Source organism: Lathyrus oleraceus, chromosome 3 (assembly GCF_024323335.1).
Source record: "Lathyrus oleraceus cultivar Zhongwan6 chromosome 3, CAAS_Psat_ZW6_1.0, whole genome shotgun sequence".
In the NCBI taxonomy this organism is placed as follows: domain Eukaryota; kingdom Viridiplantae; phylum Streptophyta; class Magnoliopsida; order Fabales; family Fabaceae; genus Lathyrus; species Lathyrus oleraceus.
The window spans coordinates 401,277,547-401,349,635 of NC_066581.1; the positions used below are offsets into that span (position 1 = coordinate 401,277,547).

General features: G+C 37.6%; 1 protein-coding gene across 1 annotated transcript; it reads left to right on the top strand.

Moving 5' to 3' along the window:
• Positions 1-20,070: 20,070 nt before the first annotated feature.
• LOC127129328 (MDIS1-interacting receptor like kinase 2) lies at positions 20,071-23,499 on the top strand. The gene is made up of 2 exons (XM_051058542.1): positions 20,071-22,950; positions 23,034-23,499. The coding sequence occupies exons 1-2, from the start codon at positions 20,253-20,255 to the stop codon at positions 23,318-23,320; spliced, it is 2,985 nt and encodes a 994-aa protein (XP_050914499.1). The 5' UTR covers positions 20,071-20,252; the 3' UTR covers positions 23,321-23,499.
• Positions 23,500-72,089: the final 48,590 nt, after the last annotated feature.

Sequence of the window (72,089 nt, forward strand, 5' to 3'; positions counted from 1 at the left end):
ATATTAAGGGACCCATTCTTATTCAATTAGAACACGATTAAGATTTATAAACTTTATACTTTTATCCTATAGTTATTAAGGATTTTTTGATTTGTAATGAGTGGTTGGGCATAATTATAGTACAGTTGTGGTGCACATGAGTTCAATTTCTATTCTAAAAGAATTTCAAATTTAAATTCATGCACCCTTTGTTAGATTAGCTTTATAACCAAGAAATAATCCATTTCGCATCCTAGATGAGATGTAATAGTTGTAGTAGGGAAGTAAATGCTTGAATGGTTGCAAGTATAAGATTTCGTCGAAACATGGCATTTGTGTTACATTTTACTTGTTGAAGTTATGGACATTTCAATTGATTTAAATAATGTAGAATGCAAGGGGGTCGTCATTTGATATAAAAGTGTTTAAGGATAGTGAATTTTTGCATCAATGATTATATATGCCCTTTGAGTGAGGTAGTTACTCTAATCAATTTTTTATATCTCTATGTTCCCTACCAAAGTTTATCTAAATGTCATTAAATTTGATTTGATCCATTGTGTATAAAGTTTTCACATATGATTAAGAAAAGGATTGCAATAATTTTGGATTTATGTGCTTGCAAGTATGAAGCTATCCATCCTGATGTTGAGAATCGTTTGGATGTTTTGATGTTTACAATGCTAATTATTGTTTGACTCAGTGCAGTAATACATTTAATACATACTATGGCACCCATTTCACCTCAGTTCACCGAATAGCCATGGTGACATCTTGAAAATCAAACGTCATTATTTTATTTATTTTTTAATTAAAAACAATTTACATTTTACCACAGTTGAATAACGCAACCGTGGGGATATATGGTAAACTTCATAGGTTTGAATTCCAGTACCATCAAATTTGTGATTTCTTTAATATTATACGGGTGCCTTTATTTTTTATTTATTTTAAAACTAAATATAACTTATTTTTCACCATTTTGGATATATCAATTGTGGTGATATGTTTTCTCTCTCTTTTTTTTAATTTTTAAATTGTTAAAAATTGGCGCTTTGATAAAATTAAATTTAAAAAAATGAGATATCATCATAGTTGTAAAAATCAACCATGGTAAAATGATATATTCTTATTTAAGAAATCAACTCACCTTTTTCATGTGTATTATGTTTTCATTTCCTTACGAAACACACATTCAGCACTTATGAAATCCATTTGAACACTATAACAAGTTTTTCTGTTTCCATTAACGAAGAGAGCCCTAAATATGTTTCATCTCAAAATCGTTCAACATCCTGTCATATCCATTTCCTTATCATCAATATCTTTTCAAAACATTTCTTCAGTAAACGTAGAAAAACACCATTAATGTCACTCAGGTTGTACAAAGAAATTAAGTACAAAGCCATCAATATCTTTGTTTTGTTGACATATATTGTGATTTTTGTTGTTGTTGTGATTGTTGTTGTTGTTAATGTTTAATGATATGCTTATTGTTGTTGTTATTATTGAGTAAAAATAGTTAATTTTAGTGTTGTTAGTGAAAATGTTAATAAAGGTTTATACTTATTTTTTGGTTGAGATATGTTGTGATTATGTTGTTATTGTTGTTGTTGCGGTCGTTGTTGTTACTGTTGTTGTTGTTGTTGTTGTTGTTGATGATGATGTTTAAGAATATGTTTATTGTTGTTATTTTATTATTGAGTTAAGATGGTTAATTTTAGTATTGTTGTTGTTGGTGAGAATGTTAATGAAAGTTTATTCTCATTTATTTTGCTGAGATATATTGTGATTATGTTGTTGATGATGATGTTTAATGATATGTTTATTGTTGTTGTTGTTATTATTATTGCGTAAAATGATGGTTACTTTTAGTGTTGTTATTGGTGATAATGTTAATAAAAGTTTTATCTTATTTGTTTTGTTGAGATATATTCTAAATATGTTGTTGTTGTTATTATTATTGAATATAGATGGATGATTCATCTAGCGTTACTCCTACAAACGAGTATTCAACTATAGAGGAAAAAAAATCTATAGGTGCTACAATGATAGATAAATGAACAAAAATATGCAACTCGGGTGACAAATTGTCAGTCGAGTTAAATAATAAAACATGGACTTGTTATGTACAAATGCTTCCCTTTTAGGATTTATGTTGTGGTCCTAAGACGTGGCAAAGTACACAATTTGATAAATGATTGGACTCAAGTACCCAAAAATGAAAGAAAGCATTTGGACAGACATTATTGTATTAATATTAACTTACATGATTTGATAGTATTTTTTTATTTACTAAATACTTATTGATGTAACTGTAGTTGACTTTTGAGTTTACTGATAGTGATAATTTGAAGAATAAATGGATCTCTTATGTTGGTGAGGGTTGGAGGGGATTTAAATCACATGTCACACGTGATTACATTATGAAGCTTAAGCCTGACCTTGAGCATCACATTGTGAAATATAATTATATTGAGGAGCATGTTTGGGAGAAGTTTCTCATTATGTTGCTCTTCATATTTCTTGGTTAGTAAATTAATCTTATTTTCTAAAGAATACTTATTGTGTTTTAATGTATGCTTTTTAGATAGAACAATGTAAATTAATATTTTGAATATGTTTATAGCAGGTTAAGAGTCAAGCATGAAAGGAAAACAAGGAAAAAATAAATACCCCAATAAATTGTCTCATGAGGATTATAGGAAACTCGAGGAAGTATTGATTGATGAAAAACCCAACGACTGGGAGATAACTCAATAAGTTTTGTTCGCAACCTATCTCCACCATCACGACATGAGAAATGGCAGAGGGCCTGACAAAGACCAATTGGAGAGTTCACTTCTGATGTCTCATTTGCAGTCGCTGAGAAGATTGTAAGTATATTCTTTTGTCAATTAGAATATTAAATGTAGGATTTGTTATGCGTAAGATTTTTTTTGTGTAATTTAAATATCTTTCATAATGATATCTTATTCATGTTATGTGTAGGATTTTTTTGGTTAATATAGCCAATTAGGGTTTCTTTGTTCCACACATACGATATGATATATTAGTAGAAGCAATCATAAAAAAAGAGCATGGTGGACGTGTACGTGGTGTTGGAGAATGTGTTGTCCTAATATTATACCTTGGTACATCGAGAAAAAGTAAAGTTTTATGGAAGAAAAGATGTATGAGCTCGTTGATAAGAAGTTAGCATAGTACGAAGATATCAAAAGAAAGAGTTGGATGAGAATATCAGTAAGATGTTTAAAAAAAGATTAACACATGATTATGAATCCCAAATGAAAGAGTTGGATGAGATTTACGATAAGAAGTAGGAAGAAAGATTATCTCAAGAGCGGGAATTGTGTAAGAAAGAGTTGGAGGAACTTTATGTAGTATTGAAAATTGTGTTTTGTATGTTGCATCTATTTTGTGGTCTTATAACATGACATATATGTTGTGTGTTACTGTTCTGTTTATGATGTAGAAATTGGCACAAATGGGTGTAACCGTCAAACCGAGTATAAATGAAAATGATGAATTTCCTGAAAAGGTTATTTTAGGTGGTACGAACACAAAAAGAAGTTTCTCAGTCGCCCATACCCATACCCAAAATGAGACAAAGGTTTCTTCGGACGATTCGTTATGAAAATTGGTATGTTTCACGATGGATATTAAAGGACCCATTCCTATTCAATTAGAGCATGATTAAGATTTATAAATTTTCTATTTTGATCCTAAAGTTATTAAGGATTTTTTTATTTGAAATGAGTGGTTGGGCATAATTATAGTACAGTTGTGGTGATATTTGTAGAGAGACCTATTAAGGACCGTCAGACTATTGATTTACCTTAAGGAACGACTCCAATGTACCTCCCTCCATCAAGGACCATCTCCCTCTAGGTTCTCCACACTCATCCAGTCGTGGGAAACATGGATAAAGGCATTCCTCGGTCAAGATCTAATAAGTAACAAAAAAAACTAACTATGTGATTCGAGTCACATTGTTTGTGATTTGAGTTACATGATTCAAGTCATGAAAACATGTGATTCAAATCAAACTTACAGAACTAAATCGCAAAGAAACGCAGTATGTGTTTGATTCGAATCAAGAAATTTGGATTCGATATATGGATGTTGTGGTTCAAATCATAACATCATAAAAATAATACATGGATATCCTATAAAGGTGATTTGGGTCATGGAAGTTTGTGATACAAATCACACTCATAGAATCTCATTTTTGCAAAATGTAAAGATATTTTTAGATTCTAACTTTGTCATGACTTGAACCATTCTAAAAATTGGTTCGACTTGAGTCGAAGCTAAAGATATACACATGACTAGATACTGTCGATAAAAACTGACGATATTAGACGTGAATAAGATAAATAGTTTTCCCTAAGACTGACGTTACATGGTTATATCGAGAAAGTTAACATCGCCTAAGGTCGAACATATACAAAAGAGTACAACACTATAGTGTCGCCTAAGTCTGACACTACATGGTTACATTTAGAAAGCAAACGCCGCTAAGGGCCGACTCTACATAAATGAAAATAATGCTATAGTGTCGATTCAGGCTAACGATAATGCTAAACATGTTTGTACTCTACCGCCATCTTTTGTCTATTAGCGTCCCTTTAATATTTCATTTAGTCGGCGCTAATGTTAGTGACGAATGAAGGATACGTTATGCTTCCAGTTTTGTAGTGTCTGCCACGACCCCGACGTTAGGTCGACGTTAACATCCTTTAGCGTCGATTTTTTTTCCTTTTAACGAGGGATTTTATCTGACGCTAAAACAATGTTTTCTTGTAGTGATTAAGAAGAGGATTACGATGTAAAATATCCTAAAAAAGACCCTCAAAATCATCTCTAAGTGCCATAAGTAGTTGAACTAAATGTTGCTTTTCTCTTTGATTTGTGTGCATTTTGACAATTTTTAGTTGATTTCATAAGAGGAAATTGATCCCGCAAATTACACATCGTCGAATAGAATTCATGAATGGCCATTTTATTCTGTTTGAGAGCTCTAATATCACTCTTCGGCTGATACCATTTTGAAAACATAGATTGAGCATACAAATGTTTCAAGTGATATCGAACCTCCTTTGCAGTATCATATTTTTCAAGTTGTATACCCTATTTATTGAGAAACAAAATTATTGATCCAATGATCTTCAAATTACTAACATCCAATGTTTCAAACTCTTTTTTATATTTTGCTTTATCCTTTTTATCTTAAAGTTTTAAAGAGGTTTCATTAACATAACTCCACATTATTTTTCATTTCAAAATAATTTTCATTACATAACTCCAAGAAGGATACTTTTCTCCAATGAGTTGGACACTAACATCATGAAGTGATTCATCATTGCACCACTACGATACAAGGTTTTTACCTCAGTTGAAACAAGACTACCTCACTTTGATTGGCAAGGTAACAAATAGTGTAATGAAAAGTTTTCCCCTTTTACCCTGGGTTGATTTTTCTATCAAGGTGAAATCCTCAACTTTGTTTTTTCCACCAAAGTGAAATCAATAACACATCAAATCATTCTCTATGATGGATTGCAAGAGCAGAGAAATATTTTGATCAAGGTTGATTCCTTCATATAATCTTATTTTATCATTTTTAAAATTATTTTCTTTAATACATGCTTGTAAAAAAAGGATTAATATTGTTAGAAAAGCATAAATTGTTGTTTTTGAGTTTTAATATTTCTAACAACAATGACAACAACAACAAAAATAACAACAACAAACGGCATTGCTATGTTATATCCATGCTTTTTAACTAACATCAAATATTTTTAACAAGTGTCAATTTAAGATAACAAATTTTAAATTTATAAGACAAGTTACATTAAGGAATGGTTTAATTATCAGTTAGTTCATTTTAAGTGTTCGCATTTCATCACTCCTCACTCTGGATTTCAATATAAACCCTTGTATTGTTTACGTTCTAAATGGTTGATGTGAGTTTTATGCATATCACTAATTGCTCATGTGGATTAATGAGTTGTCATTGTTTTTTTCGTTGTTACCCTTATAAATGATCGACAAAGATGCATTAGTAATAATAATAGAAAACATCTCTCATTTGCCAATAAAATCGGGAGAATATGTATTAACTAAAAAAAAAATTTTAAAAAAATAAAATACGCTAAAATACGATTATTAGGATTCAATGATGGAATAAAACGCGCTTAAATGTGGTTGTTGGGATTTGATAACAGATTACACCAAAGTATAAATAATATATATTTATAAATATCAAAATTCTCATAATAATAATAATAATAATAATAATAATAATAATAATAATAATAATAATAATAATTGTTATACAAATAATTTAAATCAAAATCAAAATTAATAAAAATATTATATATATTTTTGACGCCTGTTTCATTAAATAAAACACACAGGTGTCATCCACGCTAATTAATGAAGAATTAGTGCACACCATGTGATTGTAGAAAATTCCGACCGACAAAAAACGGAAGATTAATATTTTATCTATGAGAAATATATATGTTCAAAGCAAATCTACCGGGATTGCATCAAACATGTATTACCTCTTTGAAAATATCCTGATTGATAAAGGATTGGTCAACATGGCTTTAGTTTATCATATATATATATATATATATATATATATATATATATATATATATATATAGCTTTGAACATATATATTTCTCAGATAAAATATTAATTTTCCGTTTCTTGTCGACTGAATTTTCTACAATCTTATGTTGTGCGCTAATTCTTCATATTTTATTTAATGAAACACGCGTCAAAAGTATAAATAATATTTTTATTAATTTTAATCTTATACAAATTATTTGTATAATATATTTTTTAAAGTGAGAATGCAATTTTTATTGAGCAGTTAAAGTACAATTATTATTATTAGAGTAATACTAATTTGTCTTTTAAGGGCATAAATTAAGAATTAAAGAAAATAATATTATGTTAAAAATTGATTATTAATTTTAATAAAAACATAAAATTAATTATTTAGTTGTTTTTTTCAATATAAACTTTTTATAAATAATTTTCTTATCTTGCGCGTTAACATTACCCTTATTATTATGCTAAAATTTTAAAGTGAGAGGAAGTTAAAGGGTGAAATTGATAATTTGGAATTTTTAACCATCCAATATTTAACTTATATTTTGTTATTTATTAAAAAAAGTAAATAAAGAGTATTTTTGGGAGAAAAAATGAACCTAAAAGCCATCATCCCTTTTATATATAACTAATGTCTAAACTAGCACTCTCATGTTCGTTTATCAGTTATTTTAATGAACATGCAGGTCAAAAATATAAACGAATTTTGTTTATTAGTTTTGATTTTAATTTAAATTATTTTTGTAATAAACTTTGTGAATAAACTCATTTAGAAAAGAAAAAATATTTGTATAAATTGTGAGAAGTTATTTTTATTTCAGTTATTTTTTATTTGAAATATTCTGAAGTTAATTATTTATGGGGTAATTTTGGTAGAAAAAATTAGGAAGTTATTTAAGAGGAAATTTTGGAAGAAAAATAGGTCATTAATGTGTTGATCCAACAAGCAACACACGAGGAAGAGAAGTAGGAAGACTTCAAAGCGTTGTTCTTGATCCATCAATGTGTTGATGGTGACAACCTTGAGAAAGTTGGTGATTGCGAATTATCAAAGCAAGCTTATGCAGGGTCTGTCAAGGTAAAGATGGTGAGGTTACAAACTCCCAAATGTCATCTCGAATTGATTCAAATGGAGGAAAAGGAGACAATCAACATTTTTGCAATGATAATCACTCGGTTGGTGAATCAAGTGAAGGCATGCGGCGAAACACTTACGGAGCAGTATGTTGTCGCTAAAATCTTGTGTTCTTTAACACCAAGATTTGACAATATAGTTATGGCGATTGAGAAGTCGAACGATCTTGCGACAATGAGAAAAGAGGAGCTGCAAAGTTCTCTTAAGACTCACGAGCAAAGGATGGAAGAGAGGAATAACGATAAGACAAAAGAGGAGATCGCTTTGCAAGCTCGTTTCTTTGAGAAGGACAAGGGATCGGAAGGAAAATGGCCCATGATGAGCAAAAATAATTTTCAGAATTTTGGTGGAAAAGAGTCCCAAAATTCAAATAATTGACTTGTCAAAGGGGTAAGAGAAGCTACAACAAACATGATGGTCATAACAACTTTAAAGGTGAAAGGAAGAGGCGTGGCAAGAGCAAAGAGCAGGATATAAGTGTCAACGATTCATTCATTTTGGAAAAGAGTGTAATGAAAACAATAAGAAATCTTAAGGGGGTGAAGCCAGGGTTGCAAAACAAGAGTTTGATGAAGAGAACACACTCTTGGTCATGATCATGAAAGAGAATTGTAGCAGTAAACAACTATAGGACAACAACTACAACAACTCAAAGAATGCTGAAAAACTAAGTTATGGCCAGTTGAATGATATGATTAATCGGTTGCATGAAGAGGAAGATGCCATGATGAGTTTGAAAGGAGTTCAATGCAGCGAGGAGTGGTATTAGGACTTAGGTTGTTTAATTCATATGACGGGAAGAAAGGATTGGTTTGTCAAAATCAATCGTTTCATGAAGAACAAAGTAAAGTTCGCGGATGACACCACTCTAATGGCCGATGGGATCAGTGATGTTTTGGTCATGAGGAGGGATCATCGAAATTCCTTGATCAAATATGTCTTATACTATTTTGGGAATCAAATATAACCTTCTAAGTATTGGTCAATGGGTTGAGAAGGATTACAAGATTTACATGGAAGACATGGGGCTACGAGTTATGGACGCAAGAGGAGTTTTGGTCCTTAAAGCGCCTATGGCTGCCAATAGAACCTTCAAAATTGAGTTGAAGGTTATAGAGCATAGATGTCTTTCTACTGCAGCAAGTAGAGAAAATGGATGTGGCATTATTGTCTTGGGCATCTCAACTTTTGAAATCTCAAAGAATTATAAAAGAATGGAATGGTAACGAGGCAACCAACTATCAACATACCGGCTGAAATTTGTGAAGAATGTGTGCAAGAGAAGCAACATAAGGGAAAATTTAGCAAGGATGCAGATCGTAGGACCAAGAATCACCCTGAGGTGGTGTATTCAGCTGTGTGTGGGCCAATGCGAGTAGATTCTATTGGTGGTAATAGGTATTTTATTACATTTATCGATGATCATAGTAGAAAGCTATGGACACACCTAATTAAGAGAAAGGATGAGATATTCAAAGTGTTTAAGAAGTTCAAGTCCATGGTTGAGAGGCAAAGTGGTAAAAAAACTAAAAGTGCTCAAAATGGATGATGGAAGCGAATATGTCTCAAATGACTTTGGTAAATTTTGTGATCAATAAGGGATTGTACATGAGGTAGTACTATCTTATACACCACAACAAAATGGTGTGTCCGGAAGGAATAATCTATTGATCATGAACATGGTGAGAAGCATGTTGAAGGGGAAGAGCTTGCCGAAGGAGTTATGGGGATAAGCGGTATCCACAGCTGCCTATTTGTTGAATAGATGCCCTACATAGAAGCTTGGAAATGTAACAACGGGGGAAACATGGTTGGGATTCAAACCAAATCTGAACCATTTGAGAGTCTTTGGTTTCGTTGATACCGACATGTTCCAGGTCAACATAGAAAGAAGTTGGATGATAATGGAAAAATGATCATACTTGTTGGATATCACTCTAACGATGGTTGGAAACTATTTGATGCTATAAATAGGAGGATCGTGATCAGTCGGGACATTGTAATCGATGATTAAAAGAAAGCGCATCAAGGTGTAACCAGTTATCATCAAACGTTAATCGGTTACATGCAGGCTATAACCAGTTACTAGAAAGTTGTAACCGGTTACATGTTCGAAATTTCCAATTTTGAGGAAAGTGGAAGACCAGAACAACATGTCGTCGAAGCCCGAATTGAAGAAAACGTTAGAAGGTAAACAAGGAAAAGGGGTATGCCTCATAGACTCAAAGGTTGTGAGTTGTTTTGAGACAACGGAGTCAACTAGGATGGTTATTTCCTCCATTTTGCACTTATGGCCAAACCTGAACCCGTTAATATGGAAGAGGCCTTTAGTGATCCAAAGTGGATTTGTGTTATGAAGGAGGAAATGGAAGCCATTGAGAAGAATAATACTTGGGAGTTAGTTGATCTACCAAAAATAAAGAAGTCAAGTGGTGAGAAGTGGGTGTTCAAAGTGAAGGAAAATCCCAAGGGTGAGATAATCAACCATAAAGCTCGATTGGTGGCTAAAGGATTTTTACAAAGAGAAGGCATAGACATTGAAGAGGTTTTAACACCGGTTGCTAGGATTAAACCATTAGGCTTGTTGTTGGTATTGCAAATAACCATAATTGGTCTATCTACCAAATGGATGTCAAGTATATATTTTTGGACGAACTGCTTGAAGAGGATGTATATGTAGGACAACCCCCTGGTTTTGTTGTGAAAGACCAAGACTTGAAGTTCTACAAGTTGAAGAAAGAAGTATATGGTTTAAAGCAAGCTCTAAGAGCTTGGAATAAAAGAATTTATGGTTTCCTAAAGGATTTTGGCTTCAAGAAGCACATATCAGAGCATAGAGTGGATGTGAAGACGAATATGAGTGAAGGAGTAATTATCCTTTGTCTATATGTAGGAAACTTATTGATCACAGGAAACAACAGAAAGTGTATTTCAAGGTTCAAAAGTGAACTTATGGAAAAATTTGAGATGACCGACCTTGACCTCATGACATACTTCCTTGGCATTGAGTTCCACAAGTCCAAAAGTAGACTGCTCATGCACCAAAGAAGGCATGGTCTTGAGATATTGAAGAAGTTTGAAATAGAGCGTTGCAATTGTGTCATTTCTCCAGCTAAACCAAGGCTGCAGTTGTCTAACAATGAGGATGAACAAGATGTTGCTCAAACTCAACCTAGGAGGTTGATTGGATCCTTGCGTTACTTGTGAAATATGCGACAAGACTTGACGTTTAGTGTCTATATTGTGAGTAGATCCACGGGGAGACCGAATGTGTCTCACTTAGTCAAGAGGATCCTATGTTATGTCAAATGTTTTGTTGGCTGCGGAGTTCTCTTTTCCACAGCGGATACAGGAAGAAAATATAATTTGCTCGATTTTACAGATTCCAATTGGTATGGAGATAAATATGATCGGAAGACTACAACTGGATACATCTTTATGTTTGGTGCGACACCAATCTCATGGTGTTCGAAGAAGGAAGTTGTAGTTGCACTTTAATCTTGTGAGGCCAAGTACATTGTCACTTCGTTATGTGCGTGTCAAGCCGTATGTGTAACACCCTTCTACCCCAAACGACATATTTAAATAGATTATCAGAGTACAACATGTAGAAGAGTTTACATTTCTTAAAACATAACACTTATCGCATCACAACATAATTCATATTATTTATTTTATTAAAACTTCGCAGCGGACAACAACATAAATATTATAAAAATGTTTCAACATTATCTCAACAAATTAGTCATCATAAACAACGTAAATAATAATAATAATTTAGCTATCGAATCCCATAATCCCCGGTGTCACATGACCAGAGCATTTGACTCGACTCTGTAGAATAACTCTACACTTATTCTTCGAACCTCAACAATAGCTACTCCACTTTATCTGCACATTGCTCATCACAGATGAACATAAACACATGCAGAAGGGGTGAGAATTACATTATTAAATAATAATATAACGACAGAAATATAAACATAAATATATTTCACATATACCAACACAGCTCATCATAATCATCATAATCAACATACTCATGAACATCAACAAAACAACATATCAATGCAATGCACACACCCATGCATGACTCAACACGACTCGGTATACCCATTTTGTGACCAACTACAGGATCACCACTCCCAGATTCATCACCATAGAATCCGAGTTCCCCGTAAGGAACCAAGCCTCTCAACAAGCCCGGAGTCAACAACATCATTGGAACTCAGTCCGTTCATCACTAGGCATCGGCCTTTCATGAATGCATGCACACCAAGCATTCATCATAATCAACATAGCAACAACAGCATCATATAGTCATGTTATCATCATCATTAACACATTCTATCATAAAAGCATATCACATCATGCCACATAATCAAACACAGTATTATCGCACTCTACTAATATCTATACCACTCAAAGCAACGGGAAATGATCCCTCGTATACTATGCATCAGCTAAGTTACCTCGCTCAGCCTAAACAACCTAAACTGTACAACAACAGCCCAGGAAAGACCACAAGTCTGCCCATACGCGTATTGCCTATGCTCATACGCGTATTGCCCACGCCTGACCAAATCCATACGCGTATTGGCCATTCCCATACGCGTATGCTACGCGTATCACTTCCCCATACGCGTACCACCAGAGACCATTTCACGTTCAAAATTCCATCTTCCTCCTCCATACGCGTATTGCCTAGTGCCATACGCGTACCATGCCATCTCATACGCGTATTGCCTAGTGCCATACGCGTATGACCAGAAACCAGATTTCCAGATCTGCAATGGCTCCCTCTACTACGAGATCTATCCAAATTCATCCCTCCACAGTCCAAATTTCACACAAAATCACTCATATCATCTAATACAATTAGTCTCCTATTCGATTTCACAAATCCTAACATCATTGCATATAATTTCTACGAATTCCTTCGATTAAAATCCCAATTTCGTTCACATAATAATTCACCATTTTCAGCATATTATTATTTAATAAGGTTCAGACCCCTTACCTCTTTGGATTGAAGGAAGCTCTGAGCAATCTTTGGCCTTTTCCTCTTCCTTCTTTTTCTCTTCAGCGTTTCTCCCCTTTCTCTGACTCTGAGGCAACAACACGTGAAAACTCTGAGTTCTCCCTTTGGCCTCTTATCAAATTTCCACTTTTACCCTTCCACTCTTCATATTCCATTTATTTTATTATTTAATTATTATTAAAATAAATAACACTTATAATAATAATAATAATAATAATTCCCAATATTATTTAATAATTCCTTTTTACCTTCAAATAATCATATTAAATAATATTTAAATTATTCTAACGATAATCGGGGTGTTACAACTCTCCCCCACTAAAAGAGTTTTCGTCCTCGAAAACATACCTCAAGCAAATAGAGCCGGATACGACTCCTTCATCTGATCTTCACGCTCCCAAGTCAAGCTCTCACCAGCTGGACCTCCCCAAACAACTTTCACTAGAGCAATCTTCTTACCTCTCAGGGTCTTCTCTTCTCGGTCATCTATCCGAATTGGCAACACCTCAACGGTCAAATTATCCCTCACCTGGATATCATCCAACTGAACAACATGCAAAGGATCCGCAATATATTTTCTCAACTGAGATACATGAAACACATCATGCAGATTAGAAAGCGACGGCGGTAGAGCTATCCGATACGCCACTTCCCCAACCCTCTTCAAAATCTGATACGGACCCACAAACCTCGGAGTAAGCTTTTTAGACTTTAAAGCTCTACCCACACCTGTCGTCGGAGTAACTCTCAAGAACACATTATCTCCCTCTTGGAACTCAAGTGCCTTTCTCCTGTTATCATGATAACTCTTCTGACGACTCTGAGAAATCTTCATTTTCTCTTGAATCATCTTAACCCTTTCAGTCGTCTGCTGCACAATCTCAGGTCCGAGTACAACACTCTCACCTGATTCATACCAACACAATGGAGTTCTACACCTCCTACCATACAATGCTTCATATGGAGCCATACCGATACTAGCATGGAAACTATTATTATAAGTAAACTCCACCAACGGCAAATAACTATCCCAAGAACCACTCTGCTCCAACACACAAGCTCTCAACAAATCCTCCAAGGATTGGATAGTTCTTTCGGTCTGACCATCAGTCTGAGGGTGATAAGCTGAACTCAACCTCAACTTAGTTCCCAACGCTTTCTGTAAACTTTCCCAAAATCTAGAAGTAAATATGGGATCTCTATCAGACACAATACTGGATGGAATACCATGCAGCCTCACTATCTCCTCAATATACAACTCTGCCAACTTCTCTAAAGAGTGATTAATCTTCATCGGCAAGAAATGCGCCGACTTAGTCAATCGATCCACAATCACCCAAATAGAATCATTACCTTTCACCGTCCTCGGCAATCCCGTCACAAAATCCATGGAAATGCTATCCCACTTCCATTCAGGAATCTTCAAAGGTTGCATCATACCTGCCGGTTTCTGATGTTCAATCTTTGACTTCTGACAAGTCAAACAGGCATACACAAACTTAGCAACATCTCTTTTCATACCAGCCCACCAAAACAACTTCTTCAAGTCTTGATACATTTTAGTTGCACCTGGATGGATACTCAATCCACTCCTATGGCCCTCTTCAAGAATACTCTTTTTCAATTCAGACACCTCAGGAACACAAACTCTACCTTTAAATCGCAGGATGCCATTCTCATCAATCTCAAAATTACCGCCATTACCCTGGTTAACCATAGTAATATGATCAACTAGAGCGACATCAACTTGCTGACCATTCCGAATATCTTCCAGAATTTCACTAGTCAACTTCAGCATACCCAACTTTACACTATCAGCGGAAACTTCACAACCCAAACTCATATCACGGAACTGTTCAATTAACTCAAGCTCCCGAACCATCATCATAGACATATGTAGAGACTTTCTACTCAGCGCATCTGCAACTACATTAGCCTTACCGGGATGATAACTCAATTCAAAGTCAAAATCCTTCAGTAATTCTAACCACCTTCTCTGCCTCATATTTAACTCTTTCTGATCAAACAAATACTTCAGACTCTTGTGATCACTGAACACTTCGAATCTGGAACCATACAGATAATGCCTCCACATTTTCAACACAAATACAACAGCTGCAAGTTCTAGATCATGCGTAGGGTAATTCCTCTCATGAACTTTCAACTGTCTAGAAGCATAAGCTACAACTTTACCGTTCTGCATCAAGACACCACCAAGACCCATCAAAGAAGCATCACAATAAACAACGAAGGACTCACCAGGATTAGGCAAGATCAACACTGGAGCACTGGTCAACCGCCTCTTTAACTCAACAAAACTCGCTTCACAAGCCGCATCCCACACATACACTTGACCCTTCTTAGTCAACTGCGTCAACGGCAATGCCAACTTAGAGAAGCCCTCAATAAATCTGCGATAATAACCAGCTAACCCCAGAAAACTGCGTATCTCAGTAGCAGACTTCGGAGTCTCCCACTGTAATACAGCAACAACTTTAGCAGGATCAACAGAAATCCCACCACTCGAAATCACATGGCCAAGGAAACTCACTTCCTTCAACCAGAACTCACATTTAGATAACTTTGCATATAATTTCTTTTCCCTTAACACCTGCAAAACAATTCTCAGATGTCCTGCATGCTCTTCTTCCGTCTTAGAATATATCAATATATCATCTATGAACACCACAACAAAATTATCAAGGTACGGATGAAATATACGATTCATATATTCCATAAACACACCTGGAGCATTAGACACACCGAACGGCATTACATTGTATTCATAATGACCATACCTCGTACGGAAAGCAGTCTTCGCAATATCATCTGACTTCACTCGGATCTGATGATAACCCGACCGCAAATCAATCTTACTGAAAACATGCGCCCCAACCAACTGGTCCATCAAATCATCAATCCTCGGCAATGGATACCGATTCTTGATAGTCACCTTATTCAACTGCCGATAATCGACACACAACCTCATCGTACCTTCTTTCTTCTTCACTAACAATACTGGTGCACCCCAAGGAGAAACACTTGGACGCACAAACTTCTTCTCAAGCAATTCTTCAAGTTGCTTCTTTAATTCAACTAATTCAGTTGCCGACATTCTATAAGGAGACATCGACACCGGACTCGTACCTGGTACTAAGTCAATGGCAAATTCGACTTCACGTCCTGGAGGTAATTCACTTACATCCTCCGGAAACACATCCTGAAATTCACAGACAACAGGCAAATCTACACTCACCACTTTCTTATTCGCTTGCAGAGACGCAAATAAAGCGAATATCTGCGCTTCATCTTTCACAAATTTCCCCACCTGCCTAGCAGATAGAAATCTTGCCTCTTCATTCTCACCAACTTCAGAAAACCGCACCGTCTTCCTATAGCAGTCGATAAACACGCCATAGAATTCTAGCCAATTCATTCCCAGAATAATATCAATTTGGTGCAAGGGTAAGCACACCAAATCAACCACGAACTCTCTCTCAAAGATCGTCAAATGACAACCTCGACAGACAACAGAAGTCTTCACAGAACCATTAGCAGGAGTATCTATCACCATACTTCCGCCTAGGGATGACATAATCACACCAATCCTGGTCGCACACTCATACGAAATAAACGAATGAGTAGCACCAGTGTCAACAATAGCAAGCAATTCAACATTATTAATCAAGCAAGTACCTTTAATCAGATTATCTTCTTTAGGAGTTTCAGTCCCACTCAGAGCAAACACCCTACCAGTAGTATGAGCTGCAGTAGCCGCCTTCTTCGGTTTCGAGCACTGCGAACTGATATGGCCTTTCTCGCCACAATTAAAACATGTCGGACCAGCATCCTTGCATTCCGTAACTCTATGACCAGCCTGACCGCATCGGAAACATCTCAGCACTTTCTTGGTACAGCTATCAGCACGGTGGCCTGGCTCGCCACACTTGAAACATTTACCAGCTATGGGAGATCCTCCCCCACTTGGCTTCTTCTCATCTACTACTTTCTGCTTACCTTTACCATTCGGAGATGCATAAGGACTACCACGATCCTTATTCTTCTTCTCACTAAGACTCTTGTAATGAGCAGTCCTAGCCTTGCTATCTTCATCAAATATCCTGCACTTATTAACCAGTGTAGGAAACCTACGAATCTCCTGGTAACCAATGCCTTGTTTGATTTCGGGACGCAACCCGTTCTCAAACTTGACACACTTGGATTCCTCAGCATCAGCATTATTATAATGAGGACAATACTGCACCAGCTCCTCAAACTTCGAAGCGTAATCAGCAACAGACAGGTTACCCTGCTTCAGTTCTAGAAATTCCATTTCCTTCTTACATCGCACATCCGCAGGAAAATATTTCTCCAGAAAGGCCGTCTTGAACCTTTCCCAAGTCATCTCAGCACCTGGTACTGCAATTCTCTGGCGAGTGTTATCCCACCAGTTTTCAGCCTCTTCAGATAACATATGCGTACCAAACTGCACCTTCTGTGCTTCAGTACACGTCATCACCCGGAAAATCTTCTCAATTTCCTTCAGCCAAATCTGAGCACCATCTGGATCATAGCGCCCTTTGAATGTAGGAGGGTTATTCTTCAGAAACCTTCCCAAATTCCTAAACTCGTTGACTGGCGGATTCTGCTGCGCCTGCATAGCCTGCGCCATAGCAGTCAAAGCCTCAGCAATCGCACGGTCATTTTCTCCAGCCATACTCTGCACAACACAACCACAACCGTTAACTATCGACAGTGTCATTTACACTAATCGACCAACAGGGAAAACCTCACATTATGACTCGACTGGACTGACCATGCTCTGATACCACTAATGTAACACCCTTCTACCCTAAACGACATATTTAAATAGATTATCAGAGTACAACATGTAGAAGAGTTTACATTTCTTAAAACATAACACTTATCGCATCACAACATAATTCATATTATTTATTTTATTAAAACTTCGCAGCGGACAACAACATAAATATTATAAAAATGTTTCAACATTATCTCAACAAATTAGTCATCATAAACAACGTAAATAATAATAATAATTTAGCTATCGAATCCCATAATCCCCGGTGTCACATGACCAGAGCATTTGACTCGACTCTGTAGAATAACTCTACACTTATTCTTCGAACCTCAACAATAGCTACTCCACTTTATCTGCACATTGCTCATCACAGATGAACATAAACACATGCAGAAGGGGTGAGAATTACATTATTAAATAATAATATAACGACAGAAATATAAACATAAATATATTTCACATATACCAACACAGCTCATCATAATCATCATAATCAACATACTCATGAACATCAACAAAACAACATATCAATGCAATGCACACACCCATGCATGACTCAACACGACTCGGTATACCCATTTTGTGACCAACTACAGGATCACCACTCCCAGATTCATCACCATAGAATCCGAGTTCCCCGTAAGGAACCAAGCCTCTCAACAAGCCCGGAGTCAACAACATCATTGGAACTCAGTCCGTTCATCACTAGGCATCGGCCTTTCATGAATGCATGCACACCAAGCATTCATCATAATCAACATAGCAACAACAGCATCATATAGTCATGTTATCATCATCATTAACACATTCTATCATAAAAGCATATCACATCATGCCACATAATCAAACACAGTATTATCGCACTCTACTAATATCTATACCACTCAAAGCAACGGGAAATGATCCCTCGTATACTATGCATCAGCTAAGTTACCTCGCTCAGCCTAAACAACCTAAACTGTACAACAACAGCCCAGGAAAGACCACAAGTCTGCCCATACGCGTATTGCCTATGCTCATACGCGTATTGCCCACGCCTGACCAAATCCATACGCGTATTGGCCATTCCCATACGCGTATGCTACGCGTATCACTTCCCCATACGCGTACCACCAGAGACCATTTCACGTTCAAAATTCCATCTTCCTCCTCCATACGCGTATTGCCTAGTGCCATACGCGTACCAGGCCATCTCATACGCGTATTGCCTAGTGCCATACGCGTATGACCAGAAACCAGATTTCCAGATCTGCAATGGCTCCCTCTGCTACGAGATCTATCCAAATTCATCCCTCCACAGTCCAAATTTCACACAAAATCACTCATATCATCTAATACAATTAGTCTCCTATTCGATTTCACAAATCCTAACATCATTGCATATAATTTCTACGAATTCCTTCGATTAAAATCCCAATTTCGTTCACATAATAATTCACCATTTTCAGCATATTATTATTTAATAAGGTTCAGACCCCTTACCTCTTTGGATTGAAGGAAGCTCTGAGCAATCTTTGGCCTTTTCCTCTTCCTTCTTTTTCTCTTCAGCGTTTCTCCCCTTTCTCTGACTCTGAGGCAACAACACGTGAAAACTCTGAGTTCTCCCTTTGGCCTCTTATCAAATTTCCACTTTTACCCTTCCACTCTTCATATTCCATTTATTTTATTATTTAATTATTATTAAAATAAATAACACTTATAATAATAATAATAATAATAATTCCCAATATTATTTAATAATTCCTTTTTACCTTCAAATAATCATATTAAATAATATTTAAATTATTCTAACGATAATCGGGGTGTTACAGTATGGCTTATGAATCTATTGGAGGAGCTGGACAACAGTGAGGGTGAGGCTGTTACACTCTTAGTTGACAACGTTTTTGCAATTAATCTTTCTAAGAACACAATTGCACATGGAAGAAGCAAGCATATTGAGATGATGTTTCATTATTTGAGGAAAATTATTAGTGAAGGAAGGTTACAATTGGGATATTGTAGAAGTGAGAGCCAAGTTGCTGATTTGTTGGTTAAGGAAGTCTCAAATGACGTGTTCAAAAGGTTGAAGATGAGCATGAGCATGGTAGACTTGCAACACTTGAATTAAGGTGATGTGTTGATGTTTTTCAAGTAATTCAAGTAGTGTAACTGGTTAGTACGAGTAGGTAACTGGTTACAATAAGGTCTGAGGCCATAAATCTGAAGTTTTCGCAGATGTAACCGGTTAACCATTTTGGTGTAACTGGTTACCACTAAAGCTGAATTAATTCAATGTCAGGTCTAATCAGTTACCTATTTTGGTGTAAGCGATTACAAGGGCGATATTTTATTTTTTCTGCTATTTTACTTGGTCAATTCAGATCCTAATTAAATTGTAACCCTTGTATAAGTGTTTAGGATGTACACCTATCCAATGATAATGTAATAATAATCTCTCACCTCAGCACACACTGTCTCTTTCTCTCTTCTCCTCTTTCGCACTTGACATCCAAAATTTCTCCATCATTATTCACCAAACTTGTGTGGTGTCTTATTCCAACGGTTCGATGATTTTCCTTTAGTAATAGTATCAATAAAATTTGTGGGTATAAATATCTGAACGATTGGAACATTACATAAACTCCCTCCTATAGCTTCCATCCATGGATACCATATTTCCAACGCTTCAGTACATGAAGTTTCTAACCCTTTGGCTGTTTTTTTCAATGTACTTTTGCGCACTCATAAACAACTCTTCTTTGGTTGTTGTTTCTTCCATGACACTTTGGTCTGCTTCATCCACTTTACAAAGCAGAGAAGTAAGTGCTTTGTTGAAGTGGAAATCAAGTCTTGACAAACAAAGTCAATCTCTCCTATCTTCATGGAGTGGTAATAATTCATGCAACTGGCTTGGAGTTTCGTGCACTGAAGACTCCATGTCTGTCTCTGAGATAAGGCTTACAACTATGGGATTAAAAGGTACACTTGAAAGTCTTAACTTCTCATCACTTCCAAATATTCTCACTCTTGATCTTAGTGTCAACTTGTTCACTGGAAGTATTCCTCCCCATATTCAGATGTTGTCTAAACTTTCCTATCTTGATCTTGGCGACAATAAACTTTCAGGAACAATTCCATATGAAATAACACACTTGACTAGTCTTCATACTTTATATCTGAATAATAATGTTTTCAATAGTTCCATTCCTAAAAATATAGGTGCACTCAAGAATATGAGGAATTTGTTTCTTAATAACGATAATCTTTTTGGATGTATTCCACGAGAAATTGGGAAGTTGCTGAACCTAGAATATCTAGATCTTCATGAAAACAATCTTTCCGGATCTATTCCTCAAGAAATTGGAATGTTAGTGAACCTAAAACTTCTATATCTTGTTGGTAATAATCTTTCTGGAACTATTCCTCGAGAAATTGGAAAGTTAGTGAACATAACTATAGTTTATCTTCAAGATAATAATCTTTCTGGATCTATTCCTAGCGAAATTGGAACGATGAGATCTATGATAGAACTTGATTTGTCAAATAATTCTCTCTCTGGGAAAATCCCACCTACAGTTGGAAATTTGAGCAATTTACAATCTATTGACTTTCATAAAAACCATTTCAGCGGGTCAATTCCGACAGAATTGAATAAGGTTTCTAATTTGGAATCAATCTTTCTATATGACAATAATTTCATTGGTCAGTTGCCTCGTAACATTTGCCTCGGTGGAAACTTGATATCCATTATTGCTTTTAATAACCATTTTAGAGGGCAAGTTCTCAAGAGTTTGAATAATTGTTCTAGCCTTAAGAGACTTTGGCTTCAACAAAACCATTTTGATGGAAACATAGCTGATGATTTTGGTGTATACCCAAATTTGAAGTTCTTGGGATTGGATGACAATGATTTTTATGGTCACCTTTCGTCCAACTGGGTTAAGTTTCATAATTTAACATATCTTCACATTTCAAAAAATAATATAACAGGCTCAATACCACCTGAACTCGGTGAAGCATCCAAATTATATTCAATTGACTTATCTTCCAATCATCTCACTGGAAATATTCCAAAAGAGTTAGGAAACTTAACCATGTTGGGCAGACTCGTTTTAAACAACAACCATCTTTCTGGTAATGTTCATGTAAAAATAGCATCATTAAAGGAACTTGAAATCTTAGACATTGCAACAAATAATCTAAGCGGTTTCATCACAAAACAGCTTGTGAGTTTGTCCAAATTAATAAGCTTGAATTTGAGCCATAACAAATTTAGAGGGAATATTCCTGATGAGTTTGGTGAATTTCATGCCCTTCATAGTCTTGATCTAAGTGGAAATATTTTGGATGGAACCATACCTCCAATGCTTGGAAAATTGACACTCTTAGAAACATTGAATATTTCGCATAACAACCTTTCTGGAGTTATCCCTTCTTCCTTTGATCAGATGATTAGTTTGTCATTTGTTGATATATCTTATAACCAATTGAAAGGTCCACTTCCAGATATGCGAGCATTCAATATCGCACCAATTGAAGTGTTGAGAAATAATACAGGCCTGTGCGGTAATGTTTCAGGCTTGATGCCTTGCTTAAATTCAAGCAGTGGATCTCACAATCATAAGACTGAGAATTTGATCTTATTGATAGGCTTACCTCTAGCACCGGGAACTCTAATGCTGGCATTCGTTTGTTTCAAGTTTTTAAAGCATTTATATCAAATGTTAAACACAAGAAACAATCAGGATGGCGGAATTATCGTTCCTCCGAATAATGTATTCACAATATGGAGTTTTGATGGGAAACTGGTGTATGAAAACATTATTGAAGCAACAGAAGAGTTTGATGACAAATATCTCATAGGAGTAGGAACACATGGAAGTGTCTACAAAGCTGAGTTGCACACAGGTCAAACAGTTGCTGTTAAAAAAATCCATAAAGCAACAAATGGAGAAAATTCTGACATAAGATGTTTCACAATTGAGATTCAAGCTCTGACAGAAATTCGACATCGTAACATTGTGAAGCTATATGGATTTTGTTCACATTCGCGCGTGTCGTTTTTGGTTTATGAGTTCATGGAGAAAGGTAGTTTGGAAAAGATTTTGAAAGCTGATGAACAAGCAACTGAATTTGATTGGAATAAGAGGGTGAATGTGATTAAAGATGTAGCAAATGCTTTATACTATATGCACCATGATTGTTTCCCTCCTATTGTTCATAGAGATATATCAAGCAAGAATATTCTTCTGGATTTAGAATATGTGGCTCGTGTTTCGGACTTTGGAACAGCTAAGCTTCTTAATCCCAATTCAGCCAACTGGACCTCATTTGCAGGCACATTTGGATATTCTGCTCCAGGTTAAGTTGTTTCTATTATTGAAAATTTATGATAAGATAAACTTTGTAAATTGTGTTTTCTAATCTATTTTGATTTGTTACAGAACTTGCATACACAATGGAAGTGAATGAGAAATGTGATGTGTATAGTTTTGGAGTATTAGCATTGGAAATAATTTATGGAAAGCACCCTGGAGATATCATATCTAATTACGGACAACGGAATACTATGTCATTGATGGACATATTGGACCAACGTCTCCCTCGTCCAACGAATACTAATGCTAAGCAGTTATTATCCATTACAAAGACGTTATTTTCTTGCTTGGATGAAAGTCCACGATCTCGTCCAACCATGGAGCAGGTTTCCATGGAGATTTCAATATCATAATAGTCTTCTTAAATGTTTGAATGTTGCCTTTTCTTCTTAGTTTTTATTATTTTGTAAACCTTGCTTGTCTTGTTTTGTATTAAAGGTCAGTTTGAATAATATTTGAATGTTGTTTAGATTAGAGTTGGATAAGAAATGGTTTACACAGAATGAGTGCAATATATGCTTTTGGATCGATAGTAATAAGCTTTTAATACTAAATCAATCAACGTTATAATTGACCCAAAATTCAACTTACACGAGATGGGTAAATTGAAACTTTTTCAATTAAATAAGATATCTAACATAAAATTACTTTTTATAAAAAAAAATCTCTCCGGAAGATATAAACTCAAACAACGTGTTATTCTAATTTAAAGTGGTTTGACACTTCGTCATTAATTCTTGACTTGTCATAAAACTGCTTATATTTGACTTGTCATTAAGGACTAGTTGTCATCATTAGACATTAGTTGTCTTTATCAAAAATTGTTGTCTTTGTTAAAGTCATATCCGCTGCAAAACAAGGTTCCACATCTTTTTGTGCACCATTAAGCAGAGATTTGCAGACTCATTATCACTAAGCTCGAACTAGAATAAGAAGAACTTTCATCTTCGTCTTCCCAAGATATCTAAGTTCTACGGCCTTTGGTATTATTACGCTTCGTCTAGTACGACTCGTTCTTGTCGTTGCACTTTCTGAGCTTGGACATGTTGTACGACAATGACCATATTTTCCACATTCATAAGAAGTAAAACTCTCTTCCTTTTTATATTTTTCTTTCTTGTGTGGATCATATTTGTTGAAGTTAATCATATTTATATCTGAATGATTGAGCAAATGTTCCTTTCCTTGGAAGATGAGGCTTTCAAGAAGATGTCCCGCATCTCTTCGTCTTCGTTCTCTTTTTTTATAGCATTGACTTTGCTATTAGCAAGTCTTTACAGTTCATTCTCATTTTCAACAAGTTTTTCAAACAAGGTCGATATGTCCAAAGTTTTTAGATCATGCGATTCCTTAATGGCAGTTACCTTATGTAGTCACTTTCTTCACATTGATCTCAATATTTTGTTAGCACAATTCTGGTTAGATAAATATTTACCCAAAGTTTATAGCTTGTTGATTAAGTTAAGAAAATGCATATGTAAAGATTCCAAAGTTTCACCAGGTTCCATGCGGAAGGTGCTACAACAAAAAGCACATCTTACCTCGGACGCGAAGTGGATTGTACATCGGTTACCTAGGTGAGATAACGAATGACGACATTAAAAGTTTGCACTCCACCCCTCGGTTCTGGAATAACTAAGAGGAAAAGTGTTGAACTTGTAGTGCGTTTGATCCTTAGCAACTCCATATTTGCTTTTTTAAAAGGCTCGATTATTTCTATAACCGAGGGGTTATATATATATATATATATATATATATATATATATATATATATATATATATATATATATATATATATATATATATATATATATATATATACGTGTGTGTGTGTGTGTGTGTGTCTGTGTGTGTGTGTGTGTGTGTGTGTGTTTGTGTGTGTGTGTGTCATGTGTTATTAATATATAACACTACTACGGAAAACACCTCTCATAACGGTTGAAAATGGAATACAACCAGGTCCAACCAATTGTTGTTAGGTAAGGTGTGATTGTATGTGTGATTATTTCCATCATGGTCGTGTGACCGTGATTATAAGTCAAGTAGGATGCAATCTATCACAAGGGTTACTTTAAACAATCGTTATTGTATGTCTCAACCTATCACAAGAGTTACTTTAAACAACGGTTGTTTTATGTCTTTTAACTAAATAAAAAAAATGCAGCAATAGAACAACAACAACAGCAGCAACAACAAGAGCAACAAGAACAAAAATAAGAACAACAAAAAGAACAACAAGAATAAGAACAAAAACAAAAACAAAAACAATAACAACAAACAACAACAACCCCAACAACAATAATAACAATAAGAAGAAGAACAACAATAACAATAAGAAGAACAACAACAATAGAAGAACAACAACAATAGAAGAACAACAACATGAACAACAAGTAAAAGAACAAGAACAATAAGAATAAAAAGAATAAGAACAAAAACAACAACAACAAATATAACAACAACAACAAAACAAAAACAAAAACAACAATAATAATAACATTTCTAACTTGAACCCATGTTTCCCTTGTCTCATTCGAGTTGGAGAAGAGGTGATGGAGTTCTTAAATTTATAAATGAAAGAAATGATATTTTCGAGTTTTTTTAATGGAAGAAATGATGTTTTCCATCTTGGTTTAGTGGATAGAGTTTCGTAAATGGAAGATGATGTTTGGAGGTAGAAGATGAAGTTCGTCTAGGTTAGAAGTTTATCTATGTTTTAGGTTTCACGGAGATCACTAATGGTAGTGTCTTGAGCGTTGATGCTCACTAAATGGACAACAAATATTTGATTAGGGACAGTGACAAAACTTAATGAACACACTTATATTTCCCCATGACCCTGAGTAAATTTTCACCACGGTTGGAAGTTCTAATCGTGGTAAGAAGTTGCTTAAAAATAAATTAAAACAAAAATGTAGGTGCTAGGACTCGAAGTCATGACCATGTACCACTTTTCAGTACGGTTGAAAGTTCCAACTGTGGTAAAAAAATTGCTTAAAAATAAATAAAAAATAAAACTCTAGGTGTTAGGATTCGAACTCATGATCATGCTTAAAAATGAAAATAAAAGAAAATCCCCTAAGTGAATAGATTTTACCACGGTGGATACTTTGACCAAGGTGAAATGACATTACGAAAGGTATTTTTTGTAGTAGTCAAAATTTCTTATTTTACATTGTTGAAAAACTAAAAGAAACATGTATTGTTAATATACGAAAGAAACATATATTTATGTTTTATTAATATACAAAGTTACTTATTTTACATTTTCTATCGTTTCAATTTACAAGTATAAATGTTTGACAAATTATGGGTTCAAATCATCTTATCATTGTTCAAATCATCTTCATGACTATAAATCTGGGGTGGAAAATTCTCGTATCCCGCTCCATTTGAACCTTGTGGAAGAACAAATGTCGGGTATTGCATGCATTTGTTTAATGTAAAATTAAAAAAAAAACATTAGATAAATAAAATAATTTCCAATTACATGATCAAAGATTATGTTAGAAAACCAAGCTTGAACCAATTTTTTTTCCTACTCTTGCAATCCATCACAGAGATCTTTGGCAAAGATCAGTCCTTAAACAAATCTAATTTTATCAATTAATTATGGCTTATATACGAGTACCGTCAGAACGACGGTCCTCACATTCCAGACACTAACAGATTTAACTGGACATAATAACTGCGTAACAATTACTGTTATTTAAATGCATACTATATAAATTAGGCATATATATATATATATATATATATATGAAAGATTAGCAGTAAAGAAACTTAAATGACATTGCAAAAACTTGTAACTTAAATAATTTGTAATAGGATTGGATCCAATTAGTAGTGCAGAACTGGTACAATAAAAGCTTGAAAATAAATTCAAGAAAACTGATGTTGGCAGAATTATATGTTGATCAATCCAAGTGTGCAAAAAATAATAACAAAAACTCAATTCTTATGTGCACTTATTACTCAGTTTGAGCAAATAAGTGCTTTTACAAAGTAATTATTTATTGCCTAAAATGAAAACTCTAAAAACATGGATATTGAAACTGAAAATTAAAGTCCTGTTTATAGAGGCAAATTCGTACTAGAACTGCCAAAATTCGTGGTGAACTGCGGGAGAAAAAGGAGGGAAGTGGAAGACCGATTTTGAGGGAGTGGAGCTAATAATGGGGTTCCACTTTCCTAACTGGCGTCAGTTGGGGATGACAGGCGTCAAGCCTTCAGATTTCTCATTTCTGACTGGATAACGGGCGTCATTAGGGACTGAGGACTGTTAGGTCTTAAAATTTTTGATTTTTTTTTTACTTTTTCTTCAGCTGACGGGCGTCAGGTCACTGGTTGACGAGCATCATCGCTGTAAAGAGCCTATCATGACAACAAAAACACATTTAATTTGATCCGTTTTTGTCATTTTCACTCGCACAAGTCCTCGACTATTCTATTCCTGAAATACAAAGGCAATACCAACATAATACTGGAAAAACATATAAAAATGATACTAAAATGCAGGCTAGTCGAGTAATAATACTCATATGTTTTCATGTTATCAAACTCCCCTACACTTGAACCCTTGCTTGTCCTCAAGCAAGTAAGCTAACATATAAAACCAGATGCAACAATTAAGTATAAAGACTTAAAGAATCCATAAGACTCAAATACTCATACATGGCTATTGTAGCGGTACATTTTTTTTGAGATTAAGTTATTGATTAACTTAACTCGCAAAGCAAGAGTAGTCACCGCGCTTTTATTGTTTCTAAATAAAAAAGGAAAAAAGTACGAACAAAACCCAAAGAAGTTTTTAAACAAAAATAGTAAAAAGAGAACAGGGGTTCGGGGGTTAGTTATCCAAAGTACCTTAAAGGATTCATGATCGTTTAGAAGGTAGATTTGAAATGATGAAAGTTCATCAAGCACCAATCCACACATCATGAACAAGATGGACATCAATCGATCCAATTGATCAAAAGAAAAGAAAGGGATGAAGATGAAAGGGGACAAAAGAAGTCAAACCCAAATTAAATCACAAATTTGATCAAGTCATCATCAAAATCAGTCATCCATTTTGGTGGATTAGGGTTTTCACCCCATCAACACCCAAGATCCATTGAGTTTAATGAGACCTGAAGTCAAAATGATCATTATCCAAGGCCATCAGAAATCCACAAGGTCAAACAAATTAAAAATACAATTAAATGAAATAAAAAAGCATAAAAGATATTTTTAAAAGATTTTTAAAATGAAAATAAAGTGGAAAATCCACAAAGTCCTTCAAAACACCAAATAAATGGCCAAGAAAATTATGGAAGGTTGGAAATAAAATGAGAAATATACAATCAAATTTTTATAATTAAAAAATGCAGAAAAGTATTTTTAAACCAATTAAAACAAAGGAGAAAAGAGAAAATTCATGAAAAATAGAAAATCAATGAAATAAAATATGAAAATATAAAAATCAGATAAAGAAAAATAAAAGAGAATTTTAGAAATTATTTTGGAATTTTTTGGATAAAAAATTGAAATTACTAAGGATTTTTAAAGAAAAAACAGTTTAAAATAATAAAAGAAAAAGAATTAAAATCAGAAAAAACCAGGAGCGTTGGATCACGCCTCATTAATTGATATGGTAGATCCAACACTCTAAATGATGAGAGACGTGATGCAACGTGCTGCAAGCCAAACACATGATCCAATTTGAATTTGACCAATCAAAACATTTCAAAATGCCAACGTGTCTGGTCCAAACTCAGACATTCTGAGAAATACTCTGATCATCTTCTCCGGTGAGCTCTCACCAAACTTTCATCGTTTGGTAACTTCAAGACACGAGACCACCACCATTATGATCCTTTTCTTAACACAAATTCAACCTTATGCTTCAAATTCATTTATGTAAACTAATCAAAGAGAATTTCAAAGAAGTTTCAGAAACAAGCAAACCACGAAAAATAAAATTAAATGATGAACATGATCAATCAACTCCAAATAAGTTAGGGGAAAGCATCAGAGAGAGAAGGACTACGTTGTGGTAACTTCTTTGAGTTCAAATGATGCTCAAAACTACCTTGTCCAAATGTTGATCATAAGTTGATGAAGCTTGATCTGGTTGGAGAGATTCAGAAGGTCTCAAAGCTTGGAATTATTGCAAAATTTTCAGAGGATGTCGATGGAGCTAATAGAATCAAGAAAATGGATTGAAACAGGATGAAACTCAAAACACGATAGTTGAAGTTTCTGGAAAAACTTTAAGTTGCATCAGGGGTTTCTTGTCTCTCCAAAGCTTGCAAAAGAAGGAAAAATCTTCCTCTATTTATAGGCAATGTAATTGGATCCAAATACGTGTGGAATGATGCTGAATTCGTGCAAAATGAATTTGACCCAAGTGTGTGAAAAGTGTGACTTGAAACTCATCAAAACTCATCCAAATGATGCGTTTTAAGTGTCAATTAACTTCTGGAGGTTTGATTAAACATGTTTAGGACCAAAACACTTGCTAATTTGGCTTGGAATTGAGTTTCGTCATGATCAAATTTCGGGCAATGGTGATTTCTTTAGTTTCAAGTCACCATGTTCAACTCAATGGGGCATCCTACTCAAGAGGATTTTTGATCCCATTCATTTTGCAATGTGTTAACATCATGGCCAAGATTACAATGATCCAATAAAGGTTTCATTTGGATGCTTGAGCATAAAGTTATGGTACGTTGAAGTTGGCATAAAATACTGGTTCCCCATAACTTAGAAAAATTTGAGTGTTCCATGGCTGAAAATGACCTATAATGTCCCAATGAATTCCATGGCCTTCCAAGCATAATGTTACCTTGGTCCTTGAAGAAAACTTGTAGATGGAATTACAAATGATATTTTGCAAAAAATAATCAGCTCCATATGTTGAAAATTGAAGAAGTTATGATCTTTCAAAGTTAGCAAAAAGTCACTTAAAAATAGGTCAAATTTCACTAAGTCCACAAATGACTTATAATGTCTCCAAACGTTTGATGATCCTCCTAGCATAATTGGATCTTCTCGTGTAAAGAGAAGTTGTAGAGGATGTTGAGAATATTCATATACAAAAAAGGGAACTTAAAAATGTTGAGAATTTAAGGAGTTATGGTCATTGGAACTTTGACTTCAAAATGTTAACTTTTAGGTCAAACCCGTTGGGACAAGCTTGTGCACTTGGACTTTCCTTGCATTCCAAAGCACATGGGTGATCATATGAACTCAAAATAAGGTGTCCTTGATTACCTCTTGATTAGATTGTTCAAAGCTTGAAATTTCTTGTTGAAGAAGGCTTAGAAATAAACACATGAACCTTTGACTTTCTTGAAAAGTAGGCCACCAAACTTTGAGATGTTTTTTACTTGAGGAGCCTTACCTTGCACAATAAACTTAAGATAAGCAATACATATTTTTCGTATTTTGATTAGTGATTAGATAAGCAATGAATCAAATAAACATAAAGGTAAAACAAAAAGGGGTTTGGTGATCCCTGCAAGGAGCAAACCCAAAGATGAATAAGGGGAGGACCAAGATATGACCTTGCTTGTATGAAAAAGATGCAAATGAGATAGGGGATCTTAGGTTTAAAAATTAGGGTATGATAGATTCCCCTATTTAAGTTTTTTAATTTGGAGATATGAAGGTTGAAATCTTTGTCTCGACAAGATTGGAGAGACTTAAATATTAAAGACCCATTTTTTGGCCTTAAGATACCGCAAGGCGTTTATGATATGATATGAATGCAAAAAAGAATATTTATGGGGAATATAACACCACAAGAGACAAAGAACTGCTATAGACGAGAGGAGACTGAAATTTTGCAGGGGAAAGACAGATTCCAAAGGGATACCCATATGGGGACAGAAATTTTTTTGCAGGGGGAATAGGAAGAGCTCGAAAGTAACCGATGCATGGTTAGAAAACGAACTAAAGAACCAACGGGGAAGACTTAACAAAGTAAGACTTCACCGGGAAAAAGCAATCATCAACAGGGAAAATCCTGACTCTAATAGGAGAGGAATATTACCTACTATCAGCCGAGTGATAGCTTAATCAAAGGTAATAAGCCAAACATAATGATTACCAACTACCAGCAAGGTGATAGCTTAACAAAGGTAATCAATATAAGATAAACCGAATATTACCTACTATCAGCCGAGTGATAGCTTAACAAAGATAATAGGGCAAACAAAAGGATTACCAACTACCAACAAACAAAGGAAACCAATCAAAGATAAACGAAATATTACCTACTATCAACCGAGTGATAGCTTAACAAAGATAATAATCCCAAAATGAATGATTACCAACTACCAGCAAGGTGATAGCTTAACAAAGGTAACCGAACAAAGATAAACAGAATATTACCTACTATCGGGCGGGTGATAGCTTAACAAAGGTAATAAGCCCAAAAATAGTGATTACCAATTACCAACAAAGTGATAACTTAACAAAGGCAACCAATCGAAGGGAGACTAAAGTCTAGACCAGGAACAAACTGGACAGAAGCGGTCAAAGAGGACTCAATCCAATGAGGGCATGAGCCCAATGGGAAATTGATCCCATCTAGACAATGAACTGGAGGGAAAAACTGAAACAAAATTTTCCACGAGGATCAGACTCAGTGGGGAATTAGAAAGGATAATCTCTTTCTGCTTAAGGTCGACGCTTTATTGGAGGGAGGACACACACACTCTTCATGGAGAAAGGTTCTAGAGAGTGGTGAGGAATCTTTTAAAAATGCAAAACCTGCAAATAAAGATCATGATTCTATGCATATGTGTATGATTATGCTGATAAAACAAATGCAAAGGCGCGAGACTGATAACACAATACAAAAAGATACTCGACTAATCTCAACCAAGATGGAGATGCTGACAGAGATTCGTCGGGATTACACCACTCTTGTAATCTGATGCTGGGGAGACTGTTATTCAAAAGATGATCTGGCTTGGGGGAGTCACTGAATTCCACTCTTCAGTATCTTACCATCCTTGGGATTTCCATTAAAATTCCTCTTTTATATTCACAAGTCGAGGGAAAATACATATATTTTTTGTGAGTTTTCAAAAACATGATTGTTTAAATATGTATCTGTTTAAAAAATGATTATCAGAAAAAAATGAAATTTCATAAAATGAAACAAAATAAGAATGACAAATAAGTGCATAAAAGGCTCAAATTTTATTCATAGAATGGTAGTGCGTAAATGGCGTGACTCCTGGATCATTACAAAGTTGGAAAATGGTAAATATATGGAAAGGGCTACATTGAAATACAATGATCACTATTCTCCCTAACAAATTTGAATTCCACTATGTTCTGGACTTCGTTTGAGGATGACAGAAAAGGAATATGTTGATGGACACTGTTGCTTCAAACGATCAAGTCTGGCATGTTGTAGTTACTTTCCATAGTCCCTAACTTTTGCCTAGATTTCCCTTTCGGGTTCAATCTACCGGGATGATTATTTTCTGTTTATGTCTCTAACTTTTGCCTGGACCATCCTTTTGGGTTTTCAATCCACCAAGACACTCATTTTTTCCTAAGCCGCCCTTTCGGAGTTTCAACTTAGCGAGTTATTCTTTCATTTTCTAGGCGAATTATTTCTTGACTACATCGACATTCACAGGACGAGGGAGCTCCTCACCATCCATAGTTGTAAGAATCAATGCACCACCAGAGAAAACTCTCTTGACAACATATGGGCCTTCGTAATTAGGAGTCCACTTTCCCCTAGAATCAATGTTGAAAGACAAAATCTTCTTGAGCACAAGGTCACCTCTCTTAATACACAAGGTCGAACCTTCTTGTAAAATTCTTTCTTCATTATCTTTTGATATAATTGACCATGACACAAGGTTGTCATTATTTTCTCTTCAATCAAATTCAACTGATCATATCTGCTCTGACACCATTCAACCTCATACAAACTAGCTTCCATCAGGACTCGCATTAATGGGATCTCAACCTCCATAGGGAGCACTGCTTCCATGCCATACACAAGAGAGAAAGGGGTTTCCCCTGTTGAAGTGCAGAAAGATGTACGATATCCATGCAAAGAAAACGGGAGCATCTCATGCCAATCTTTATATGTTACAACCATCTTCTAAATGATCTTCTTAATGTTCTTATTTGCAGCTTCAACAACCCCATTCATCTTAGGTATGTAAGGAGAAGAATTATGATGTTCAATCTTGAATTCATCACAAAGCTCTTTCATCATCTTGTTATTCAAGTTTGACCCATTATCAATAATGATCTTACTTGGAACACCATATCGACAAATGATTCGATTCTTGATAAATCGGACCACAAACTTCTTGGTCACATTAGCATATGATATTGCTTCAACCCACTTGGTGAAGTAATCAATAGCTATTAGAATGAAACAATGTCCCTTCGAAGCTTTGGGCTCAATCATACCAATAATATCAATTCCCCACATAGAGAAAGGCCACGGGGATGAAATAACATTGAGAAGCGTCAGAGGCACATGAATCTTATCAACATAAATTTCTACCATTTATCGCACTTCTTCACATATTTACAGCAACCAGATTCTATTGTCAGCCAATAGTAACCCGCCCTTAGCATCTTTTTAGCCATTGCATGTCCATTGGCATGAGTATCGAAGTATCCTTCATGAACTTCTCGCATTAACATGTCAACTTCGTGTCTATCCACGCATCTGAGTAAAACCATGTCAAGTTTTCTCTTGTACAACACATCTTCATTTAGAAAGAAATTGCCAGCCAGTCTTTTCAAAGTCTTCTTATCTTTATTGGATGCTCCGTGCAGGTACTCCTGATTTTGGAGGAAACATTTAATATCGCAATACCAAGGCTTATCATCTGTAACTTCTTCTACTACAAACACATGAGCAGGTCTATCAAAGGCACATAATTATGATATTGGGTGCTTTATTCCAACGATTAACTTTATACATAGAATACAAAGTATCCAGTGCATCTGCCATCTGATTTTCTTTGCGAGGTATATATTGAAACTCTATTTTATTGAATAAAGTTGACAACCTACTTGCATAATCTTTGTAAGGGATTAGACCAGGATAATATGTCTCCCATTATCCTTTGATCTGATTTACCATCAAAGTTGAATCTCCATACACATCTAGGAATTTAATTCTCAAATCAATGGCTTCTTTGAGATCCATAATACAAGCTTCATATTCTGCCATATTGTTCGTACAATCAAACATCAATCTTGCAGTAAAAGGGATATGAGAACCCTTATAAATAATAATGATTGCCCCAATTCCATTGCCATAAGTGTTAGAATAAGATTTTGATTCTACAATATATATCTAAGTTTTGATGATAACAATGAATGAAACAATTTGGTACCCTAACATTTTTCTTAAAGTATGCAGGATTCTAAGTTAAAATGACTCTGATAAGTCAACTTCTGATTATTAAGAAACAAATATTTGGCATCTGAATTAGTCCAGAAGCGCGGACCCAGCAAAAAGAGAAATAATATCTGACTCTAAACAAATTGCATATGAGGAGCAATCACCTGAAGAACTTGACTCTAAAGTTAAAGCTCTGATAATCTAATGCTAAGAACTCTATCTGAAGACTTTGTAAGAGATATCTAAAGACTCTAACTCTGAAGAATCTGATCATGCTCACCTCACTCTGACACATGCTCAAAAACACGCCGACATATGTCACCTGGTCAGAAACTTAAGCTGGGAACATTCAAATTACAGTACAATTCTTTTTAAGGAAACATTTGATAATGTTCCAAGTCTGCTATGGAAATAACAAGGAACTTACTACATTTAACTCCCATAGCTGGCATGAAATCTTTATTGATCCTCCCCCCCCCCCCCCAACGGTATTATTTCAAGTGCAATATAAGGGCCCCTACAAAACTTTGATATAATAACATTTTCATATAACTTTCTCACCACTCTTACGAAGAATAACTCATTGTATACAATATTACTTCTTCACCATTATTGTTGTAAGAAAAAGTTTTCATACAAGAGTTGTTGCTCAATAGTGTGTGGTTATATTTCACTGTTCTTAAATTGTGTATATACTGCTTATCTAGAAGCATCTAGCGAAACACTTTGTAATTCTTGTAATTGTTTATGATTCCTCAAGTGACTTGTTTAGGTCTGTAGACATGAGAGGGCTAAGAGGTTGTTGAACCCTTAGTCGAATTTTGTAATCTGTTGAGATTAGTGGATTAAGTCCTTGTTGAAGGTGAAATCACCTTGGTAGGGTGGACTGGAGTAACTTTGAATTTTAAGCGAACCAGGATAAACCGTTTGTGTTGTTATTATTTATTATGTATGTGTGTTGTTGCAAAAATCTTTTAAATCCTGTGAAAACAATTCAAACCCCCCTTTCTTGTTTTTCTCTACCTTTAATTGGTATCATAGCATCGACTCTATTATTGATTTTTTAATCAAACACTTAATCTTATAGAGAGACCCAGGGTGAGAAAAACTTCATGGCCAACACAAATTAAAGAGACAACTAAAACGTAAAACCTCCAGTTTTTGATGGAGAAAAATCTGACTACTGGAAGGACAAAATTGAGAGTTTCTTCTTATGGTATGATGTTGATCTCTGGAATATGGTTACAAATGGTTGTCAGCTACCCATATCTGCAATTGGTATTCCTATTCCAAGAAGCAGAATGAGTAACGATCAAAAGCTTGCTTTCAAGAATCACCACAAAGCTAGAATCATTATGTTAAACACTATTTCCTACAACGAGTACGAGAAGATAACCAACAGGGAAACAACCAAAGATATTTTTGACTCCTTAAAAATGACGCACGAAGGAAACAACCAAATTAAAGAGACTAAGGCTCTGGCCTTAATCCAGAAGTATGAAGCCTTCAGAATGGAAGATGATGAAGTTGTTGAAGTGATGTTCTCAAGGTTCCAAACCTTGGTTGCAGGACTCAAGGTTCTTGACAAAGGATATACTACAACGGATCACGTCAAGAAGATAATCAGAAGTCTTCCCAAGAAGTGGAGACCTGTGGTTACTACTCTTAAGCTATCCAAGGACCTGAACAACATAAGTCTTGAAGAACTTATCAGCTCTCTCAAAAGTCGTGAAATAGAGCTAGAAGAAGATGAACCTCAGAAAAAGAGAAAATATGTTGCTCTAAAGTCTATATCAGAAAGAAGAAAGCCAGAAAGGAATAAAGCCTTTCAAGTTGAAGAGGAAGAAGCTAATAACTCTGAAAATGAAGATTATAATGATGAAGAAGAATTATCTCTTATTTCTAGAAGAATCAAAGAACTCTGGAGAAAAAGACAAAACAACTTCTAAAGGCCCAGACAGAAGGGAGACCATCCAGATTCACCTCTAGAGGTAGACCCAACAAGGAAGTAGCATGTTATAAATGCAAAGAGCCTGGACACTACAAAAATGATTGTCCAAAGATAAAGAAGGATAGCTCGAAAAAAGAAAGCTTCAAGAGAACTCATTCAAAGCAAAGAAGAAAGGACTTATGGCAATATGGGATGACTCTGAATTTGAAGCTCTAAAATTTGATTCTGAAGAGGCGCAAGCAAACGTAACATTCATGGACACTACCTCTAGAAGTTCATCTGAAGTAGAGTCTGACTCTGAAGAGGTATTATCTGAATTTTCTTGTTCTGATCTTGAATCCTGTTTTTCAGAATCTCTGAGCTTATATCAGAAGCTTCAACAAAAATTCAAGAACCTGAAAAAGGTTCATGAAGAGACTGTTGAAGAGTGTGACAAGCTTGAGAAAAAAGTTTCTAAACTCAAATAAAATAATTTTATTCTTGAAAGAGAAAAGGAATTTTCAACTAAGAAATGTTCAAAACTTGAGGAAACTCTTTCCAAAGCTCCACCTACTTCTGACACTATCATATACAAATATGATAAAGCCTTTCAAAGAAATTTGAACAACAACGTTAGTAGAAGTAAAATGGCTTCTATGATCAATGGTGTAAGTCGTAATAGAAAAAGAGGAATTGATTATGACTCTGATGATGATGATCATAAACCTTCTATAGAAAATAAACCAAAATCTCCTTTTTCTTACCATTATACATCGACACAGACAAAAAAGTTTGGTAACGCTAGAAAACCCAAAGTTTTTGAGAAACTTTGGGAAAACTAATCCTAAAGGACCCAAAAGATTCCGGGTACCAAAAGATAAAATAGTCTATGTTGCATATATTCTATACAGTAGATCTAAAACACTAGTCATGGTACTTGGACTCTAGATGCTCGCGACACATGACGAGAAGAAAACATATGTTCCAAGACCTATAACTTAAAGATGTTGGTTGCATAGGCTTTGGAGGAAATCAGAAAGGAAGAATTGGAGGATCTGGAACAGTTGGTTACAGATCTCTTCCCTCTATTTCTGATGTTCTTTATGTTGAGGGATTAATGCATAATTTGTTATCCATAAGTCAATTAAGTGGTAGTGGTTAAGATATTATTTTTAATCAAAAAACGTGTAAAGCTGTCAATCAGAAAAATGCCATAGTACTTTTCACTGGAAAGAGGAAAAACAACATTTTCAAAATAAAAATTTCAGATTTGAAAAATCAAAACGTGAAATGCTTGATGTCTGCTAATGAAGAGAAATGGGCATGGCATAGACACTTGGATCACATTATCTTGAGGAGGATTTCTCAGCAAAATAAACTTGAGTTAGTAAGAGGCCTGCCTAAGCTGAAGTTTTATTCATATGCTCTTTGTGAAGCATGTCAGAAAGGAAAATTTTCTAAAACCACTTTCAAAACCAAAAATGTTTTTCCACCTCCAGACCTCTGGAACTTCTACACATTGATCTTTTTGGACCTGTTAAAACAGCGTCAGTAAATGGTAAGAAGTATGGACTTGTCATTATTGATGACTACAATCGTTGGACATGGGTGAAATTCTTAAGGCACAAGAATGACTCACATTCTATGTTCACCAGGTTCTGTTCAAAAGTGCAAAATAAATATGACTCTAAGATTATCAGAGTTAGAAGTTATCATGGTGGAGAATTTGAAAACAAACTTTTTGAAGAACTTTTTGACTCTAAAAGAATATCCCATGATTTCTCCTATCCTAGAACTCCATAACAAAATGGAGTTGTAGAAAGGAAGAATAGGACTCTCCAAGAAATGGCCAGAACCATGATCAATGAGACGAATTGGCTAAGCACTTATGGGCAAAAGCTGTGAATACAACATGTTACATTCATAATAGAATCTCCATCATACTTATTCTGGAGAAGACTCCTTATAAACCGTGCAAGGGAAGAAAATCCAACATTGCTTATTTTCATCCTTTTGGATACTCTTCTTTTATTTTGTACACTAAAGATAATCTGAACAAATTTGACTCTAAGGTAAAAAAGTGTATTATGTTGGGATACTCAAAACGTTCTATAGGATATCGAGTATACAATACACAAACACAAATTGTGAAGGAATCAATTCATGTCAGATTTGATGACAAACTTGACGTTGAAAAGTTAAAGCTAGTTGAGAAATTTGTAGATCTGGAGATCACACTTGCAGGCTCTGACGAAAAGACCAATGGTTCTGAAGAAGCAAAAAGAGGAACTTCAGAAGCACCTGAATGCACAATCAATCAAAAAAGACAAAGAAATAGGCAGAATGTTTCTGAAGAACTAATTCTACGAAACTAGGACGAACTTGTCAGAGCAAGATCAACATTCAAAGTTTCTGAAGAAACACTTCTGGGACTAGTATCTCTGATAGAGCCAACTGTCACGTCGTGAAAAATACAGAGTCGCCACCAGATTTTATTTATTCCAAAGGAAAGGGAAAATAGCGATAAAACCCTAAATGAGAGAAATAGTCTCGCAACCAAGAGCGAATTCGGAAGTAGGTTATGCAAGGGGAAGGTATTAGCACCCCTCACATCCATGATACTCCATGGGAACCACTTGCTCGTATCAATGCGTATGGATGTTGTTTATTTGTATTTCGCTTCCTATCGGGAATGATATAAAAAGAATAAGATGGGAGAGAAAATAATTTTTAATTTAGTATGCTCACCAAGGATTTGGGCCCTTGTGCCTACGCATCCTCATACGTGCAATAAGGAAGTCAGAGCTCTGTAGTTCGGCTCAAAAATGGAACATTTGTTGGTTGTTTTTACTGAACAGTATTAACATTCACATGCTACAATTCACTTGCTTGTATACTTTGTCATGGGAGCGGGAAGTATTTACTTATTTGAGATAAAACGGATATGCTTGGATTACACTCTAGCAGTTAAATATTACTTGTTTGCTCACACATGGAGGCTTAAGCGTTATTCACGATAGAACGGAAGTAACACATTCTTTCTGAAAGGTTTGAAGAGAATACACTAAGGCAAAAGATGATTTGATTCGTTGGGGTTAATTTTACGTACGGAGACCAGCATCAGACCCTTGGCTAGATACAATCAACGTTCTCAGAACTCGGGAGTTGAGAGGATAATGTTATCCTAACTACTCTTTTTCATCCAGAAAATAGATTTGAATTTTGAAAAGAGTTTGGCAAGTCTAATCATTGGAACTTAGAGGGAGACAAGTATCTGACCCTTGACTAAGTTTGGTCAACAATCAGAGTATTTGGGAATTGAGAGGAGAATGGAGTCCTAACTACTTTTTTCTCCCTCTTAGCACCTAAAACTAACTTATTTGAATCATTAGATGTTTTAAGGGGGAAAGTCAAGTGTCGGGTCCTCAGGCTAGGTATGCCCAACAACCCAAGTACTTGAATGTTGTGTATAAGCACGTACGCCCCATTTTGCATTCCGATTTGTAATGAAAATGGTTTTGAAAAAGGAACTTGACGTTGGATCAAGTGTTTGATTTTATTATGAAGAGTGTGTGTGAAAAAAGGAGGTGAGAGATAGAATGAGGTTGAGAAGAGAATGGAGAAGATATGATAAAATAGATCATGGTATGGATGGGGAATACTTGACATTGGATCAAGTATTCACGTTGCAATGGTGTGAGTTTTATTTGGAAAACAACTTGACGTTGAATCAAGTACCTTTTGTTTCTTTCGAAATGCTTTATTTATCGTTTTGTATTTTATCTTCGTTATTAGCATGCATGGTGAATTAATTACAAACCAATAAGTTTAAGCTATTACATGATCATGGGGTGGGGGACATTTGACCCACAATGGGGGGATGGATCCACACAATACAATATAAGGGAATGAAGATACAAGTTACAAACTATTAAACTATGTACCATGCCTAAAGCATACAAGTAGAATGGTATTCCAAACAATACAAGACTAATTAAATGAGTAAAAGTATAATGGATACCTTGGATGGTTTGAATCTCACATTCACATGTCAACACAAAACAACAAAGTAAGTTAGTTTGTATTAATAAAATGGAATTAAAATGTTAACACAAATGAAATATTGAAATGATATGATGTTGGAATGATATAATATAATGATCATGGTGAGAATAATGGGCATGCTAACACATCATATCAAATTGAAATATGATTTTCAATTTGGATATAATAACCACTATCAAAGAATGAACAATTCGATTAAAATGGAATTAACCATGGTATATGGAAATTAACATTGAAATGTGAACAAAACTATTCAAATCTTAACATGGCCTAATAATTGGACTACAAATTTAAGACATTAAGGGGTCAAGATATCAAGAATTAACATAACTAATCGATTTCTTTGGGGGAATTTTTCATGTGATTTAATCAAAACAATTAAAATCCCTAAATAATATTAATTTCAAAAATCTAACTACACTAACAAATAATACATTTTTATTATTCCTAAACATGCTAACAAAATAACAATTAAAAATCAAATCAAGAATTAAGAACAAAAATTTAAAATGGATGAAAAACAAGAAAAAAAATAAGAAGAGATTCGGCCACGGGTGTATAGTTCTGGAAAGGGTGTTGAGAAGAAATCATGTGTTTGGGTTTATGGGCTAAGGCCCAATGAACCTAAAGTCATGGCATGGGGTGTAGCGTGTATTCATGGATGATGGCAAGGAATCCATGACTGGGCCCATGTACATGAGGCCCAACAATCACCATGCAAACAATTGAGTACATGGTGAAAGGTGAGTTAGCACCCGCACCCAAAGTCAATGGCACATGGGACAATGTGATTGGAAGTTGAATTTAATTCAAAATGAACTCCGCGCCATACCTATTTGCAGCTCAAGCTAACATCCAGGTCATCACCACCGTGAGCCACTATTTCGGAAATCGCTTTCGGTGGCGGTGGCTACCAAGAATGGAAAATGGGCACACTGCTCTACTCGTCTCCTCACGCTCTCCATGAATTGCCAATCCATTTCACTAGATTCGAGCTCTAAGGTTGTAACCGAATCGAATTGCATCAAGAGCCCTAACTAGAAGAACTTAAATTAAATCCTCATCTTAAGGAATCAAAGCCTCTGGGATTGGGGCTTTGATTCCTCCCTAAATACATTACATCAAGGCAACAATAAAATGGTGAAAAGTGAATCTCCAGAAGGTTACCTTGTCAGAGACGACGATGTTGATAACGTCGATGGAGCTGAAGTTCTAGGTAATGGTTATAAATCCTTCTCTATCCTTTGCTTTCAAATTCCTCTTCTTTTCTTGCCTTCTTCTTCTTCTTCTTCTGCTGAGTTGTTGTTGATGTCGCTCTGAATCGGAGAGTGAGTAATTGAGTGTTTAATCGAGAATTTTTATGAGTGTTTGATTAGCAGTGAGAAATTGAGAGTGAGTGATGAATGGTTGATGATGATGATGGAGATGAAGATGGTTCTGTCAAGGATTAATAGAAAGGGGGATATGTGAGGATGAAACTGATTGGAGGGAATTGAGCAACGATTGCAAAATGATTCTCTGGTTGGTGATGATGAAAATAAGAGGTGAGTGAGAGGGTGAAACTGATGTTGCTGGGAGTGATGAAGATGAGAATGATTGGAACTTTATAGAGCTTAGGGGATAGTTGCAACTGAATGGGATGGGTTAGGTCAGCTCAGGGAAGCTTAGGGATTGGTGAATTGTTAGTTAGCAAATTTGTGAAATCGAAGCAATGTTAGTTATTTTGTAACTGACTTTTGATGCTTAGGCAATTAGTTAGATAGTTAGTTAGTGATGCCATTTGTTAGGTTAGTTATATTAGTTGGATAGGGTAGTATTGGCTTAATTTAGGGGTAGTTCAACTAGTTAGCTAGTTGAATTCCTACTGTGGTTAATGTCAGGTTAGGTAACTTGTGTTGCCTGCCTAGTTACTGAAATATCATGGACTTCTATGGATGATATTGGTCTGGTTTGGAATGAGATATATGTGATATGCCAACTTTCTTACAATGTGTAAGACCCCAATTTTGCCCCTAAGACCCCTCATGGCATCATAACATTGCACTTGCATTGCCTCAAGGATCATTAGCCTCTTGGTTCCCTTTGCCTTTGGGTGGGACCTTTTGTGAGTGGTTTGAGATCACCAAGCATGCTTGAAATGTATATCATTGCTTTTCTTATTGTATTTACTAACCAAAAGCACAAAAATATGTCATTAACATCTTTTGTTTGTAGCTTGAGCAATCACCAGGTCAAAGCTTCTAGGAGATCATCTGTGCAATGACATGGTCAAAAGAAGATGAAGGCAAGCATGGTAATGGTGCCCAAAAGCTCTCATCCATCAAATATGCCTCCCCAGCATCTCAATTCATCATTTTGATCAAAGCAATTCAAAGGGTTTGAGGTTTGTCCCCCCAAAGAAACCCTAATTCATCTGTGCACCACAATGCCTTGCTCTTGAAGCAACCTCAGCCCATGATCAAATACAATCAAGGGAAGTTATTTAATTCATCATTTAATGCATATTTGAACTTATTTGAGTGTCCTCAATCATCAAGTCATCAAGATATGAGTCATGGACTTGAGAAGTTGATCAGTCAATTCATCTGACTACTTTGAAATGCACTAAGACCCAACTTTTTATGTGGTGGTCAAATGGAGATGGTTCCAAACGAAAAAATGTTCTTAAGGACAATATGAACAAATTTCATGTTCATCAAAAATTGATTTGAAGCTTGGAAGGCCATCTCCCATTCCAATACATTATATGTCATTTTGACTGAAACCCTAAATTTGGGTCAAATTCCCAAGGACATAACGCATTCATTTTTTATGATTTTGAGGTGGGATCAAATGAATTGGAAAGCTCATGATGTCTACTTAAAATGTTATGTTGAACAAAATTTTAAAATCTCAAAGGAAATACATGTGATAATGCAAGACATTATAGGTCCCTTTGGACCAAATGCATTGAAGGGCAAAAAAATCCAAGTTCAAGTGCCCATAACTCTTTCATCAAAAATCCAAATGATGCAAAATGTATGTCCATTTTGATTGTATTGAAAATATCTACAACTTTTATGTTGGAGGTATTTTCATTTGAGACTTGCATCATCAAAACAGAAGGGCTTGAACATTGGCCAAATTTGGAAACCTTGCATTGACATGTTTTGCCCATTACACTTTAAACTCAAAATTCACCAATTTCCACACTTCAAATGGATTTTTTCCCAACATAACAATTGTTCCTTACATCAAGACCTTTCCAACCATTACCCACATGCTTATGTTTGGATTTTATAATTGGCATTTTCGAAGAGGTGAATGTTTAGGTTCAATTATGGAATGCACATGAAATCTTGATACACAAGCAAATTCAAAGCAAATTACACGTCCATTTCATTCCAGACTGAGCTCAGCTTGCATTTGGCATTGTTTTTTGGCCTTGTGTATGATCATGCAAGCCCATGCAAGGATTGTCCATGTTCATGCACACGGATTGGATCATGATTTCCTTGTCACTCCCTCTATAAATAGAGACCCTATTCCATTCAAAATGGATCCCTGATTCAACCTGTTATGCTGCACAAATCTCTCCATAGCCATCACTAAAGGAATTTCAATTTTCTTCTAAAAAATTCAGATATGAATTTCAACTACCTTGGTTGATTTTCAGACCTATAATTCCTCAGCCTTGCTTCCTCTTCATCACTAGATCTCATTGCAAGCTTTGGTTGTGAAGGATCGTGCTCTCCATACCTGCATTTCAAAGGTGGATATCAGAACTTTTTCTCTTCGAAACTCTTTGATCCTTGCTTATTTCTTGAGTTCCTTGGTCTGGCTGAAGTCCTCTCAATAGAGGCATCTGATTTGTGCTTTCAACTTTGCAAAAACATGAAGTTCATGATGAACACCATCATACTTCCATCTCTAATTTCTCCATTTATAGGAATCTAGAGTGATAGTGAATGGTATAGGAGTGATGTACATCACTTCCTCTTTCGATTGATGCCTGGATCGCGTGTTTTGGCGCATGTTTGCTCTTCTGCAAATTTGAGCTCTCACCGGAGCTAGCCAGAGAAGACAGTGGCGCTGGCCACCGTCTGGTCTCCAGATCCAATCGTGGCCGTCCATTTTAATTTCCAGATTCAATCTCAGCCTTTGATTGTTATGACCTTTTTTAATTCTTTGTGTGACGCGGTTGACTAAGGTTCACCATGAGCGCGCGCTTCAGGACCGTGTGATGTGCCAGCTCAATTAATGAGCCATCATCCAACGCTTCTCCTTTTTTCCAATTTTTAATTTCTGATTTTTATTTTCTTTAATTCCCTTTTATTTCAAAAATTCATAACTCACTCATTTTTAATCCAAAAAATATGGGACCAATTGCATTAGTCTCCAAATAAATTCTAGTTTCTATTTCTGATTTTTAATATTTTTTATCTCATCATTTGATATTTTTTGTGAATTTTCTCTTTTCTGGTTATTTTTAATTCATTTTAAATAGTTTTTGATATTCAAAAAATACAAAAATATTTTCCTAACTTATTTGGATGATGATGGATCTATGAAAAATATTCTCATCAATTTTATAATTTATTTGAGATTTATTTCAGATTTTAGCTCAATTAGGTTATTTTTATTCATTTTTAATTGATTAAAATTAGTTTCCGACTTTTAAAAATGCTGAAATTTTTTGTCAAACTTAGTTTGACCTTGTTGAACTTGGGATAAATTACTTGGACCTTTCAAAGTTGATTTGAAGTGATTTTGAAGTTTGACCTTTCCATTATTTTTAATTCAAGTTTATTTTAATATTGAAAATGCCAAAAAATATTTTGCTTATTGTTTAACCTCCAATCTTCATCTCATTTATGATTTATCATTGTTTGACTTTGAATTTCAATGTCATTTAGTCAATACATATGGATTGGTACATCTTATCTCATCTTATGCATTTTGACCTTTCCATTTTCATCATCCATTCTTCATCTCCTTCTTCTTCTTCTTCTTCTTTCTTTTTGATCAATGAGTTGAAGGTTGATAAGTTAGCATTGATTAGGGAGACTTAATATTCCTTAATACAAATCTAATTCATCTTGATCAATTGATCAAGTGAATGGTTTTGCATTAAGGATAGGTTGTTTTCTAAATCATGCAAAAGGCTTAAACCAATACAAGATCAATTCTCATTTTCTTTTTGGCATGGCAAGTTGTTGGAACTTGGTTCACTAATCAAGACTTCTAACTTGTGTTGTTGCCTACATTATTATTGACCGGCCTCAGATAGTTGTGACTTCTACATAAGTCCAATTACGATAGCTTAACATAGCGCTAAATTTGCCTTCTGGCACACTAATTACTAACACTAACCATTAACAATTAACATTTACTTTTTGCTCTTTACTTTTATGCAATTTACTATTCTTGCACATATTATCCATTTGCTTTTCTCTTTGCTCACTTGAGCACATGTTTATGTTAATGCCATTTGCCTTTTGCTCACTTGAGCTCATAATTGTGTATATACTATTTTGCTTGTGTTTTGTTTTGATTATTGTGGACCAAATGCAAAGAAATGGACTTAGTCTCTAGGACCTTCCCTATGCAAAGAATGGAGAAATGGACTTAGATTCTAGGACTTTCCTTATGCAAAATTGGAGCAAAAGGACCTTAATGATGAAGATGGATTAGAAGGACCAAACCTCTAAACTCATTCTTGTCCATTCTTAATTTATTTCATGGAACTTTTGATGTGTGTGCTTTGGTGCTAGGTGATTCTATGAGAGCTTAAATTGAAGGACCATTTCCATGTTCATCCCAAAGTGAAAGATACAAGATACATTGAGGATCTCTTAAGAGGCTTGTTTGATGATTTCTTATGCTTTTTTGTGATTGCCTATTCCAAAGGATGTGAGCTACTTGGATCATCAATATGATCTCAAGAGAGGAACTCCATTGTGGTTTTGTTTCTTTATCCCTCATCTTTTTGCTTTACTTAGGACTTTAGCCCTTCTTCTTCTTCTCTCCACTCTAACCCAAGCCAAAACTTTTGTGCAAACATTTAACCATTGTTTTCAAACATTAGAAACCTAAGCCTTATGCTTTTGATTTTTCAAAACTTTCTTTTCATAATACTTATTTTTGAATTGAATCTTTAAGTCAACTTTGACCATTTTTGTATATACTTCTAATTGGTAAATATAACCCATTCAAATGTCTTTTTGTGGTTCCAATGGCCACTTTATTAATCAAATTTTTCATAACCTTTAGCTATTAGGTTTGAGTTATCCTTGTGGTAGATGTAATACTCACCTATATACTTAGTGATGGACAATGAGTCTTCCATGCTTATTATAGGGTTAACCCCTCACTAGCATGTTGAAGTTATCCTCACATGGTGGATTCGTGGTTTGGTTGAGTTTTCTCCCTTTGATAACAAAAGACCTTAAGGCTTTTGGACCAATCAATTCACCAACTTGTTTTGAGATTTTTACCCCGAACTACGAGGTTTTGATCCTAATCTTTTTATAAGATGGTACGTAGGAAATGGGTTTATCCATCCAAACACAAAATGTAAATGACTTGTACATTCTCTTCTCATCTCTTCAATCATGTTTGCACAAAACAAATTTTTCACAAAGACAACAACCTTAAAACAAGTATGAAAAGGGCTCCCTAGGAGTACCTAGGATGTTTTGGGTGCCTAACACCTTCCCATTGCATAACCAACCCCCTTACCCAGATCTCTATTCTCTTTTACTAGTTTTTGTTAAAATTTTTAGGTTTTTGTTTGCTTTCTAACCATTCCTTTGGATAAATAGAAGTGCGGTAGCGACTTGACATTGTATGGTTTACCTTGGATTTAGCCAATATCTCTAATGGTAACGAATACCCCGCTACAGAAAAGTGGTGACTCTGTTGGGGAGCTTTTCCTAGTGGGTTTTGCCAACTTTTCATACTTGTTGTATTGTATTGTCTTGTGACATATTTTTGTGCAATTTGGGATTACTGTATTGTATGTAATGATTGATTTGCTTGATATTAATTCCATGTATGCTTGGTGATCTTTGTGAGATGAGTTCTATACCCGGACTCAAGTGCACTTAGGATAGGAGAATGGCGTAGTCTTGTTGACTTGTGTGGAGTTATTCCTTAGCAAGTTGACTTGCAAGTTCATTCACTTGGTGGAGGTCATGTTGGGATCAATAATGTCACACAAGTAGTTGTGGTTAGACATTACTCTTTCCAATATAGACCTTAGAAGCCAAGCATCTTAGTTTACCAATCCCATCTTGGCCTATTCTTAGGATGTAGTGCGAAAGTCGTTCAAGTGTAAGATTTGATACGATTGTTACGTGATACTACACTCATAAGAGTCTCTCTTGAGAATATTTTTGGAATACGAGTAGTCGTTTCTCCGATAATATCCGAAAGATGGGATGATGACTATGGGAACCTCTTGTAGAACATGTTTGGCAGGTTTAAACCCTAGTACACTCCCTTTGGGTGGTTCTTACCCTAAACTCCATGCTCGTGACTTGCAACAAACCCTTGATTCATGGTTAATCCATTCATGTATCCTTAATATCAATGGAACTTGGGTGTAGATAAGGTGTAAACCATAATCCACCAAAATGGATGATTGATATTAAGGATAATATGATCCATCCCATGACTTTTGTTTGGTGTGCTTTGCTTGATCCTTGAGTGTGATTGTTGCATTCATGCACTCATTTGCATCCATATCATCAATAATGAAGAAAATTTTCAAGGAACTTAAGGGGGTTTATTTGCAAAATTTTCAGACATGGAAAGACAAAGAAGAAATACAAAGAAGTACAGTTTCAGACAACCAGATTTGAAAGAGTTAAGGAATCTGACATCCTATGTATTAGATCCCTTGGGTTTTAGGCCCGTTTTGGGAAGCTTCTTCTTCTTCTGACTACTCAGGTGGATGAAGGGTTGATGAGTGTAGTGGTGCAGTTTTATGATCCCTTGTACCACTGCTTCACGTTTCCGGATTTCCAGCTTTTTCCCACGCTTGAGGAGTATGCCTATCTTGTGGGCATACCTATCCTAGACTAGTTTCCGTTCAGTGGCTTAGAGAGGGTTCCTACTTATCAAGAGATAGCTGATGTGTTGCATATAGATGAATCTCTGGTTGGTGCTCATATGACTGCCAAAGGTGGAATTCAAGGTCTTCCTTTTGAATTCCTCATTTCTCAAGATATTATGTATGGGAAGGCCATGAGTGAGGATGCCTTTGAAGCCATATTCGTACTTCTCATCTATGGGCTAGTGTTGTTCCCCAACATCGACAAGTTTGTGGATGTGAACGCTATTAGGATCTTCTCCACTCTTAATCCCGTTCCAACTCTATTGGGTGATACCTATTTCTCTTTGCATATGAGGAATGCAAAGGGTGGTGGTGCCATTGTGTGTTGTTTGCCTCTGTTGTATAAGTGGTTTATTTCTCACTTACCGCAGACGGTCGCCTTTAAGGAGAACAAGGGATGTCTACGGTGGTCCACGAGACTTATGTCTCTCACTAATGATGATATCTCTTGGTACAACCGTGTGTATGATGGTGTGCAGATTATCGACTCTTGTGGTGAATTCTCCAATGTACCTCTTCTTGGTACCTATGGTAGGATTAACTACAACCCTGTTTTGGCACGTCATCAGCTTGGGTTCCCCCTAAAGGATAAACCTAATAACATTCTGTTAGAGGGTGTGTTCTTTTAGGAGGGTAAAGATCCCCAAGGTTTGAAGGGAAGAATGGTCCGCGCTTGGCGCAAGATTCATAGGAAAGGAAGGAAGGAGTTAGGTCCTAAGAATTGTGTTGCTATGGAGCCTTACACCGCTTGGGTTAGGAAGAGAGCGTCCGAATATCTCATGCCTTACGAGTATCCAAGACCTACACCTTTGGTTATGGTTGGGCCTTCAACCCTCCCTAACCAAGGAGTAGAGGAGTTGAGAGACGAAGACCGATCACGTGCTTGGATCCGTGAAAGGGAGGAATTGCTTCAGCAGATCAAGGAGAAGGATGCTTTGATAGAGTTCCTCAAACATCAGGTTATTGATGATCCTGATGATGCATGGACTTCTCCACTTCCTCAGTCTTACAAGTTTTGGAAGAGGAAGTACGACCGACTTGCCAAGGAGAAGGCGGATATGGAGGCAGCCTACGAGAGGGAAGTGAAGAGGCTTCGTGCATCCTATCGTCCTGTGTCCCGAGCTTTAGATGATTGTTTCTAGGGATCCATAGGATGATTATTTTCCTTTTCTCTTGTATATCGTTAACAATGCTGTACTTCTTTTCCCCGATATTATTTGATGATATATTTCTATATGTGATAAATGTTTAATACTTCTAAATTTTGCAAATAGAACCCTAAAGTTCCTTTGAAATAAAAAAATAAATCATACGCACAAGCATTGCATGCATCATGTGCATAAGCAGGTTTTGTTCTCGGCTTCTTGTCCTGTGGTCTAACTCTGTGTTCTTCATTTATTTTGAAGACAAGCTGACTCACCGGTACTACACCAGAGCCAACATTTCAAGACTGATGGATCGTCTAGAACAAGAGAACTGCGAGCTGAAAGAGGAAGTGGCCAGATTAAGTGCCTTGATGGTGTCATTCGTGGCTGCTCAGAGCCAGTCTTATTCGACACCTTCAACTCCTCCCCAGAGGACAGTCATCTCTGAGATTGTCTCCTCGACTGTGCCTGCAGCCAGTGCACATTTTTCTCCAACGGCCATGCCAGCCGGATTCCCGTGGGGGATGCCTCCCAATTTCATGCCCGAGGGTCCTGCTCCCACCTTTGCTTCTATGCCGGCATCTAGCCTGGTCCTTGCTGTTCCTCCTTCTGTCGTACACACTATGCCCAGAGTAGACGACATCATCTATCATTCTGAGCCGTCTGAGGGCCCAGATGTCTATGAGAAGATGGACGCTATGAACGACCAATTTCTTGAGCTTCGCAAGGAATTGAAAACTCTCAGAGGGAAAGATCTTTTCGGCAAGTCTGCTGCCGAACTCTGTTTGGTTCCTAATGTGAAGATCCTTGTGAAATTCAAGGTCCCTGACTTTGAAAAATATAAGGGAAATACTTGCCCTCTCAGCCACCTGGTCATGTATGCCAGGAAGATGTCAACTCAGACCGTTAATGACCAATCGCTCATCCACTATTTTCAGGACAGTGTGTCCGGTGCCACTCTACGTTGGTACATGGGTTTAGACAGTGCGAACATCCGATCCTTCAATGATCTTGGCGAGGCCTTCGTCAAGGAGTACAAGTATAATGTGGATATGGCTCCCGATAGGCATCAATTGAGAGCCATGTCCCAGAAGGACAAGGAAACGTTCAAAGAGTATGCCCAGAGGTGGCGAGAGTTAGCAGTACAGATCGTGCCTCCGCTAGAAGAGAAAGAGATGACTAAGATCTTTTTGAAGACCTTAAGTTCTTTTTATTATGAGCGGATGATTGCTAGCGCTCCTTCTGACTTCACCGAGATGGTGAATATGGGGATGCGTCTAGAAGAAGGGGTTAGAGAAGGACGTCTGACCAGAGAAGAAGGTTCTTCTGCCAAACGTTATGGGGCGTTTGCGAAGAAGAAAGATGGAGAGGCACATGCTGTGACTTCTCATGTGAAACCAAGAAGACCCTTTGTGAGGAGGAAGACTGTGCGTCCCGCCAGTAACCAGCACCAGGTGGCTCACATAGCACCTGTCTTCAGAGATAATCAACAGTACCAGTAACATAACAACAATCAGCAACCACATCCGCAATATCAACATCAGCAGCACCGTCCGCAACAGCAGGCCTACCAGCCTCGAAATAGTAATCAAACCAGCACGAGTTACGAGAGGAAAAGGGTCACCTTCGATCCTATTCCAATGACGTATGCAGAATTATATTCCTCTTTGATAGAGAGGAAGTTGATTACTCCGCGAGACCCACCGGCTATACCTGCTAACCCCCAGTGGTGGTATAAACCTGAATTACACTATGTTTACCATTCTGGTGCTCCCGGCCACGACGTGGAGAATTTCTACCCTTTGAAGACCAAGGTTCAAGACCTTGTGAGGTGTGGCATTCTGTGTTTCGAGGACGTAGGTCCTAATGTGAAGAAGAACCCATTGCCCGAGCATGGGAAATCTGTTAACATGTCCAGGGTTGCCCTGGCAAGTACAAAGTCAAATATGTCAGTCATATTCGACAATCGCTGGTCGAGATGCATCGTTTGCTATGTGATTATAGTCATTACGAGCATCACCACGATAGATGCCGAGTTTGTTCTGTCAATCAACGAGGTTGTCGCCAGGTGCGCAAAGATGTTCAAGAAATGCTGGATGAAGGAGTTATTGAGATCCTTCAAAACAGAAATGTTGACGAAGATGCTGATGAGGTCAACATAATTTCTCCAGTGTTTCGGATCCCCGAGCCCGTTATTATTAAGTATGATAGTAGCAAGCAGAAGGTTTCTCCTGCATTGATCATTAAGCCAGCCGGACCAGTGTCATACTCTTCCGAAAAAGCAGTTCCTTATCGCTACAATGCTGTCGCGGTAGAAAGTGGGAAAGAGGCGTCCTTGCCATCTTCCTTTGTTGTTAACTGTGCGGATGTTAGTGGTTTGACCCGCAGCGGTCGTGTGTTTTCAGCACCCTCAAAGCCCCAAACTACTGTTGATTCTGTTGAGCGCCCGATTGGGGATGCTGTGAGCACTCCGAATCCAACACTTGTTGTTAAGCCCTCCTCTACATTGAGAACTCCTACTTCTGTTGGCCCAAGCGGCAATGTGAAAGAAGACTGCGATGAGATGCTGAGGCTCATCAAGAGAAGTGAGTACAATGTTGTAGACCAGCTTCTTCAAACGCCATCCAAAATATCGGTATTATAATTGATTTTGAATTCAGAACCACACCGAGAGGCTCTGCAGAAGGTTTTGGATGTGGCATATTGTAGCGGTGTATTCGTCACTTTATGATTTATTGACTAAATCAAAAGCAAAACATACAAGGAATCGAGTCGCCACCGCACTTTTATTTATCCTAAGGAATGGCTAAAAAGCGAACAAAAGCCTAAGAAGTTTTACACATAGAAAACTAATAAAAAGATCAGAGAATCTGGGTAAGGGGTAAATTACGCAATGGGAAGGTGTTAGGAACCCAAAACGTCCTAGGTACTCCTAGGGAGCCCTTTTCACACTTGTTGTATAAAAAGTTTATTTGTTTATGACATATTGTGCAAACATGAATGGGAAGATGAGAAAAGAATGTACAATTTTATTATTTTTGTGTTTGAACGGATGAACCCGTTGCCTACGTACCTTCCATGAAAGGTAAGGATCAAAACGCCGTAGTTCGGCTAAAAGATTTCCAAAAAATTAGTGAATTCATTTTAAAACACAAGCCCTAAGGTTTTTCATTACCAATGGGAGAAAACTCAACCTGAATCAACAATCCACCATGCGAGGACGGCTTCAACATACTAGTGAGAGGTTAACCCTATAATAAGTATGGAAGACTTACAATCAAATCACTAAGGATAAGGTAAGATTTATATCGACCACTATGGTAATTTAAACCTATGGCTAATGTGTGAAAAACTTAACAGGAATGGACAAAGCCACAAAACAATTGAATGGGTGAAGTTAATTGATTATGAGTATTCACAAAATATGGTCAAGGTATGATTAAGATTCAATTCAGAAAGAAGTATTATCAAAAGTGAAGTTTGAAAAATCAAGGATTTAAGGTCCAGGTTTCTAATTTGAAAAAGACATGAAAATGTTTGCACAACAATTATTTCAAGCTTTGAAAGCAACATGTGAAAAGGTTTAGGACAAAGAGGGTGAATGGATAAAGGAGTGTAAAACTTCTCAGAAGTTCACCTCTTGAAATCATATAGAAGATGATTCAAGTGTATCCTTAGGAATAAGCAATGAGCAATAACAAATAAGCAAAACAAATGATACCGGATGCCAATAGCTGGGCTTACTCCAATCTCACAAACAAAAGTGGATACCGGATACCAATAAATGGATTTACACCAGTCTCCTAAAACAAACAGGGATGTCAGATGCCAATAAATGGACTTATTCCAACCTCCTAAAGCAAAACAAAACAAAAGAGTGGATACCGGATGCCAATAAACTGGACTTATACCAATCTCCAAAGAACCAAACAAACAAGGATACCAGATGCCAATATATGGGCTTACTCCAATCTCCCCAAAGTAAAAACAAAATATGGATATCAGATGCCAATCTATCTGGACTTACTCTAATCTCCAACAGATGATCATAGGAATACAAAAGCCAACAACATGGTCTTACAATTGCATCCTCACATACAACAAACAAACAGAAGCACGAAGCACAAAGGACATAAGTGGCCAATGAAATGGTCTTATACTCAATCCCTTCCAAATCATAGGAACAATGGCCAATGAATGGACTTACTGTTGTCCTCAATGGGCAAACCAAAGATGGTCACAAAGATATGAAATGATGATCATGCAATAATGAACAATTAATGATGATAAATGAACAAAGGTATGCAAACAAACATGTACAGATGCCCCAAGCAATCAATCAAACAAAGTCATTTAGCACACACTATATCCAAGCAATTAGGCTCAAGCAAGGGTTAGACTTTAAAGTCAACTGGAATGGGGTAAATGGTGCTCTTAACCTTAACATCGAGAGCTAAGGTGAAGCAGATGAAAGGATATGAGGGGTGTGCCTCATTGCTCTTATCCCTGGTCAGGGAGAGCTTTGAATATCAGAAGGTGTGGGAGTTCAGAAAGTTAGAACTCTCTCCATAAGTTAATGACTCGATAGATCTTGGGTTAAGATCCACAATGCTACAACATGTAATGTGAGCAAAGGGAAGACACACAAAATAGTAGGAGATGGACTACACATCTCTTCTATCTACCAATTTCCTTATCAAAAGGACTTTTCCTGCTTGGGGACAAAGATAAACAATCACAAACATTGCCTCTTAAGGAGGACTTCAGACAGGTGCCTGGCCAAGTAACAAGCCAGGTCTTCCAGACTACATGAAGAAGAGATGTTATACCTCAATGCTTAAGCTATCAAGCAAAGCAAAAACAAGTTCACAAAGGAACTATAGCAACTAAGGTACCTGAAAACATCAAACACAATTAGTATACTATACAGACAATCAACCAACAGTTAATGCAACAGATAACCAATATAGGCAAAGGCATAAGCCACAAGTCAATCCCAATTGAATCAACTTCAACCTACAAAACACACATTAGTAATCAAAAGCAAATATCAAATGCTCTCAAGATGAGTCATCATCAATTGTGAAACTTGAATGTGTAACCTGAAACAAAACTTCAAACATGAGAGGCAAACCCTTAGGCCAAAGCCTAGGGTCAAAGATAAGGAAAAAATTTAAAACAGAACATGAAAATTTAGAAGAATCAATTTTAATCAATCAAGAATAACATCCAAGTGGTCTCATATCAAAATCATGAACCAATTTCATTTCATAATCAAATCATGCGAAAGTATGCAAGTTGAAAGCTCAATGAGGTAAACAGAATGATCAAAGGCAAATCAAATCAACAATGGCGCAATAAATTCCAAGAAAAATCATGCTCAAACAGAACATATCGAATGAGCAACACACCAAAAATCATGGCATTTGAACAAGTAGAAGCATGTCAATTAAAATCAACAAGTCAAGGTAGGCATAAACAAGCTCAAACAAGACCACAAATGGTACATCAAGTTCACACAAGCATAAAAAAGTGATAACAAATGATAAATGATCCAAACCAAAACCACAATGAAATTCAATGTGTCTAGAATCAATTTACAAGATTTCAAGTCCATATGATAAGGCATAAGAATTTCACAAATCATCTAAATTCAACACTCAACAAAAGTCCAATTATGACCAACCAACAAAGAAAATCTCAAACAAATAGGCAATGGATCCAAAAATCCTACAAAAAATCATGCTCAAACCTAACATCCAGAACAAGCATCATGCAAAAAATTCAGATCATTTAGCAATCAAATGGCATGGCAAATAAAATCAGCAACATGAACAAGAAATGGTGTGACACACATTGTCACACCTCCAATAATCACATCATATCTCACAAACCAAAAATGCAAAAATAGCGAACTCAAAGCCAAAATGCTCATCAAAGTGTCTAGATTATGAATGTAAAATTTCAGCTTCATTGGATCAAGCATCATGATTTCACAAAAGAAATGGCAAGCAATGTGCAAGAAATGACATGTGAGAAGAAACCCTAGGCAATTATTTTTTTCAACCGAGCACAAATTCTGGAAAAATATCCATAAAAAAGTAGACATTACAAGGATCATGGTGAAAAAAATCTCATGTGAATTGGATTATTATTTTGAGAGTTATGATTTTTTCAACGTGAAGAATAATAAAAAAAATGATGAAAGGAAGCATATGAACATGTACAAGTAAGATGGAAAAAATGCAAAAGGCCACAAATGGAATTGCCTCGAGCCGGATTCGAACCGCGCTCAAATTTGAATTGAGGCGCTCACTTAATGAAACGCATCGTTTCATTAAGTGAGGTGGCGTACAGCGATTGGTGCATGGCGAAACAAACACGAATTTCATGCAAAACATGGCTTAGGCGGATCAAATCAGTGCTGGGAAATGAAAACCTAGACATTCATCAAGTTCATCACGTGTTCATCATGATCAAGATCCAAACTCCACAGAAATTCATGAAAATTATATCAATCAATTCATCTTGCATCATACATCAATAATCCAGCATTGATTTGTTCTAATTCTACTCATATCAAAAGAATCGATCCAAATAAGTTTTAACATCCAACATTCAAATCAACATAACTTTCTCAAAACTCAATGAAATCAAGAGATCTAAAGTGCAGCGTGATCTACGTTCTAAGATCTACAAGATCCACATGATAATTGCAAGAATTGGAGCAATCGAATTCTTACCTTGTTGATGATGCAGAGCTGGAATCGCTTGTTTCAAGGCCTGGAAGTGTGAAACAAATGCTCAATGATGATGAGGAAGATGAATGAGTGATGTAAAACAACTCAACAATGCTTGAACTCGATGAAATCTCTAACTGCCATGGGAATGCTCAAGCTTCAACAGTCACGATTTGGCCTGGATTATGCACGATCTTGCTTCAATCCACTTCAACAATGCCTGCAGATGATGATTAGAACAAGAAGCAAGCAAAAGAAATGAAGAAATTCGATGGAAAAAGTTGAGAGAATTTGAGAGAATTTGAGATGAAAAAGTTTGGATCTGAAATTATGAATGTGTTGTTACTGAATTCTGTTAGGATTAAGGTTATATACCCTCTACTAATCCAACTTGTTAATCATGTTTAATCATAATGCAAGGATTAGTGAGATGGCATGGTTTATGCAAAAATGGCAAAAATACCCTCATGCACACATTGCCAATGGAACAGTGCGAAATTGTGATTGAAAATGCATTCAAAACCTGTTTAGAGGCAAGTGTCATTGGTTTGAAGTGAAAATGATGCATATTTTTCAAATGGATATTTTCCCTCCAAAAATTCAAATTAATTCAAGTAAAAAATGAAATATTTTTGTGATGAGTTTTAATGAAATGTGATGCATGATTATGATAGTGGAGATCAAGAGAAAATTGCTCCAAAAAGAACCACATGAATTGGCCTTTTGGTTCAAAAGTTATGCCTTGTTGAAGTTCAAAATCCATTGACAATGATTTGATCATAACTTGCCAACCACAAATGAGAAATGGATGCTCTTGGACTTTTTGGAAAGGTGAGAGCAAGATCTTCAACTTTCATGTTGGACAAAACTTGATTTGAAGCTTGCTTGATGATGTAAAGTTGAGGAGAAGACCTTTTCATTTTTGGCAGTTTGAAATTACAGGTCACTTACTATTTTTGGAAACTTTTCGTCTGACCTCAAATCCTTCAATGTTGATGTTTGACATGTTATATGAGACCTGTATGGACATGAATGAGACCTTTCCAACAATCTCCCACCCTCAAATCCCTGATTTTATGCACAGTTGACCACAGTTGACTTTGCTAGGGTTTCAGTTGACCTAGCTATGCTCTGATGAAATCCAAGCCTCTACCACTTGAGATCTTGATTCAAAATGATGTCACAAATCATATGAACTCTTATGAATGATCATGGTGCCCAAATTCTTCAGAATGGCCACCATCTATGGCTCCATGAATGCCTTTGACTGTCTTGACCTAGTGTTGCTTCATCTGCAAGTAACAAGGTTAGATGACAATATTTTTGTACTTTTGGGTTAGTAAACAAATGAAAAGCAATGATATACAAATTCTAAACATGCTTGGTGATCAAGAACCACTCTCACAAGATAACCCACCCACTAGGAAGAAGGCAAAGGTGCACAATGATCCTTGAGGCAATGATATGATATGATATAATGCCATGAGGGATCTTAGGGACAAAATTGGGGTCTTACAGATGCCCTTATTTAAGGTCATTCTAACCGGAGAAGTGAAGTTTAGAAATCTTCATCTCGACGCGGTAGAATGGGCTTAAATAACAGTAATGAGACAAATTTTGGTCCCTAAGAGACCTCATGATGCAAATGTATGCATGTAAAAGACAAACTCTGTGGGGATATGATTCACACAGAAGCAAAAACGATCCATCGGAGTAATTCACTCACTAGGAACGGAGACTCTAACAAGACTCTCGTGGGGCTAGAAAGAAAAAGAATGCGTGAGCAGGACACGACTCTGAATTGGGGGAAACAAAACTGACACAGCGTGAACACACGACTGGACTGGAGACCTCACCGGGGAGTAAAGGACTCAAACTGGGGAAAAGACGAATTCCAAAGGAAGACACATCCATTGGAACGACAAAAGCTGACTCAAACTATCCACAAAGGATACTTCGGATAAAAATCCGGAAGCGGACCAGGGAACAATTCACAAAGAATCTCCCTGCCGGGAAAAATTGCGTATGTTGGGGAACACGCCAATACAGCAAAGGGTAAAAATCACCACAGGGATTCCACTGGAGAAGTGTCTAACAAAGACACTCTCCTGGGGAAAAGCAACAAGATAAGGTGTTACCGGTATAAGGGTAACAAACTCAGGAAGAATCTGACTCCACAGGGGACCAAGGTTATAATAGGGAGTAGAAAGGAAGGAACACCAGGGATACCGATTAGGGCATATAATAGGTGACCGACCAAAGGCGTGAATTGGTATATATGCCAAAACACTCATCATCCAAAAGGATGGATATTCGATTCTACAAGAGATACGAATCTTACTCTGCGGAGAAAAACAATCAAAAGATTGACCCAAGAGTGCATGAGACATATTATTCATTATCGTCAGAACGTGAATAATATACTCGAAAAGGAAGAGACACCAGAGATAACGGTTACTGGGTATATAATAGGTGACCTACCAAAGCGTGAGTTGGTTTTTACTGCCAAAACACTCATCATCTGAAAGGAGGGCTTGAAAAAGCAAATCGACTTACAGGATGGACATTCGAATCCACAACGGGAAAACGAATCTTACTCAACTGGGGACACAAACCCCGAGAGCGCATGAGATATAATATCCATTACCGTCAGAACGTGGATAGAATACTCGCATGAGATATATTACCTATTACCGTCAGAACGTAGATAATACACTCGCATGGTAAGAAACACCAGGGATACCGGTTACTGGGTATATAATAGGTGACCTACCGAAAACGTGGATTGGTTTTTACTGCCAAAACACTCATCATCCGAAACACGAACTGGTTAAAGGATGGAATATTCGATTCTACAAAGAATACGAATCTTACTCTACTGGGGAAAATCAACAAAGGACTCCAACCAAAGAGTGAAAGAGATATATTATTCATTACCGTCAGAACGTGAATAACATACTCGAAAAGGAAGAGACACCAGAGATACCGGTTAGGGCATATAATAGGTGACTAACCAAAAAGAGAGGTAATCGATACCAAGCATACGGGTAAACGAAAGACAACTCAAAGGGATAAATCGCAAGCATCCGGCAATTACCCGAAACAAAGAATATTCGAGTCCAAAAGGAAAAACGAATCTTACTCGACTAGGGAAACACAAAAGGTTTCGACTGAAGAGTGCATGAGATATATTATCCATTACCGTCAGAACGTGGATAACACACTCGCATGGAAGATTATCCACAACCGGCTACTGGATTAATCAAGGATAAATTGACCGAAAAGAAAGGCATCGGGATACCAAACCAGGGTATAAAAAGATGACCAATCAAAGGGAGAAACAATCATTACCAAGCAAACGGGTAAATGAAAGGCGATCCACTGAGGATGAATTGCAAGCATCCGGCAATTACCCACAAGGACTAGCTAGGGATGCATTGATAAACAATCAATGATCCGGGGAACAAATCACTTGCAAACGGTGAAAAGACCCACTGGCGACTTCGAAAAGGATAACATTGCAAGCATACGGCAATGATCCAGAAGACTGTTGGGGATACAATTGCGAGCATACGGCAATTATCCGGAAGCAAGGAGGAATATCGACATCGAACAACGAATGAAGATAACCACAAAGAGTAACCATCATCGGTTAGGATGAACAACAAGGTTAACTCTGCAAAGGGGAGAAATTAGGGTTTACAACTACCGAATACTGGGTAGAATACCAAAAACTCTGGCTGTGGAAACAAGAGGTTCAACATTACCAACTACTGGGTAGAAAACCAAAGACTCAGCTGGGATAAAATTGCTAGCAACCGACAATTATCCACCTGTACCACAAGGCACAAACTCCGCTAGGGAGAAAAATCACAACATGGGAATTACAACTACCGAATACGGGGTAGAAGACCACAAACTCAGCTGAGGATAGGATGAACGAATGCCACATATTGAGCAAATTATTCAACTTATTCCACAGGGAGACTCCAACTCTATTGGTGATGAAACCACAACAGCCAAAAAATCCACCACTAACCAGACCGAACCACAAAGGTTACCGCTGCTAGGGGGAAAGAGATAGGACTCACAACTACCGAATACGGGGTAGTAGCCATACTTTGGTGGGGATAAACACGAATTATGGTTTATATCTACCGCATACTGAGTAGAAAACCAAACTCCGCGTGGGGATGGGAAGAATCACAAATCTGCACGGGAAACAAAAATAGGGTTTATAACAAACCACAAACTGCTGGAGAGCAGGAAAATAGGATTTACGACTACCGACTACTGGGTAGAAAACCAAAGACTCTTGCCGAGGAATAAAAGGTATATAATCACCAATTCCGCCAAAAGCAAGAAAATATAGGACTTACAACTACCGGTTACTGGGCAGAGGCCCAAAAAGACTCCGCTGGGGATAAGATGAATTAATGCCGGTTACTGGGCAATTCATTCATTTATTCCACAGGGAAGCACAAGAAACAGTTGACAAATAGCCAATTCGGGATCGATCCGAAAAGACAGACTGAATCAAGCCACGTCCTATGAGGATATAACTCAATAGGAACATCCATCCCAATATATGTTGGGAGGAAACAGAAGAAACCGTCATCCACGAGGGTATATCTCAATGGGGAACTGCAGAAGGAACGACAGACACTTTCTGCTTATGGGCTGACTCTACATGGAGAGATTTAAACACCCGACCTCTGCTTGGGAAGATCCATAAAGCGATCTAAAACCCAAAGTAGGAGACAATGAACAAAAGATATTGTGCAAAAAATGCAACATGAATATCTGAATGTTTTATGATTATGGTGAATATGCGTGATTTAATCTTTGATGAATGCGGACAAAACAGACATATCTAACACAAACAGGTCCAGGAATCAAACGCTCGGTACTATACTTCCAGGGGAACAACCAACTGGAAAGCCAATCTGCAGGAGATCTATAAGCTGAAGAGCAAAGATCTGCGGGTAGGCAGAAGATCAGAGATATCAAGGAAACACCAAATCTCTGAGTAATGGATCAACAATCAACCCAACTGGAGCACAGAAAGTCACAACAGGCAAGAACTGCCACAAAGACAAATCTGTTGGGGAAACAGGAGAAATCCCAAGATATCTGCAGGGGAACAAGAGTTCACTGCACAAGCAAGAACTGCTACGAAAGCAACTCCACACAAATCCGCTGGGGAACAACCCACTGAGGGAGAACAGATCATCCGTGTAGAATCTGGCTGCACAAGCAACTCTACCTGGGGGAGAACACAAATATCCATTCCATTGGGAATATACCCACTGAAGGAAAAATAGATCACACAAGTAGATTCTGCAACAAGCCACTCTACTGAGGATCAAAAGCAAATCAGGGGATCAACCCAAGCTCTGGATGACAGACCACCAACCAACCCTACTGAGGCAACAAAGGTTTTCAACAGGCGGAAACCTCCACAAAAGCAACTCTGTTGAAGATATCAACTCTGACGGAGACTCTGAGGGAAAACCATAGACAAACCGGGCTCTGTTGGAGGCACCAACTCCAATGGGGATTTTGCACAAATACAATCCACCAAACCACAGATCTGCTGACAGATCTACTGGGGAGATCCATTGAAGAATCCACTAGGAAATATGGAAGAGAGCTGGGGGTCAACCACCGAATGTTGTCTCTTCTGAGGATAACACCCACAACTGTTGAGGAGGAACACAATCACTGCCCTGCTGAAAGGATAAGCGCACTGATGGGGAGATATAGTAACCCTACTGGTGACTTGGCCGGGGAAGAGGGTACTGTTGGAGAAAAACGACGTTTTCCACAAGTGTTTTACTCTGGGGATATATCACAGATCCCACTAGCGACTGTGCTGAGGAAAGATAGCAGCAACCCTGTTTGGCGACTAAGCTGAGGAAAGTGGTAAAGTACTGGGATATCAATCCACCAACCACTGAATCTTCAAAAAGAAAGCCACCACGCTGAGGAGAGGAACAACAAATCCGCTTGCGACTACATTGGGGAGAGACTACTACTGGAGAAGAGAGCTAAGTCTTCAACAACACTCTGCTTGGGGAACAACCCCAACAAAAAACTCTGCTTGGGGAACAACCCCTAACAACAAAGCAGGAGAAAGAGGATACAACCATGCCAGGAATATGAACAAATGTCTTACCTGTTGGAAATCATGCCACCCTTGGGAGAGCACTGAGATTCTTAAGTATCCTTTCATCATCGTGAATGTTCACTTTGTTTAAAACAACAATTTTGAAAATTTTATTTGTTTAAAACAATGGCATTTTATCAATTAAAACATGCAAAACATTTGTTGAATTGAAACAAATAAGAGTGCAAATAATTGGATAAAAAAGCTCAAATTCATTTGATGGAATGGTAGCCTGCAAATGGCAAGACTCCATAGATCTGTACAAATTTGAAATCAGTGATATATATTGGAAGAGGGCTACATTGAACATAATGATCCTTTCTCTACCAATTTGAATCTCGATGTATTCGAAGCTTCAGCCGACGATGAATCGAGAATCTCTGACGAACAGACAACTGTGGAACAGAAAGTCTTGTCAGGATGCAGTTACTTGCCAAATCCCTAATTTTTGCCTAGATTGCCCCAGGGTGAGGTACTCAATCTAGCGGGATGCAAATATACCCTCTTTTTTTTTAGTCTCTAACTTTTGCCTGGATTACCCTCGCGGGTTCTCCACCGAGACGCTCATTTTTGCCTAAGCTGCCCTTTCGGGTTTTCAACTTAGCGAGCTATTCTGTTTTTTCATTTGCATATACTTTTTTTTTAGGAAAAGTATTTCTTGACTGCATCTGAATTCACAGGACGAGTGAAATCCTCCTCATCCATTGTTGTAAGCATCAAAGCTCCGCCTGAAAAGGCTCTCTTGACAACATATGGACCCTCGTAGTTTGGAGTCCACTTGCCCCTGGAATCGGGCACGAAAGACAAAACTTTGTTGAGCACAAGGTCACCTTCTCTGAACATACGAGGCTTGACCTTCTTATCGAATGCTTTCTTCATTCTCTGCTGATATAACTGACCATGGCACATGGCAGTCAATCGTTTCTCTTCAATCAGATTCAATTGGTTATAACGACTCTGAATCCATTCAGCATCAGTCAACTTGGCTTCCATCAAGACTCTCATTGATGGGATCTCCACCTCTACTGGGAGAACAGCCTCCATGCCGTAAACAAGAGAGAAAGGGGTTGCCCCTGTTGAAGTGCGGACAGATGTACGATATCCATGCAAAGCAAATGGCAGCATCTCATGCCAATCTTTGTACGTGACAGTCATCTTCTAGATAATCTTCTTGATATTCTTATTAGCAGCTTCAACAGCCCCATTCATCTTGGGTCTGTAGGGAGAAGAATTATGGTGTGCTATCTTGAACTCAGCGCACAACTCATCCATCATCTTATTATTCAGATTAGATCCATTATCGGTAATGATCTTATCTGGCACACCATAACGGAAAATCAGCTGGTTCTTGATAAACTTCACAACCACCTGCCTGGTCACATTCGCATAAGATGCGGCCTCGACCCATTTGGTGAAATAATCAATTGCTACGAGAATAAACCTGTGTCCATTAGACGCTTTCGGTTCAATCATGCCGATCATGTCAATTCCCCACATAGAGAAAGGCCATGGTGATGAAATCACATTCAGAAGTGTCGGAGGAATATGAATCTTATCTGCATAAATCTGACACTTGTGGCATTTCTTCACATATTTGCAGCAGTCAGACTCCATTGTCAGCCAATAATAGCCTGCTCTCAACATATTTCTAGCCATGGCATGTCCATTGGAATGAGTACCAAATGAACCCTCATGGACCTCAGTCATCAACAGGTTTGCTTCGTGTCTATCCACGCATCTGAGCAAAACCATGTCAAAATTTCTCTTATGCAGCACATCACCACTGAGGTAGAAACTGCCTGACAACCTTCTCAGAGTTTTCCTATCTTTCACAGATGCCCCAGGCGGGTAGACCTGGTTCTGGAGGAAATTCTTGATATCAAAATACCAAGGCTTGTCATCATTCACTTCTTCTATTGCAAACACGTGAGCTGGTCTATCCAAGCGCATCACGACAATATTGGGAACTTCATTTCAATACTTAACCACAATCATGGAAGCAAGCGTAGCAAGAGCATCTGCCATCCGATTATCCTCTCGAGGAATATGATGAAAGTCAACTTCTGTAAAGAACGTTGAAATCCTCCTTGCATAATCTCTGTACGGAATGAGACCAGGCTGATTCGTCTCCCATTCACCCTTGATCTGATTGACAACCAGGGCCGAATCACCATACACATCAAGATGCTTGATTCTCAAATCAATGCATTCTTCCAGTCCCATAATGCAGGCCTCATACTCAGCCATATTATTCGTGCATTTGAAAGTTAGCCTTGCTGTAAGCGGAATATGTGTGCCATGAAGAGTAATGATTACTGCCCCAATACCATTTCTGTACTGAGTCATAGCACCATCAAACACCATCGTCCATCTGGAACCAGGTTTCGGACCTTCATCAAGTGTAGGCTTATCACAATCTTTCATTTTCAAATACAGAATCTCCTCATCTGGGAAGTCATACTGAACTGACTGATGATCTTCAATCGGCTGGTGCGCTAAATGGTCAGCCAAAATACTACCTTTGATAGCCTTCTGAGCTCGATACTCGATATCATACTCAGACAACAGCATCTGCCAACGGGCAATCCTCCCAGTTAAAGCAGGCTTCTCAAAAATATACTTGATTGGATCCATTCTGGATATCAACCAAGTTGTATGATTTATCATGTACTGGCGCAAACGCTTAGCAGCCCAAGCCAAAGCACAACACGTCTTCTCAAGCATAGAGTATCGAGACTCACAATTAGTAAACTTCTTACTGAGGTAGTAGATAGAAGATTCTTTCTTCCTTGATTCATCTTGTTGACCGAGTACACAACCCATCGAGTCTTCAAGAACAGTCAAATACATAATCAGAGGTCTTCCTTCCACAGGAGGAGACAAGATCGGAGGTTCAGACAGATACTCTTTGATACTGTCGAAAGCTTCCTGGAAATCCTCGGTCCAATCATGAGACTGATCTTTCCGAAGGAGCTTGAATATCGGCGCACATGTGGCAGTCATGTGGGATATAAATCTGGAAATATAGTTCAAGCGACCAAGAAAACCTCGGACTTGCTTCTCAGTTTTGGGTGCAGGCATCTCTTGTATTGCTTTGACCTTTGCAGGATCAACCTCAATACCTCTTTCACTTACCACAAAACCCAATAACTTGCCGGAACGGACTCCAAATGTACATTTGTTCGGATTCAGACGAAGTCTAAACTTCCTCAAACGCTGAAAAAGCTTCAACAAATGCTCAACATGTTCAACTTCCGTTCGGGACTTAGCAATCATATCATCATCATAAACCTCTATCTCCTTGTGCATCATATCATGAAACAAGGTAGTCATAGCACGTTGATACGTGGCTCCGGCGTTCTTCAAACCGAAGGGCATCACTCGTTAACAGAATGTTCCCCAAGGTTTGATGAATGTTGTCTTCTCCATATCTTCGGGTGCCATCTTGATTTGATTATATCCGGAAAATCCGTCCATAAACGAAAAGACTTTGAATTTAGCTGTATTGTCTACCAACATATCAATGTGTGGTAGAGGGAAATCATCTTTAGGACTAGCTTTGTTCAAATATCTGTAATCAACACACATACGGACTTTTCCGTCCTTCTTAGGCACAGGAACAATATTGGCCACCCATTGAGGATATGTAGAAGTCACCAGAAACCCCGCATCAATTTGCTTCTGAACTTCCTCTTTGATCTTCACTGCCATATCTGGATGAGTTCTTCTGAGCTTCTGCTTCACAGGCACGCACTCAGGCTTCAAAGGCAGGAAATGTTGCACAATATCTGTATCTAGACCCGGCATGTCTTCATATGACCAAGCGAAGATATAGGAATATTCTCGTAGCAAACTGATCAATCTCTTCTTGACAGACCCTTCAAGAAGTGCCCCAATCTTCACCATACGAACACAATCCTCAGACCCCAAGTTGACTGTTTCCAGATCTTCAAGGTGCGGCTGAATGATCTTCTTCTCGTGCTCAAGGAGACGGGTAATCTCATCAGGAATCCTTTCAACATCATCTTCCTCTGCCTCGAATACAGGGAATTCAAAATTGGGAGATGGCGTTGGATCATTATGTTCAATGGGTTTTGGAATCAACCTGCATAATGATTTTGGTTAATGAAAAACTTTAGAATTTAAACAAGCAGATCATTATGCAGATGAGAAATGTTGTTTTTATTCTTGTTTTTATGGGTTTTTTGTGATCACTGATTTCATGCAAAAAAGCAAAAAGTGAAAACAAATGGAAAGACAAAGGTTTAACAATGCATTAATTGAATGAAATATCATTGTATTAAATGCTGCCAACAATGTCATCACTTCTCCTTTTGGCATGGGAGAAGGGTTTTAAACAAAGTGAACAATTACTCTGATCAATGGATGACTGCAGGAACATCTACAGCGACCCAATTATGGCGGACACCACCAGGAATGATGAAATTGTTCAAATCCTCTGCATCCTCTTCCAAGATAGCAGCAGCTTCTTCAGGTTGATCAGCATGGATGAATCCTCCACTCTTGAACAACCCAAGCTCGTTGAATGCCCCAGAGGAATAGCCAATGCCAGCCCGGGATCTATTGTCTTCAAGCTCAATCATCTTCCCCAAACCAGCAACTACACCACATTCAATGGCCAGTTTCGCATCACGGTAGGAAGCAAATGAATGAGACTTCTTCTCAATTGGTTCATCAATAGATAAAGCTTGGAACGGAGTTCCAACTTCATCCTCAACGTCAATATACGAGAAAGAAGACAAGTGGCTAGCCAGGAGAGCCTTTTCTCCCCCTACCACAACCAGTTTCTTGTTCTTAACGAATTTCAGCTTCTGGTGTAGGGTGGATGTCACGGCGCCAGCCTCGTGAATCCATGGTCTACCAAGGAGACAGCTGTATGATGGGTGGATATCCATAACCTGGAAGGTAACATGGAAATCACTTGGTCCGATTTTGATTGGGAGATCAACTTCCCCAATCACAGTCTTACGTGACCCATCAAAAGCCTTCACAACGACACCACTCTGCCTCATAGGAGGCCCTTGATATGACAACCGAGATAGTATGGTCTTTGGCAATACATTTAAAGATGATCTAGTGTCCACCAGCACGTTGGACATGGCATCAGATTTGCAGTTCATAGAAATATGTAAAGCCATGTTGTGGTCTCTTCCCTCCTCAGGGAGATCAACGTCATAGAAACTCAAAGTGTTACAAGCAGTGATGTTTGCAACTATACCATCAAACTGTTCAACGGTGACGTCGTGATCAACATAAGCCAGATCCAAAACTTTCTGCAGAGCCTCCCTATGAGGTTCTGAATTCAGCAGCAAAGACAAGACGGAAATCTTAGATGGCGTTTGTAGAAGTTGGTCTACAACGTTGTACTCACTCTTCTTGATGAGCCTCAGCATCTCATCACATTCTTCGTTCACAGTGCCACTCGGGCCAACAGAAGAATCAGGAGTCTTTTGTATAGAGGAGGGTTTGGCAACAGGTGCCGGGTTCTGAACATTAACAGCCGTCCCCACCGGATGCTCAACAGTATCAGAAGCAACAGCTCTAGCCTGAGGCTTAGGAGCAGAGAATACGCGACCACTCCAGGTCAACCCACTTACATCAGCAATATTAGTCACAGAGGTAGAAGGCAACGGCATTTCCCTCCCATCTTCCACAGCAACGGGATTATACCTGAACGGCACAGCTCTGTCAGAAGAATAAGGCACAGGGCCTGCAGGCTTAATTATCAGAGAAGGAGAGGCCTTTGGCTTGCTGCCATCATAACGGATAACAACAGGCTCGGGCAGCTTGAACACAGGAGATATCACATTGACCTCGGGTTCATCTTGATCAACATTTCGATTATGCAGAATCTCAATGGTTCCCTCATCTGGCAACTCTTGAAGCTCTCTTCGCACTTGGCGACAACCCAAACGGTTCACCAAACAGATGCGGCATCGGTCATGGTCATGCTCCATATGGCTGTATTGACACAGCAAACGATGCAACTCGACCAGTGACTGTCTAATATGGCTGACATATTTGACTTTGTATTTCCCAGGGCACCCCTGGACCATATTCACAGACTTCCCATGCACGGGCAATGGGTTCTTTGTAACGTTCGGGCTTGAGTCCTCAAAACTCAGAATGCCACATCTCATCAAGTCTTGCACCTTGGTCTTCAACGGAAAGCAGTTCTCGATGTTATGACCCGGAGCACCAGAATGGTAAACACAATGTTGGTCTGGCTTGTACCACCACTGAGGATTCGCAGGCACAGCAGGAGGATCCCTTGGAGTAACCAGCTTTCTCTCCAACAAGGAGGGATACAATTCAGCGTATGACATAGGAATCGGATCGAAACTGATCTTCTTCCTATCATAACTCAAATTAGCTTGGTTGGTTGTACTGCCACGAGGCTGGTAAGCCTGTTGCTGTGGACGATGTTGTTGCTGATATTGCGGTTGCTGATGCTGATGCTGCTGAGGCGGCTGATACTGAGCACTATCTCTGAAGACAGGTGCTATATGAGCCACCTGGTGCTGATTACTTGCACGGCGTGCAGGCTTCCTCTGAACAGAGGGTCTTATAGGCTTAGCATGGGATTGCACAGCATGTGCTTCCCCATCCTTCTTCTTAAACGCCCCATACCGTTTAGAAGAAGAGCTCTCATCCTTTGCTAAACGTCCTTCACGGACTCCTTCCTCGAGACGCATCCCCATGTTCACCATCTCGGTGAAATCAGAGGGAGCACTTGCTACCATCCGCTCATAATAGAATGAGCTAAGAGTCTTCAAAAAGATCTTAGTCATTTCTTTCTCTTCCAGCGGGGGAGTAATCTGAGGTGCTAACTCTCGCCACCTCGGGGCGTACTCCTTGAATGTCTCCTTATCCTTCTGGGACATGGCCCTGAGTTGATCATGGTCAGGCGCCATATCAACATTGTACTTGTACTGCTTGACGAAGGCTTCGCCAAGATCATTGAAGGACCGAATGTTTGCACTATCAAGGCTCATATACCAACGGAGAGCCGCACCGGACAAACTATCCTGGAAATAATGGATCAGAAGCTGATCATTATCTGTTTGCGTAGACATCTTTCTGGCGTACATGACCAGATGAGCAAGAGGGCAGGTGTTCCCCTTATACTTTTCAAAGTCAGGCACTTTGAATTTGATCGGAATCTTAACACCGGGAACAAGGCAAAGCTCAGCAGCAGACTTGCCAAACAGATCTTTCCCTCGGAGGGTCTTCAACTCCTTCCTTAGCTCAAGGAATTGATCATTCATAGCCTCCATCTTCTCATTGACATCTGGGCCCTCAGACGGCTCAGAATGATAGATGGTGTCGTCTACCCTAGGCATGGTATGCACGACAGGAGGAGCAGCAACAAGGACCGGGCTAGATGCCGGCATAGAAGCAAAAGTTGGAGCAGGGATATCAGGCATGAAACCAAGAGGCATACCCCAAGGAAACCCGGCTGGCATGACATTGGGCACGAAATGAGCACTGGTAGCTGGCACAGTCGGAGCTACAATCTCTAAAATAACCGTCCTCTGGACAGGAGTTGCAGGCGGTGGAGCAGGTTGATTCTGAGAAGCAAGGAGTTGCTCCATCAAAGCGCCAAGTCTGGCGACCTCTTCTTTCAATTCACGGTTTTCTTGTTCCAACTGATCCATAACTCTGGCAGAATTGGCTCTTGTATAGTACCGGTGAGTCAGCTTGTCTTCAAAATAAATGAAGAGCACAGAGTTAGGCCACAGACAAGAAGACCAGAACAACCTGCTTATGCAACATGATGCATGTAATGCTCGTGCATATGCTTTGTTTATTTTCAAGGAACTTTTAGGGCATTTATTTGCAAATCTCGAATTTTTAAAGCATTTTAATCTCATATGGAAAATATCTCATTCAAATATATATTTGAGACAAAGAAGTACATCATTTTTGATCATATTACAAAGAGAAAAGGAAAATAACATCCTATGGATCCCTAGAAGTTCGGGATGCTGGAAGACGAGAAACACAAAGCTTCTAGATCTCTCTCTCATAGGCAGCTTCCATGTCCGCTTTCTACTTCGCAAGTCGATCATACTTCCTCTTCCAGAATTTGGAAGACTGAGGAAGCAGAGAAGTCCAAGTATCATTCGGATCGTCGATCACCTGATGCTCGAGAAACTCAATCAAAGCGTCCTTCTCCTTGATCTGCTGCAGCAATTCTTCTCTTTCACGAATCCAAGCACGTGAAAGGTCTTCTTCTCTCGACTCCTCTACACGTTGGTTAGGGAGGGTTGAAGGCCCAGCCACATCCAATGGTGTAGGTCTCGGATGATCATATGGCATAAGGTACTCGGCAGCTCTCTGTCTGACCCAAGATGTATATGGTTCCAAAGCAATGTAATTCTTCGGACCCAACTCATTCCTACTCTTCTTGCAGATCTTGCGCCAAGCGCGGACAAATCTGGCTTTCAGGCCTTGGGGATCTTTACCCTCCTGAAAGAACACACCTTCTAACAGAATGTTATGAGGTTTATCCTTTAGGGGGAACCCAAGCTGACGACGTGCTAGGATAGGATTGTAGCTGATCCCTCCACATGTACCAAGAAGAGGCACATTAGGGAACTCACCATAATAATCAATAATCTGCACAGTATCATACACGCGATCATACCAAGAGATATCATCATTAGTGAGAGACATAAGTCTCTGAGACCACCGTAGACATCCCTTGTTCTCCTTGAAAGCAACAGTCTGCGGTAAGTGTGAAATAAATCACTTATACAGCAGAGGCAGACAGCATACAATAACTCCTCCACCCTTCGCATTTCTCAGATGCAAAGAGAAATAGGCATCACCCAACAAAGTCGGAACGGGATTAAGAACTGAGAAGATCCTAATGGCGTTCACATCCACAAATTTGGCGAAGTTGGGAAATAATACCAATCCATAGATGAGCAACATAAATAAAGCCTCAAAGGCATCCTCACTCATGGACTTCCCATAGATGGTAGCTTGAGCGATGAGGAAATCGGAAGGAAGACCCTGAATTCCACCTTTGGTGGTCAGATTAGCTTTAATCAAAGCTTCATCTATGTGCAACAAGTCTGCAATCTCTCGAGCGGTCGGAATACTCTCCAAGCCACTGAACGGCACCTGATCCAGAATCGGGATCCCAATAAGATGAGAATACTCCTCCAAAGTAGGCAGCAATTGGAAGTCCGGGAAAGAGAAGCAGTGATATAGAGGATCGTAGAACTGAGCCAGAGTACTCATCAAACCCTCATCAACCTGAGTAGTCAACAGAGGCAAAAGCTTCCCATAACGAGCTTTGAAACCCAAGGGATCTAATACATAAGATGTCAGATTCCTTAACTCTTTTACATTAGGCTGTCTAAAGCTGTACTTCTTTGTATGCCTTTTTGGTCTTTCCATGTCTGAAAATTTTGCAAATAAACCCTTTAAGTTCCTTGAAAATTTTCTCATTCTCTGATGACATGAATGCAGATGAATGTATGAATGCATGAATGCAACAATCACACTCAAGGATCAAGCAAATCACACCAGACAAAGGTCATGGGAAAGCTCATTG

Coding starts and splice junctions, on each gene's coding strand:
- LOC127129328 (XM_051058542.1), top strand. CDS start 20,253: ATGGATACCATATTTCCAACGCTTCAGTACATGAAGTTTCTAACCCTT. Junction 22,951..23,033: donor ATTTGGATATTCTGCTCCAG/GTTAAGTTGTTT, acceptor GATTTGTTACAG/AACTTGCATACACAATGGAA.